Source organism: Phyllobates terribilis, unplaced genomic scaffold, assembly GCF_046119375.1.
Source record: "Phyllobates terribilis strain yellow unplaced genomic scaffold, ASM4611937v1 Scaffold_8__6_contigs__length_399053987, whole genome shotgun sequence".
Classification (NCBI taxonomy): Eukaryota; Metazoa; Chordata; class Amphibia; order Anura; family Dendrobatidae; genus Phyllobates; species Phyllobates terribilis.
Genome location: NW_027362768.1, coordinates 281,937,934 through 282,010,022, shown reverse-complemented (window position 1 = coordinate 282,010,022; position 72,089 = coordinate 281,937,934). Strand labels below are relative to the sequence as shown.

Genomic DNA, 72,089 nt, shown 5'->3' with positions numbered 1-72,089 from the left:
ACCATCCACCAAAACTTTGAGGACTCCATCAAGATGGTGAGCGGCGATGACGCCATAATTAGCGTCACCGTCCCGCTTCTCTGTCTTCTGAAATGCTCTCTGCTCACAATCAAAGGGGATGCATTGCAGGCGGAGCACAATGAGATCGAGCAAGGAACCATTCAGGGTGATTACACACAGCCCAGCCTCATCTCATCCCAACATGGATTGGGTGACAATGAGGAAGAGGAGGAGGAGGAAGAACAGGAGCTAGTTTCATGCGCTATAGACGGTACTACCTGCACAACTGTCATACCGTCTGTTCAGCGTGGATGGCCAGAGGACAGAGAGGAGGAGGAGGAGAGCATGCTCAGTCATCCTCTTGGTGAGGACACGGAAGTCTTGCCTGTTAGCAGTCTGGCACGCATGGCTGAGTTTATGTTACGATGCCTTTCCCATGACCTTCGCGTTCTCAAAATTTTGGGTGACAGTCATTACTGGCTGGTGACACTTCTAGACCCACGCTACAAGGAGAACTTTATATCTCTTATTCCTGAGACGGACAGGTCTACAAAAATGGGACAGTACCAGAAGGCCCTTGTTGTGTAACTATTAAAAAAAATTCCCATCTGAAAACGTTGGCGGCAGAGGTCACAGTTCGTTGGGCAACCAAGGAGTACAGGCGAGAAAGACACAACTTAAATCCAGCAGAGGCAGGGGAACACTGTCAAAGTTCTGGGAGAATTTTCTCAGCCCCTCCCATCGCACAGACCCTGAGGTGCGGGGTACTCTCACAAGGAGTGCAAAGTTTGGGAAGATGCTGAGGGAGTACCTTGCCGACCACACCAACGTCCTCCATGATTCCTCTGTGCCTTATAATTATTGGGTATTAAAGCTGGATACGTGGAATGAACTGGCTCTCTACGCCTTGGAGGTCCTGGCCTGCCCTGCCACCAGCGTTTTATCAGAGCAGGTTTTTAGTGCCACTGGTGGAATTATAACTGAAAAGCGCATCTCCCTGTCAATTAAAAATGCTGACAGGATGACTCTTATAAAAATGAACAATGGCTGGATTGGGCCATACTTCTCAACACCACCGAATGATAGCAGCATAACATAAACTCAAATCCTGTGTCTTTTTTTGGGAGGTGCATTCCCATGCACCTCTTCACACCCACACATCGATATACGCTTCCTGATTTTGGCTATTTGCTCTTTGGAACCAGGGCAGCAATAAATTCAGAGGACACAAGGTTCTTAAACATAACTAGGACTTTACTTGGGGAAGTGGAATATGTACAATATTTACAAGCAGATATAATGGATAAGGACCAACGGGTTGTCATCTCTCTCACAGGTACTGGAAACAACTTCAGCCCTGGTTCCCGCTTTAAGTGAAGCATCTCTGTAGCTCTATTCTCTAGCCCTAGAGAATCTTCCTCACCAACGTTAGTATATCCGGATCCTATATCTCCCCACGTCCTAGCTTCTTCTGCAGCCTGCAGACAGAATGTTCCCCAGATCCTCAATACCTCTGTTGAGTTTCTCCAGCTGGCTAATGGGACTCTTGCGTAGGGAATCTTCGCTCTGGTGATCCTACTGTCTGGGGTATGGGGCTCCTGTCTGCCCTAGCAGCCACTATACTTGGGCTGCCCATACTGTTCTCTGTCCAAACTCTCACTGAGTTCTTTCTGGAAACTCACCACAGGTTTCCTAAAGTGCCCACCCTCTATTGGCTGACCTCACACACTTAACTCTTCACTGCCATGCATGTCTGCCATCATGCTAGCAGACTTGCACTATCAACTGTGCCTGGGACAGTGGCATCTTGTGGCTGGTTACCAATACTACAGACCACAAGGAATTATATCAGGATCAACCTTTATACACACTTTATGCTTGATCATGGCACTAAGTTCCCCCTCTACTCTACTGGCTGGATTATCACAGCTAACCCCTTAACTGGACCTAACGGTAGCTCAGAGAGATCTAATTCTGGGAACATTAATGGCTTCTCGGGCGAAGAATACCTCGTCCCCGGTTCACTCTTCTTCCAGGAACCCGTAGCCTTCTACCAGGTTGAACTCAGTCACCCGTCCCCGGGTCTGGGAAGCTTCCACTGACTCCCTCCGCGCCGCATTGGACCCTTCCAGCGAGCCTTGCAAGAAAGTATCAGTCCACTGCCGGTGCTCCCGTGGTGTCATTGGGGGATTGCGTGTTGTCAACTGTATGCGACTAGGCGCTTCGCTGGGGGTGTGTTTAGGGCCTCCATCGCCATCTGCCACCAATTTATGTGTGCAACTTTTCTCTTTGGGGGCTTCGCCTCCGTCACACCTCCTTCGGGCCTGGGAGTATCTACCACCACCCCATGGGTTATTGCTATGGGCGTCACGAGCGAGACCAGCTATAAGGGTATACACTGCTCACCTTCACCAGGCCATTCTGTGGCTGCAGCTTTGGCCCCGTCGGGATGGTCTTCGCCCTCCGCCAAGGAGGGAGCATCTTCCGGCATCTGGCTCCAGCACCATACTCGTAGCTCATGGACGAGCAGGCCCACCTCGGGCTCATGCCTGGTAGACCACTGGACGGCCACCGGTGGTAGTGGCGTGGGTTCACGGCCAGCACCCATGTGTGGTTGGCTTCCGGCTGCGGCCCCTGGGGTAGTGATCTCAAGGATATCCTCCTCATCACTCATCCCCATCAATCTTTTGGATCCTCCGGCTGCCATCCTTCTAGAGCGTCCACCGCGGCACCTCCTTCCCCTTGTGCGCTGGACAGAAAATGGCGCTGGTCGCTTACCGGTAACAAGTATCCTGCGCATCCAACTCCTCCTCTTTCTGGGACGGTCTTCTGACACAACTATCGTGTCACACATCACTCCCGGCAGCTCCGCCTTCAGCCGCGCTCCTTAACTGGACCTAATGGCAGCTCAGAGAGATCTAACTATGGGAATATTCTCTCTTAACTCTTTCAGTGCCAAAGGAAGCTACGTCCTTCCCCACTACTACATTTATCTGCTCTGTGGGGAGTTTGGCTGTGTCTAACAGCTTCCTTCCCACCCTCACAGCTTCAAGATCTTGTGCAAGCTGCTTACACTGCACTGACATTTTAGAATGTCAATGAGGGGTAAAGTGTGGAGCCCAGACATTTATTGTCTATGGGCAGTCCAGAGGTAGTTAAAGAGTATCTCTTAATTATAATTTACAGTACAAGTGTAGATAAGAAACTTTGTAATATATTCTATTAGGATCACATGAACAAAGATATCTAGTGCACTGACTGCTTTTTTTCTAATTTTGAGGGCAAGCCAGTGATCATCCTCACACTGATATTATTATGGCAGGTCTGTTAACCTACTATACGTTTTTCAAGACACAAAGCTAACTACCCAGCCACTTTAGAATTTGCTGATACTGTATATTTTGTGCATTTATTTTTGGACACTGCTCACTTTTTTCTCTTTAGCTGCCTAACTTTTATAATAATAATAATGTTTTTATTTATATAGCGCCAACATATTCCGCAGCACTTTACAATTCAGACAAATTACAGACATTATCGGCACTGTCCCCACTGGGGCTCACAATCTATATTCCCTATCAGTATGTCTTTGGAGTGTGGGAGGAAACCCGAGAGAAACCCACGCACACACAGGGAGAACACACAAACTCCTTGCAGATGTTGTCCTTGGGGAGATTTAAACCCAGGACCCCACCGCTGCAAGGCTGCAGTGCGAACCACTGAGCCACCGTGCTGCCCATCTCACCAAGTCATGAGGAAGGACCATTCCAGAATTTCAGCTTTTAGCAGCATTGACAACAATCAGACATTATTAGGAGAACAAATTGTTTTGAGACATACATCAACCATTATCTGTTTCATCACCAAAATGGAGAATTATAGGAAGAAACTTACACATACCTGAGAGGTCATACAGTAGTTCTACAGAGAAACTACATGCACATAACCAAACTACAACAGTTAAAAGGGTTAGCCTGGACTTTTTTTTTTTGCTTTGAGGCTAAGAACTTACCGCTTGTAATTGCTAACTACCTTTTCTGTCCTGCGATAATTTATCCTGGTTAGCTAGCAATTGACCTCACTTCATCCGAGCAGCTATTTCTCTTCCAGTGTGCTCTGATGATGGAGTGTCACTGCCGACATCATGCTCATTGACAGCTGGCTCTCCGTAGTTAGGCAGCAGGAAGCCGGCTGTCAATGAGCATTACACCAGTGATGCCCGTCGACAGATCAAAGCAGAAGAGAAGGAGCTTCTCTTTCAACATGATGTCACTGGAAGCAGAAGAATCGCCATCAAAAGTGGTCTGTGACCACTCTGAGCGGTAATAGATCTTTGCAGGGCAGAACAGGCATGTAGTTAGCAACTACCTGAAGATAAGTTCTTAGCCCCATTGCAAAGCAAAACCTAAAGTCTCAGATAACCTCTTTAACACAGCACCATCTGCGTTCTGTTTAACACAGTCCCTTAACAGCATAAGCCTAGGGCTGTTGTACATCCCTCCACCAATTCTCAACCGCTAAGTCTCAATTCATTAGTCCCAACCTCTTCATCAGCCTGGAAGATCTTTGGCTTTTCAAAAGTCAATCGTTTTGCAAAAATAACTGCAGTCATGTGCTAAGTTGGGTGACATTGCAAGTCCAAAAGTTCCTACCCTTGAAACTCCTTCAGAAAATGGAATTCCATACCAACAGGCCTGGCTCTTGGGTCAACTATTTTCATCTATGCCAGTGCCAGACTTCATTGGTTGTTGTCATGCATGGATATATTTTATTACTCTGCAGCCTTTATCAAATTTAGTTTTTCCCTTTTGAGAGCTGAGATATGTCTTCCCAATATGTGGTTTCATATACATGGATTGTGCTTGCTTTGTATGAGGGATATACAGATGATTTACCTTTGTGTTCTCTTAGAAAAAAAGTTTTAGACAGTTTTATTGAACCACACATGTTACTGTGTATTAAAGGGGTTGTCCAGTACTTAAAATATATGCCAATGTGTTTTAATGATAAATAGAAGCTTCTTTCTAATTACCTCCTGGTGCTGTTTCTGCCTGTGAGCGGCGCTATCGGTGGCCGCTCACAGGCATCACGTGACCCCTGGCTGCAACCAGTTCTGACATCCGCTGACGTCACGACAAGTCCAGGCTGCAGCCGAGGGTCCCTCTTCCACGTTCCACCGGTGGCTGCTGGGTTGTGGGCAGGGTTATTCCCCTGCTTCACACCCGGCATCCACCGCGCTCTCCCTCTCCCCATTCATTGGGAAAGCGCGCGGTGGATGCTGGGTGTGAAACGGGAAATAACTCCGCCCACAACCCAGCAGCCCCCGGGGACCCCAGCGTTGAGTCATGCCTCACTTGATGTGACTCAGCGGGGGGTCACGTGCTGCCTGTGAGCGGCCACCGATAGCGCCGCTCACAGGCAGAAACAGCACCAGGAGGTAATTAGAAAAAAGCTTCTATTTATCATTAAAATACATTGACATATTTTTAAAAGTACTGGACAACCCTTTTAAGTTATGCAGTCATCAAGTTCTGCTCTGATTCTCATTTGGAAGTGGTACCGTTGTAGCCTTGAATTTAATGCAGTCTTTGCATATTTCAGTATTTTGACAAGTAGGCACTATAAGATGCTTTGTCAGATTCCAATTTTGCAGTTCCTTAATGCTTTCTGGATGTATGTGACCCAGATATATATGGCATTGGTCTCACTTATCATTTCACTGTTTTGAGAAATGGTAGACACTTCTTTAGCTGTTATACGCTTTACAGATAATAGTCATCCTTCTAAACTGGGAACATACAACACCTCTTTAAAGGCCCCGTCACACTAAGCGACGCTACAGCGATCCCGACAACGATACGACCTGTCAGGGATCGTTGCTGCGTCGCTATGTGGTCGCTGGTGAGATGTCAGTCAGATCTTCCCAACGACGCAGCAGCGATGCAGCGACCCGTAACGATCTGTATAACGATGCATGCCTATGTGTTTGTGTCTGAGTCGTCAACAAGGTCGTTGGTAAGGTGTCAAACACAGCGATGCATGCTACCCAGCGGGGCTTCAGCGATCAAAGAAATGTCCAGACCATTCCGACACGACCAGCGATCTCACAGCACGGGCCTGGTCGCTGCTAAGTGCCAAACGTAGCGAGATCGCTGCTGAGGTCGCTGTTGTGTCACAAAACTTGTGACTCAGCAGCGATCTCGCTTAGTGTGACGGGGGCTTTACTGAAAAGGCTAAGTTCCACTCATTTTACTGGAGCAAATGAGGACGCTATGCCCAGTGCCTTCTACATTTATTGTCCTTCAATCAACAAAATATATTGTTTGATTGTTATTTAAGTCAAGTTCTGTGGAAAAAGCTTTTATCTCTTGGAAATTGACTTGTTGCTCTGAAGTAGATGCACCAACCTTGTAATGTCTGATTATTTCTCACTTTAAAGGTGGCAATCCAATTATCTGCACATAGTTCAGATATTGTAACTTTAACTTTTTGTTTAGTCCCTTTTTCAAATTGATTGCTTTTCTGCTTTTAATATAGTAATTCATTTCAGAAACATGAAGGATTTTGTACTTTTACAACTTACCAAAGTGAGTTGAAGTAATGAATGAATTGTTTTTTCGATTTCTAAGCTTTCCTTAATTGACTTTCCTGTAAGCAAGGCTGAGCTGGATTGTAGTGTGTGCTTAAAGACTCAACGAAGCATAGCTCTGGTGAGCTGGATTTACGTCTGTTGCTACACAATGTCTGCATTGGAAGACTAATCAGTTGTGCTTTATAACTCTCCAGTTTAAGGTTATCTGACTTTACACAACATAATCTGTATCAATAAGTAGAATTCAAAGATAATCAGGGTAATTCATATTATTGGTCATTAATTTTCTACCAGTTTGTTTACTCTTAGTAAAGTCTGCTTTAAAAGTCTCTACAGAAATAGATGTATCTCTTATATTATTGATATTCCCAAATTACTGTTTGAATGCTGGTTCAATACATTTTCTTTTCTTTGCGGGTTTCATTTTACCTTCATCCACTTGTTCATTTAGTTATAATAGGAATATCCATTTTTCAGGAAAGAAGCTCTCTCCCACATATACCTCAGCTTTGATTCTTATCCCATTGCCTTATTAAGGTTTCAAAATAGCTCTGATCTCTGACTTGATGTTTTAGTCTTTGATTTTAACTCACAAAAACTTTGATTATGTAAAAGCTCTTTAGAATAACCACATTTCTAGATTTTTTGCATTCTTTGAATTTCAGAAAATTGATCTTTCCTCAGTACTGCGGTCAGACAGGTGCAGAATCACTGCCCATAGAGTAACAGATGCAAAGAAGGGAATCTAAAATAGAGGAGCCTAAAAAGATAATTTGTTTGTTAGAGTAAATATTGAGGAATAAGAGCTCCATAGCACTGAATGTCAATTGTTGGATCTCAACTCTAATTAAAAAAATGGCCAATAGACAAGGGAATTGTATAAGTTGCATGCTTGACAACACATGTCCATCAATTTCAAGCAGGGAAAGTGAGCAGATGTGGATGAAGGGAAGAAGACAGCTTGGCCCATATTAATTCAGAAAAAGACAAAACCCATAAGCCATGAGCCAATCTGCCCGAAAAGAACAAATCCCCAATTCCCCCAGGGGCAATTGGGCTAGGTCAGCATTAAAACAAGAGACCATCAAGTATTGAGAGATATGTTTTTTCTAAGGAAATCATCTACTTTCTTGAAGCCATCAACTGTTTAAACCAATCCTGAATAATACTACTAATACTACTTATAGAAGCCTTGAAGATCTCTGTAGATTTAACCTTTTTACCACAGTTGAGTGGAGTGTCCTACTTTTTTTAGCCAATTTTGTCACATTTTGAAACATTTTTTAGAAATGCATACAAAAAAAATGTTGGCCCTCTTGGATGTCCCTATTCAAATATCAATTGAATTAATTTAACATTCTCTCTTGACTTAGATTGTTCAAGTTCCCACGATTGTTGGGTAAATTCACTAAAAACACATTTAATCCATACATGACTGTGTTAAGGTTTTCTCAAAGCCAAATACCAAGTATCGAAAGCAAAGCAGTTTTATATAAAACAAGAGAAACCAAAAAGGGATAAGAATGTGGAAAAAATTTGGAAAAAAACATAGTCAAAAACATAATGAAAAAATGCAAGTAACCTATTTAGCTAATAGGTGGCGAATGTTGTCGAAAATCTTCAACATCAAAAATTCACCAAATACTCATCGTAATGTACCCTAATAACTCCTGGCATCCTGCTGGCTTTAGGAGTATCTGATTGACATTGGCTGCTGTTGGATGAGGCTCATTCAGACATCAGTATTTTCCACGTATGAGAAAAACGGTCCTATTATACTGATCAGACTTTGATCAGAGTGTGATCAGACCATCGTCTGAGTGTGATCAGTTTTTCTCATATTTGGAGAGAAAAAAAAGTTTCTCCACCTTCTCCAGGAGGAGAATGATCTCCGGGGAATTTGATTGAGTGTGGTCCAATTTTAAGGATCAATCTAATACTTTCCAATTGATGGGTCTGTGGTATTAATTGGCAGCGCACAGATACCATTCACGTCATTCATGTGTGAATTCTACCTTTCTGAAAGACATATATCTATCACAAACTTGGTTGCTGATAAAAGCAAAAGAGGGTTCTCCTGGTTTCTGGTATTTAATATTGAAGGATAGAAAAAGCAGAACTGGTAACTGCAGCTGGTTGTGTGAAAACTGCTAGAACTTTGCTAGAATGATAATGGAAGAGTATGGATGAGGTTTCTTATTCCTGACCCTAACCATCCTTAGGAAGTGATACACCTCAAACAAAACTTTGATGATTCCAAGGAGCGCAGACAGCTAATGAAAGTGATAGGAAGAACAATCCTGATGAACTTCTCTGTGAAGTACCCATAAACCTGGTTTGTACTCGATAATTTATGACAGAAAATAGAATACAGTACATGTGAACTTCTGGAGAGTGAAGATTACAGAATGTCAGACAAAATGTACAAATACCTTACTTATTTGACCTGAAAAGCTCCTGTGGCGCCCCTGAGGGTTCGACCGCCACAGGGATGCTGCACTTCTTTAATGGAGTGTAATGTTCCTCCTCTGAGGTAAGAACAGTGTGATGGTCAGGACCCAACCTCCACATCCAACACCACATTTCTCCCACCAGAGGGGGCCAGAATGCACTACGTGCTGCCCTCCTGGTTGCCGGGAGACTGGGGAACCAAGAGATAGGGGAACCATTTTAGTGGGTGAGGGTGGAGGACTCACAATTTAGTTACACTTTAAATTTCATATTTAATACGCAGCCATTTTGGTTCTTGGTCCTTTTTTGATGGTTCTTTGACTGTTCTTATCGTGAACTACCTCCCTGAGTGTGGATCCTGTGTGGGCGGAGGACGGAGACACGGCCCTCGTACCTTAGCCTTGGGTCGAGGGGCAGGTTGCAGACAATGAATGTCTCAACCCGGTCAAGGACCATGACCAAGAAGGCCCGGAGCTCAGGAGTGTAGCTTCACAGCAAATGGATCCCAGGGAGGATGCAGACGAAGCGGTATACGCCACCTGTCCTCGCCAACCTGATATATTCAGAGGGAGTCCGGCTGCAAGAGGGGTACCGGCCCCCGACACCTGACCTTGCTACTCCACGTCCTGGTCGGGAAAGCCCGGTAGGCCCTGAGGATCCCACCGGGTAACAGAAAGAGCAGAGCTGCCACCCGTACCCTTGTTCTAAGAGAAGTTCAGAGAGAGACCCGGCCTATCCACACACACACAGACAGGAAAGGACCCGGTCTGAAGTCTAGGAACACTCTGGTGCAGGGTCCTGATTTAACACTGGACTTACTCGGAGGTTGTCGGACCCCTTCGTCTCTGGTGACCGCAGAACTCCGCGAGGAGCAGGGAGTCGCCTTCCTATTGCCATCTATTTCATGAGTAAAGCCTTGGAAGATCACCCCTATGGCCTCCGGACTCTTTATTCTGCACTACACTGCACTACGCAGCACCAGGTCTCCTCTACAACTACCCCCGTCATCCTGTCCCTCTGCCCTGAGGCCTTGCTCCGCCTGTGGGTAGTAGTAACATCTACGGCTGCCATAACACCATGCCGTAGCGGACTGCAGCGGCGCTGGTGGCCTTCACCAGGTGCCACAGGTGGCGTAGTCGTAATCAGCCACTCAACCTGGATAAGCCCGTACCATCCTTTTTAATGTGACGGCCCTGGGCACGGAGCGGGTCCGGGCCACGGCTGCACCCCATCTCTCCATCACAGGACCCGACTCCGAGTCCCCCATCTCCCAGGGTAAAGGGGCTTACAGGAGACTTTGAGGCGTCACACTCCCAATAAAAGACTGTTCACATTCAATCTGTGATGTGATAGGCTGAAGAATAAACCACCATAATACACAGTTAGGTCCATATATATTTGGACAGAGACAACATTTTTCTAATTTTGGTTCTAGACATTACCACACTGAATTTTAAACAAAACAATTCAGATGCAGTTGAAGTTCAGACTTTCAGCTTTCATTTGAGGGTATCCACATTAAAAATGGATGAAGGGTTTAGGACAGTGTTTCTCTTCTCCAGTCCTCAGGACCCCACAACAGATCAGGTTTTCAGAATCTCCTTAGTATTGAACAGGTGAGAGAACCTGGGGCATTTTTGATGCCTTGATAATAATTCCATCACCGGTGCAATACTAAGGAAATCCTGAAAACATGGCCTGTTGAGGGGTCCTGAGGACTGGAGTTGAGAAACACTGGTTTAGGAGTTTCAGCTCCTTAACATGTGCTACCCTATTTTTAAAGGGGCTAAAAGTAATTGGAAAATTGACTCTAAGGCTATTTCATGGACAGGTGTGGGCAACCCCTTTGCTATGTCATTCTCAATTAAGCAGATAAAAGTCCTGGAGTTGATTTGAGGTGTGGTGTTTGCATTTGGAAGGTTTTGCTGTGAAGTAAACATGCGGTCAAAGGAGCTCTCCATGCAGGTGAAACAAGCCATCCTTAAGCTGCAAAAACAGAAAAAACCCATCTGAGAAATTACGACAATATTAGGAGTGGCAAAATCTACAGTTTGGTACATCCTGAGAAAGAAAGAAAGCACTGGTGAACTCATCAATGCAAAAAGACCTGGGCGCCCACGGAAGACATCAGTGGTGGATGATCGCAGAATAATCTCCATGGTGAAGAGAAACCCCTTCATAACAGCCAACCAAGTGAACAACACTCTCCAGGAGGTAGGCGTATCAATATCCAAATCTACCATAAAGAGAAGGCTGCATGAAAGTAAATACAGAGGGTTCACTACACGGTGCAAGCCACTCATAAGCATCAAGAATAAAAAGGCTAGCCTAGACTTTGCTAAAAAACATCTAAAAAAGCCAGCACAGTTCTGGAAGAACATTATTTGGACAGATGAAACCAAGATCAACCTCTACCAGAATGATGGAAAGAGAAAAGTATGGCGCAGGCGTGGTACAGCTCATGATCCAAAGCATACCACATCATCTGTAAAACACGGCAGAGGCAGTGTGATGGCTTGGGCATGCATGGCTGCCAGTGGCACTGGGTCACTAGTGTTTATTGATGATGTGACACAGGACAGAAGCAGCCGAATGAATTCTGATGTATACAGAGCTATACTGTGTGCTCAGATCCAGCCAAATGCAGCCAAACTGATTGGTCGTCGTTTCATACTACAGATGGACAATGACCCAAAACATAAAGCCAAAGCAACCCAGGCGTTTATTAAAGCAAAGAAGTGGAATATTCTTGAATGGCCAAGTCAGTCACTTGATCTCAACCCAATTGAGCATGCATTTCACTTGTTAAAGTCTAAACTTCAGACAGAAAGGCCTACAAACAAACAGCAACTGAAAACCACCACAGTAAAGGCCTGGCAGAGCATCAAAAAGGAGGAAACACAGCGTCTGGTGATGTCCATGAGTTCAAGACTTCAGGTAGTCATTGCCAACAAAGGGTTTTCAACCAAGTGCTAGAAATGAACATTTTATTTACAATTATTTAATCTGTCCAATTACTTTTGGTCCCTTTAAAAACAGGGTGGCACATGTTAAGGAGCTGAAACTCCTAAACCCTTCATTCAATTTTAATGTGGATACCCTCAAATGAAAGCTAAAAGTCTGAACTTCAACTGCATCTGAAATGTTTTGTTTAAAATTCATTGTGGTAATGTCTAGAACCAAAATTAGAAAAATGTTGTCTCTGTCCAAATATATATGGACCTAACTGTAGCAATTCAAAATGAATCCGGCACTCCAGGGTATGGTGAAAAAGATTGCAAAATTTTATTTACATGATTCTTCAATATGCAAAATTTATTAACGTTTCGGCCCCATTCGGCTTTCATCAGAACTGTAAATTGAACAAAAAATTATAATATGAATATGTAACATATTCTCAATGTATACAGTATTACAATTAATTAAGCAAAAATTGGAATGTATCTAATAAGTTCATAGTACATCTATACAAAATTTGCAAATAAGAGCAAATAGCCGATAGAGAGAAGTGGCTGAGTTCATTAACTGTGATTAACAGGCATATAACATTATATAGAAGATATAGGGAACAAAAATTGAAATACATCTCATTATTATCAGGATGCTGCCCAATTGATGTGTGGATAATCAATCAATGCTGTAAAAAAAGGGAATAACGCAAATCACTATCTCTGTTCATACTAATAACTCAGGATGTATGAGGGGGACCTTAATGGATATGCGGTACTCACCGAGACCACGTGGGAGAAGGGCATAAGTTCAATGGCGCTACATGGAGGAAAGCACAACCGTGCTATGGAGAATGTGCTATAGGAATAGAACGCTGAGCGTTCTTATGTGTTCTGCCGACGCTTCCGGATTGTGACGTCAATCCGGTGCTCTGCGGTCACATAGTGCGCATATAGACGCATCATAGGAAGTGACGTGTCAGGGATAATGTGTTGCCGACCGGCGCCATGTCAGTGAGTTGGTGGTATGCTATGACGCGTCACAGGAAGTGATGCGCCAGATCAAAAGTGTCGCCATCAGGTGCCATGTTGGTGGGTAAAAGACACATAAGACACTAGTACAAATAGTGATGCGTTAGGTAAAGGTGCAGCATATTAGCGGGGTAACATCCCAATTTAATACGCTTATATGAGAAATGGACGGGATTAAATAGTCGGGACTATCACTGCTGAATGGGAATGTATTAAAATAAGCGGGGAAATTTGAGTAATTAATATGAACATGAAGTAAAGTAGTGGAATAGAAATCTAAAATATGAAAAATAAGGAAATAAAGAAAATAAGATAAAAATAAGAAAAATAAGATAAAAAATGAAAAAATGGAAAATAAATATAAAAATAAATATAAAAATAAAAGAAAAGAGAAAAAAAGGGAAAAAAGAAAAAAGTACAAAAAAACAACAAAAGCAACAAAAATAAAAATAAAAATAAAAATGAAAAGAAAAGTTAAAAAGAAAAAGAAAAGTAAATAAAATAAAAATAAGAGAAAAGAGAAGAAAAAGGAAAAAGAAAAAAAAAAAAATGAAAAAATGAAAATAAAAAATATAAAAATATATATATAAAAAAATAAAAAATAACAAAACAAAAAATTAAAAAAAATAGAAAATAAAAATAAAAATAAAGATAAAAAATAAAGATAAAAAATAAAAATAAAAAATAAAAATAGAAATAAAAATAAAAAATATATATATATTTTTATTAAATATTACCATACTGGTCTATGGACGTGGGAGCATAGGAGTCAGTTTATGCGGCTCTGTTGGAAAGGTGAGAAAAAAGAAGAGTATTAGATAAAACTCAGAATTTCATAATCCCTGTTCAAGCCCCAGTTTATGTATCCAGAAGGATTCGCGACACTTCAGTGTCTTAATTCTATTAGCACCTCTCCTTGGTATCTGTATGTGTTCCAGAACCTGAAATTTCAATTGAGCTATATTATGTTTTTTTATGCTCAAAATGGTAAAGGATAGGCAGATAAGTTTTATCACATCGAATGCTAGATTTATGTAGCGATATGCGGTCTCGTATATGCTGAGTAGTCTCCGCAACGTACACGAGACCGCACGGACACTTTATGGCATATATAACAAAGGATGAGTCACACGTGAAGAAACCTTTCAAATCAATAGCTTCCCCTGTATGGGGGTGAAAGAATTTGTCACCCTTCTGGACATTGCCACACTGTGGGCAATGCAAACAAGCGAATTTTCCCTTCTTGGGAGTATTAAGAAATGTCTGTCTGGAGAGTATTTTTCTAGAGCCAACATTTGCCCATACCAGTCTATCATGGAGGTTTGTAGGTCGCTGGAAACAGGGTAAGAACGGTGAGTTAAATTTTTCAATCCTAGCGTAACTATCCTGTAGCGTATGCCAGAACTTGCGTATGCTTTTGTGTATCTTGTACATAAATGGGTGAAATGTATGCATAAAGGGTATTTTTTTCCCTACTTGTTCCCTACGATTCCTAGGCCTTGTCCTACTTTTAGTTAATAAAGCTTGTGGATACCCTCTGTTCAAGAACTTGGTTTCAATCTCATCTAGACGTGTAGTTTTGGTTTGAAGGTTTGAAACAATCCTATCTATAGTATCGGCATCTCTGCCCCCTGACAGGCAGAGACGCCGTCCCTCTTACCGCCGCGCTCCCCGCCCGGCATCCTCCGGCGCTCCTGCTTCTGCTGCTGCCGGCACGCGCAGCTTCCCAGACACTGTGCTTAGGGCGCGCACGCTCCCTCCCTCTTAAAGGGGCCAAGCGCGCCGTCCTAAGGAGTCCCCGGCCAATGGCCGGAGGACCTCTCATATAAAAGGCACCTCCTCCAAAATGGAGGTGCCCGTGCAAGGTTGTAGCTTTGTGTGTAAAACTCTGCTTCAGCCCTCAAGTCCCGCTGGTAGCCTGACTACCAGTCCAGTCTGCCAGCCTGACTACCAGTCCAGTCCACCAGGCTGACTACCTGTCCAGTCCGCCAGCCTGACTACCAGTCCAGTCCACCAGCCTGACTACCAGTCCTGTCCGCCAGCCTGACTACCAGTCCTGTCCACCAGCTTGTCTACTCTCCAGACCGACAGTCTGTCTACAGTCCAGTCCACCAGTCTATCTATGGGCCCTGCCCGCCTGCTTACCTGGAAGCACCTGCCTGTTACCTGCCGTGCCTACCAGCCAGTCTACCTTGAGGCTCCTGCTTGTTACCTGCCATGCTTACCTGTCAGCCTACCCGGAGGCTCCTGCTTGTTACCTGCTGTGCCTACCAGCAAGCCTACCTGGAGGCTCCTGCTTGTTACCTGCCGTGTCTGCCAGTCCGTTTACCCGGATCACGCGTCAGCCTGCCTGCCGTGCTCATCTGCTGTACCGGTCAGTCCCTGCCTTCTGACCCGTGGGAGTCACCTGCTCTCATACAAGGTCTGGCCCAGAGTAGCACCTGGTCCCTCTGCTCGGTCCTTCCCTGGTCACGGAGTCGATTGAACTGCCGTACGACCTTGGTCAGTCCGAGTTGATACCTAGTTATGCCCCTCTGGTCCCTCCTTGCACCGCAGCACAGAGGTTCCACCACCCAGATCTGTAACAGTTTGCACGGGCCATGGAACCCAGTGGCCCCCAGGCCCCTTCGCTTGCTGACCTGTACCAGGAGGTTTCTCGTCAGAGATCCCAACAGGAAACCATCCTGACCTACCTGCGGTCTGTCAACTCTCGCCTGGACACGGTCTGTTCCACCTGTGCCCGCCTCGAGTCGAGCGACACCCGCTCCGGCAGCACCGCTGCCTACCAATACCACGGCATCCAGGACCCCGGCTTTCTGTGCCTCATCGTTTTGGAGGTGACCCCGTCCTATGTCGGGGCTTTCTGAACCAGTGCACGCTGCACTTTGAAATTCTACCACATCAGTTTCCCTCCGACCAGGCCAAGGTGGTGTTCATCATGTCTCACCTCACCGGGGAAGCATTGGCATGGCTAAACCCTCTATGGGAGAGAGGGGATTCCCTGGTGTCCGATCTTCCGGCTTTCCTCACTGCCTTCCGGAGGGTCTTCGATGATCCCGGACGAAGGATTTCTACTGCCTCCTCATTGCTTCGTCTCCGCCAAGGGAGTCTCACCGTGGGCCAGTATGCCATACGATTCCGTACCCTCGCTTCTGAGCTTGCCTGGGACAACGAGGCCTTGGTGTCCACCTTCTGGGAGGGTCTTTCCGGTCGGATTAAGGACGAGTTAGCCGGCCGGGACATTCCTACCACCATGGATGACCTGGTGTCACTAGCTACCCGGATTGACATCCGTTTCCTAGAACGTGCTAAGGAGACTACCCGGGAGAGAAGATTTCCGCGTCTTGCTCCTGTTTTACAGAAACTGGCTTCCCAACCAGCAACTCCCCAGGTACGCTTGCCTGAACCTATGCAGATCAACCAGACCAAGATGGTCAAGTCTCGCCAAGAAACAGGCCGAGCCGAGGGGAGCTGTTTCTACTGTGGTAGTAAGGAGCACCTGATCCGTTCCTGTATGGTGAAGCCGGGAAACTCCAGTGTCTAGGACCGCTCGGAGAGGTCGTCCTAGGCAAGAGTAAATACTCTCCGTTCTTGACTTTATCCGTCTCTATCTCCTGTGGAGAGAACCGCTTCTTTGAAACCGCACATTTGGATTCCGGAGCCGCTGGGAATCTCATTTCCCAGTCCCTTGTAGAGAAGAACCAGATTCCTACCAAACCTCTGGATGAACCATTGGCAGTCGCTTCCGTGGATGGAAGACTCCTTCCGGTGACCATCTTGCTCGTCACAGAGCCCGTAACCCTGCAGGTGGGAATGCTGCACTCAGAGAGGATCTCCTTCCATGTGCTTTCTGGACTCTTTCACCCCCTTTTGCTAGGTCTACCCTGGCTACAGAGACATGAACCCGTTCTGAATTGGCAATCTGGTGAAGTGCTCCGTTGGGGGCAGGATTGCCATGAGACCTGCCTGGTTCCGGTTCGCCCGGATCGACCTCCATCTACTCCGGCTAATTTACCTGGTCTACTGGCACTTTACTGGTCCTATGCTGATGTCTTCGACAAGAAGGAGGCAGAGACACTGCCACCTCATAGGCCATATGATTGCCCTCTTGACCTGGTACCTGGTGCCACTCCACCCCGTGGGCCTATTTACCCGTTGTCGTTGGCCAAAACCCGGGCTATGTCGGAGTACATGTACGTCGTGTACATTGGGGAGACTACCCAACATATACGAGACCCCATATTGCAACATACAGTAAATCTAGCATTCGATATGATAAAACTTATCTGCCTATCCTGTACCATTTTGAGCATAAAAAAACCTAATAATAATAATCTTTATTTTTATATAGCGCTAACATATTCCGCATCGCTTTACATACATTGTCGTCGCTGTTATGTTCTGCTACCAGAGCTAAGGAAAGAGAGGAGATCTGTCCCTACGATAGAACTCAGCTTAATCCCTACGATGTAACAGGGGACCTGGTCCTGCGATCAGACCTGCTAAAGTCCTAAGCTAGTCTGTACGGAGACCTATAGATGTGGGGAAGGAATCCCTACAAGTACTAAGGACTGGGAGGAAAATGGGACACCTCCTAACAGAAATAGTAGCAGACAGACGAACAAACAAAATATATAGAACATAGAGGTCCGTAGACCAAGCAAACTAACAGAGTTAGATACAGGGCACAGGCTAGCTAGAAAGTAGTTAAACAATGAAGTCCAGCAAAGCCAGAAGGGCGGAGCAGGATTAAATAGGCCAACAAGGTCATGTGACCAGCAAAGGAAAAAAAACTAAGAACAAGGTTCTAACAGTACCCCCCCTTCTAAGAGGATCCTCCGGATCCCCTAGGACCAGGCTTATCAGGAAATCTCCTGTGAAATGCTCTGATAAGTCTGGACGCGGAAACATCATCCGACCTCACCCAAGAGTTATCCTCGGGTCCGAAACCTTTCCAGGCCACAAGATACTGCAAACTACCTCTATACTGTCTAGAGTTAAGGATGCGAGAAATTTCATATTCCCCGTCCTCCACCACCGGAGGAACAGAGACAGAGGCGTCACAATCCGATACAACAGCTTTTTTCAACAGAGAGACATGAAATACCGGATTAATTCTCCAGGAGGTAGGAACCTCCAACCTAACAGCAGATTGGTTGACAACCTGAAGCACCTTAAAGGGCCCTACAAACTTGGGACCCAATTTCTTAGAAGGAATCCTCAACCGCAGATTCCTAGAGGACAACCAAACCATGTCACCAACAGCGAACAAAACCTCCTGTCGTTTCCTATCAAAGTAGTCTTTAGATTTTCTGTTGGCCTCCTGAAGATTACCACGCACATCCATCCAAACTCTCTCCAAATCACCGGAAAAATTCTCCTCCTCAGGCACGGCAGATCCCAACTTGGAGAACGACCCAAACGACGGATGTCTCCCAGAACAACAAAAAAAAGGCGAACAACCAGCAGAAGAAGATGTATGATTGTTCAGAGCAAATTCAGCAAGTGGCAGAAACTCAGACCACCCCTCTTGATTGTCTGCCACAAAACAACGCAAGAACTGCTCAACATCCTGGTTTTTCCTTTCTGTCTGGCCATTAGATTCAGGATGATATCCGGACGAGAACGACAAATGAACTCCCAACCTGTCACAAAAGGCACGCCAAAAACGAGCCACGAACTGAGGACCTCTATCAGAAACAATGTCAGTAGGAATGCCATGAAGTCTGACAATTTCCTTGACAAAGGCCTTAGCGAGAGTTTTAGCGCAGGGCAGTTTGACGAAGGGAACCAAGTGACACATCTTGCTAAAACGGTCCACGACCACCCAGATGACAGTAAAACCCTCAGAGGGGGGAAGGTCAGTTATAAAGTCCATAGCCAAATGTGTCCAAGGAGCACTGGGAACCTACAAAGGACAAAGCAACCCCGCAGCAGGAGTATGTGAGGACTTAGATCTAGCACAAATAGTACATTGGCGCACCCACTTAATGACTTCCTTCTGCCATCCAGGCCACCAAAAACTGCGACCCACCAGTCTCTTGGTCTCAGAGATTCCGGGATGACCTGCCAACCGAGATTCGTGACACTCAACAAACAAATCTCTCCTAAAGGTCCCAGGCACAAACAACCTCCCATGAGGAGTGTTAGATGGGGCATTCTCCTGTGCTTTAAGAATCTCATCTTCCAAAACGGAGTCCAAAGCAGCTATCACAACACCTTCTTGTAAAATGTTCTCCTCTTTCTCAGCACCGACTATGGGAGAAAAACTGTGAGACAAGGCATCCGCCTTAACATTCTTAGTACCAGGGATGTAAGTAACGGAGAAATTAAACCGCGAGAAAAACAGTGCCCACCTAGCCTGACGGGCATTCAGGCGCTTGGCAGCATCAAGATATCAGATTTTATGATCCGTAAGAACCTGAACGGGAAATTCCGCACCTTCCAAGAAGTGGCGCCAGTGTTCAAATGCGAGTTTAATAGCCAATAATTCCCGATTACCAATATCGTAATTCAGTTCAGTCTCCGAAAATTTTTTTGAAAAAAAGGCACAGGGATGTAATCCATCCCCGTTATCCTGAGACAATACTGCGCCAACCCCCACAGAGGAAGCATCAACCTCAACCAAAAACGGCTTAGTCACATCAGGCTGCATAAGGATGGGAGCAGAGGTGAACCTCTCCTTGAGATACACAAAAGCTTCAATGGCCTCAGAAGACCACTGAACCGCATCAGCACCTTTCCTGGTGAGATCGGTCAGAGGTTTGACAATACTAGAAAAATTTTTTATGAATTTTCTGTAATAATTGGCAAAACCCAAAAACCTCTGTATCGATTTCAAACCAATAGGCCTAGGCCATTCCTGTACAGCTTGAACTTTAACCGGGTCCATCTCAAAACCTTCGCTGGAGATAATGTAGCCCAAAAAACTAATTCTCTGTACAGCGAACTCACATTTCTCCAGCTTAGCAAAAAGCGAATTGTCCATTAACAACTGTAATACCTCACGTACGCTCCGCCAATGAGACTCCAGATCCGGCGAATAAATCAAAATGTCATCCAAATACACAACCACATTTTTGCCGATCAAAGGTCTAAGGATGTCATTAATAAGATTCTGAAAAAATGCAGGAGCATTAGTAAGACCAAAAGGCATAACCAGATTCTCAAAATGACCCACAGGAGTGTTAAAAGCAGTCTTCCATTCGTCACCCTCCTTCATGCGCAACAGATTGTATGCCCCCTTAAGGTCAATTTTAGAGAACCACTTGGCCCCCATTAACTGGTTAAACAGATCAGGAATCAATGGCAGTGGGTAAGGATTGCGTACAGTAATTTTGTTAATCTCACGAAAATCCAGACAAGGACGTAAACCGCCGTCCTTTTTTTTTACAAAAAAAAATCCAACCGCCACAGGAGACTTAGAGGGCCTAATGTGACCGGCGGCCAAACTTGTCTGTATGTATTCCTCCAAAGCCTTTCTCTCAGGAATAGTAAGGTTAAATAAACGACTTTTAGGAAGAGTCGCTCCAGGGACAAATTCAATAGAACAATCATAGTCTCTATGGGGAGGCAAAACCTGCGATTCCTTCTCAGAAAAAACTCTCCAAAAATCCTGAATAGGAACAGGCAATTCTCCCCTATCCAAAGCTGCAATACGCCCGTTACAACACTTGTCATAACATTTATGGCTCCAGGATTTCATTTCACTGGTAGACCAATCCAGTACAGGATTGTGAAATTTTAACCAGGGCAATCCCAATATTACTGGAGAAGGCAAGTTATTCAACACTACCAAATCCAATTTCTCATGGTGAACACCATTAATAGTGAGAGGAAATTCACAGACCTTGAGAGTAATATTCTTCAAAGGGGAACCATCCACAGAGACCACAGCAATGGGGGATGATAAAGGTTCGGGTTTTAAATTGAGTCTTTCCAAGAATCCCCCATCAATTACATTCAGAGTAGACCCACAATCAACAAACACCCGAAATTCCATTAATTTTTCCTGAGCAATCGTGGAAGCAGCTAAAAATACACCCTTGGAATTTAAACAGGCAATACGGGCATGACTGACCATTTTTTTTTCTTTCTTGATACGAAGCTCACAGTCTTTAATCAAATGACCAGATTTTCCGCAATAGAAACACAAGCCTTCAGAAAATCTGCGATCTTTTTCTTGAGAGCGAGGTGCCATCGCTCCAATCTCCATCGATTCACCACTGTTAGTACACACATTCTCATAACCAGAAACTGACATAGCAGAGGATTTGCTCTCATTAACCCTTGCACGCAGTCTCCTATCCACCCGTATAGCTAATTGCATAGCCTGTTGCAAATCTTCAGGTGTAGGATAAGCAATTAGCAGGTCTTTAACCCTTTCACTGAGCCCAGCAAGAAATAGACTTTTCAGAGCAGAATCGTTCCACCCTGTTTGAGTAGACCATCGACGGAAATGAGTACAATATTTTTCCACATTACCTGATCCCTATCTCAAACGTCTTAACTCAGTCTCAGCTGATGCGACACGGTCAGGATCATCATATAATAGTCCCAAAGCAGAAAAAAAACTATCCACTGATCTGAAGCATGTATCACTAGGTTGCAAAGAAAAGGCCCACTCCTGAGGCTCTTTGCGCAAAAGTGACATTATAAACCCTATGCGCTGGGAATCATCCCCAGAGGACTTGGGTCTCAAACGAAAATACAATAAGCAAGCATTTTTAAATGAAAAAAATTCTCGGTGTTCACCAAAAAATAAATCCGGCAAACGTACCTTAGGCTCCAAGAAATGTGCTCCAGGACAGTTACTCACATGCTGACGGAGCTCAGTCACCTCCAAAGAGAGTCCCTGCAGGTGTTTAGCCAAATCCAGAACCGACACCATGATGGAACAGAAAAAAAAATCTTTCCTTAGAGCATTTGCTGGGCTGGACTTACTGTTATGTTCTGCTACCAGAGCTAAGGAAAGAGAGGAGATCTGTCCCTACGATAGAACTCAGCTTAATCCCTACGATGTAACAGGGGACCTGATCCTGCGATCAGACCTGCTAAAGTCCTAAGCTAGTCTGTACGGAGACCTATAGATGTGGGGAAGGAATCCCTACAAGTACTAAGGACTGGGAGGAAAATGGGACACCTCCTAACAGAAATAGTAGCAGACAGACGAACAAACAAAATATATAGAACATAGAGGTCCGTAGACCAAGCAAACTACAATTTTCTCTCTCCTTGTGAATATTTCTATTACTTTCCAGCCATTTATTTTCCAGCCATTTTCCAATTTAAGTAGAACTACATTGTTTCCACTGTATCTGGGGAGAATTATAGCAACAGGGCAGACACTGCATTTTGCACAACAAAATGAGATTATTGTGAATGTATTTTTCTTCAAGATGGATAAAAACATTGAATATATACAGCTAATGGAGGCAAAGGATCAATCTTACATTTTGTAAAATTGTCCCTTTTTATAGTTAAATCAATTTGAATGTATCATCTTATGCCAGATGATTTGATGCTTTATAATTCGCACACACAGTAAATTCTGCTAAACCTTGTTCTGGACAGATTTGACTGAATCACTTATCCAGCTTTCATAAAGACAGACAACACTCAGAGAAGGGAGATGAAGACAAGAAAACCAGGGAAAACACAGTACAGGTGGACGTGTGACCAGTATATGAAACAGGACAGTGTCTAAATGCCCCCATACATATTAAAAGGGTTGTTGTCATGGGTGTGTCAGGTGTAATAAGCAGTCGCTCTGGATCTGGCTGTAGAAGGTCACTGCGCTTGGTATTACAGATACCTTTTTAATCCTTCGGCCTTTAGGACCCAGCAGCGACCTCCCTCCTGCTGCTGATTGACACAGCCTTGCCTGGGAGTTAAAAACACTCAGTTTTCTCCAGGGAATCGCCAGTGATACTTCTATGTAGCTTTGTGCAGGCTTGGAGCACTAGCAGTCTGATAGTTTCTTCTCTGGTGCCCTTGGAGGACAGTTGGTGTTACTCCTCTGGTGTCTGCTCAAGCTAAGTTTATCCCCTTTGTTTGTCTACCTTGCTGTCTTAGTTTGTAGTGGGGCTTGACTAGTGCTCACCCCTCCCCCTCCTTATCTGGGGCCAAGCTGGAGGGTCATCCAGGGCTTAGGGTCCTGCTCGGCAATAGGTGTGGAACCTATATAGGGATGGCAGGGTAGGCAGGGTTGATATTAGTTATGCCAAGGGGTCTCAACCCCCCCTTTTCCTAGTGTTTGGGCTTCCTCCCCCTCTTCCCTTGGTGTTGCACTTAGTCTTTCCCACACCTTGGGTGACAGTTGTCCACTACTCAGACAACCCCTTCTCAATCAGCACATTTGCCCCTGTAAAATAACAACATTTATACTTGCCTCCTGTGCTGGTGCCGTTCCACTGGTGTCAACACTGTCTCTCCTGGGGATTGCGTGAGATTATGCCAAGATAGCCCTGCGCCCAATCAACACTGCTTTTCTCTTCTGCCTTTGAAGATATCAGACATCAAGAGGAAGTGAGCGACCAGCCGTAGCTCTGACCTTCTCTAGATGTCTGATTTGTCCAAAGGCAGGGAGATTGAAGCCAGCGCTGACTGGGTGCAAAGATCGCGTGGTATAACAATGTCACGTGATCCCTGGGATAGCCAGTACTGACACCGCTGGATAGTGCCAGCACAGCAGATGAATATAAATGTTGTTATCTTACAGGGGAAAACGCGCTGATTGAAAAGTGGTTGTCATAGTAGTGGACAACACATTTAAAGTCAATCAAATCTGTCGCTTTTGGCCAGCCATCTCTGGATGATGTTGGGGAAGATAAAGATCAGGTGGTTTCAATTTTTCTCTGCCCAATCCTTTTGTTATTCATGTGGATAAGCAGCTACCAGTTGACACTGGCAGCATTTTACTGCACTCTCCCCATAGAGAACTCCTGAGCACTCAGCCAAGCAAAGCATTCATAGCTATGGCAGAGCCAGGAGACATAGTTATTTAAGGTGTATGGGTACCTTAAGACTTTCATATAAGATACACTCCATCAAAAGCAGACACAGACAGAAGTGGGAACTTGTGAAATAACAATATATGGGCCCTTTGCAGTCCCATCTTAATACGCAATTCCACCTGTTTTGGAGGTAGAAATGGGCCACTTTACCTCTTGGTCCCCTCTGCGGTTGCACAGGTTGCACTAATGTTATGTTCGCCCTTGCACTCCATCAGTTTTACTGGATATCATGTTTCAAAATGTTGCCTTGTATTAAAATGGACATATCATTTATTTTCCAAAAACAATACTACTCTTGTCAGTATTGGGTTGTGAGTGGTGTATCAGGACTAACATTGCAGAGAGGACACAGTCGTTTGAGCACATTGGTGAAGCGCTATACTCTGATTCCGTTGAGTATGCTTTTGCAGCCCATGCATCTTTAACACATGCTGTCATCTGTGGGACATAAATAAACTAATGAAGCTTTCTGCTAATGTCACAGGGGACCAAAGGTTACTCACTAGATGTATATGGCTGCTAATGAGATTGCCCACCAGCCATTGGAGCCTGGAGCTGTGGGTCTGACAACACAATCTGGAATTACAGGCCAACACTTGGTCTAGAGTCAACTCATGTGCAGCTGGGACCAGACCACAAATTGGGGTGGCTCCAAATGATGTCCTTCACTGGGCTCTTCTTGGGGACAAATAAATAGCATTGCCATGGTTTTGGTTGCAGCTCCCTCCTTCGAGTCTGGGTCCTGGGTCTCTAGAAAATACTGCAACTCTGCTGAGAAACTAGGGAAAAGAGATAATATCAACTAAATAATACTCCTGCTTACGCCACCATCCTGACATTCCAGCTCATCTTGCAAGTCCCATTCCTGGAGCTCTGATCATAGTCCATGTAGCCCAACTTTCCTTCTACATCTTCTTTCTAACTCAGAAGACAAGTTCACATCTCTGAGATCGTGTTTCTAGGCCCCTCATCTTATCTAATTGATAGAATTGTTAAAATTGGATCGATACTTAATAATTTGTAACCCATCATGCCATGCTGCTTGGTCCACCATCAGTGCACATGAAAGGCCATGTCCTGCAGAGATTGGATACATTCCTTTTCCAACTGATGTTCTTCTTATGGGCTACATGCAGTTGCATAACTAGAATTTACAGGGTCTCATAGAATAATGAGATTGGACCCCATCACCTGATGATGGGAAAATAGAATGGTAGTAGACGTAGCAGTAATTAAAGATATGAATATTGGTACCATAGCAGGGCTATCAACCTTCTAGGAATTCTTGGACAGTCCATAAAAATAGGGCATTTTTTCCCTTGTCCATAAAAATAATTTGATGTGTTTGTGTCAGTGATTTTTATGAAGTAGGAAGAGCATGTACATATGATTAAAATTGTAATCATCATTATTTTACAGTCTACGTTGAATGCAGCCAATGAGTTTATTTCTGTATTATGGGCTGTAAACATAACAATTACAATTTTTAACTCCTTCGCCCCTCAGCCTGTTTTCATCTTCCTGACCAATTTTTTCATTTCTGACCAGTGTCACTTTATCAGGTAATAACTCTGGAACGCTTCAACGTATCCCAGTGATTTCAAGAATTTTTTTTCATGACATGTTGTACTTCACAATAGTAGTAAATTTAGTCTGTTATTTTTTTGCTTTTATTTGTGAAAATATCGGAATTTTGTCGAAAATTGAGCAATTTTCAACATTTTATTTTTTTTGCCGGTAAACAATAACGATATATCACACAAAATAGTTAATATATAACATTTCCCACACCCTACTTTACATCAGCATTATTTTTGAAACATGTTTTTTTTCAGAAAGTTAGAAGGGTTACAAGTTTTTCAGCAATTTCTATTTTTCCATCAAAATTTACAAAAACATTGTTTTTAGGGACCACATCAAGTTTGATATGACTTTGACAGGCCCATGTGACAGAAAATACCCAAAAGTGACACCATTTTAAAAACTGCACTCCTCAAAGTGCTCAAAACAGCATTCAAGAAGTTTATTAACCTTTATGTGCTTCACAGGAATGAAAACAATTTTCACACAAAAATGTTCCTTTAGCCCCCAAATTTTCATTTTCACAAGGATAATAGGAGAAAATAGACCATACAAATTGTTGTGCAATTTCTCTTGAGTACAACGAAACCAAATAAGTGGTGGAAGACTATTGTTTAGGCACATGGCAGAGCTCAGAAGAGAATGAGCGCCATTTGAGTTTTTGCAGTGCAAAATTAGCAATAACCCAATTTTGGAAACTACACCCCTCAATGAACTTATCCAGAGGTGTGGTGAGCACCTCGAACCTGCAGGTGCTTCAAGAATTTTATAACTTTGAGCCAAGAAAAAGAAAAAAAAATACATTTTTCACACAAACCTGTTGCTCTAGTCCCAAGTTTTTCAAAAGGGTAAGAGGAGAAAATGAGCCTTACAATTTGTTGTGCAATTTCTCCTGAATACGCTGATACCCCCATACCCTACTGTTTGGGCGCATGGCATCGGAAGGGAAGGAGCGCCATTTGACTTTTGGAGCGCAAGATTGGCTGAAATAGACACCATGTCACCTTTGCAGAACCCCTGATGTACTGAAACAGAGGAAACCCCCCACAAGTAACGCTATTTGGAAACAACACCACTAAAGGAACTTATCTAGAGGTTTGGTGAGCACCTTGAACCCACAGGTGCTTCACAGAATTTTATAAAATTGTGACGTGAAAAGAAAAAATATATATTTTTCTCACAAAAATGTTGCTTTAGCCCCAAATGTATAATTTTCAGAAGGGTTTTTATCAGGTTAACAGGTTTCTCCTGAGTACGCTGATATCCCATATGTGGTGGGAAACTACTGTTTGAGAGCACAATAGGGCAGGAGCGCCAATTTTGGCTGGAATAGATTGGGGATTCCCTGTCAAATTTGAAGAGCCTCTGACATGCCAAAACAACAAAAACTCCCGCAAGCGACCCCATTTTGGAAACTACACTTCTCAAGGAATTCATCCCTCAAGCGACTCACAGAATTGTATAAATTGTGCTGAGTCATTGGAAAATTACCATTTTGTCCACTAAAATGTAGCTTTGGTCCCAAGTTTTCAAATTTAAAAAGGGATAAAAGGAGAAAACAAATAGTACAATTTGTTGTGCAATTTCTCCTGAGTATGCCAATACCTCAAATGTGGTCTAAAAGTACTTTTAAGGCACAGTGCAAAGCTCAGAAGGGAAGGAGCGCCATATTGGAGTTCAGATTTAACTGGAATGGTTTGAGGGTGCCATGTAACATTGGCAGAGCCCCCGAGGTGTCAGAACAGCAGAAGCCCCCCATAAGTGACCACATTTTAGCCCTCAATGAATTCATCTAGGGTAGCAGTGAGCATGTTGACACCACAGGTGGTGAAGAAAGAATTATTACATTTTTGCAACAAAAATGTTGTTTTATCTCCAAATTTTTAATCTTTATTAATGCTAATAAGAAAAAATGGACCTCACAGTTTGTTGTGCAGTTTCTCCTGAGTATGCCAATATCTTACATGTCATCGAGAAATAATTTTCATGCACAGTGGAAAAATCAGAAGGGAAGGAACATCCAAATATAGTACAGATTTTGTTGCCATGGGTTGCAGGTGCCATGACCCACTGGAAGAGGGGAACCCCCCCGTAATTGACCCCCTTTTTTCAAACTATACCACTCAATGAATTAATCTAAAGGTGCAGTGATAATATTGACATCATGGGTGTATCACAAAATTTTATACCATTGGGTACGGAAGCACAAAAATTTAGCTTTAGACCTAGATTTTACATTTTTCACACTGGGAAATGGGTAAAAATGGCACCAAAATGTGTCACACAATTTCTGCTGAATGTGGCAATACCCCAATGTGACTGTACAGTACTGCTTAGCCACACAGCGAGACTCAGAAGGGACGGAGCGCTATTTTACTCTTGGAGAACAAATTATTATAGAATAGTTTGCGGACTCCACATGCAGAACCCTTAAGTGCCTGAGGAACAGAACCTCCCCTTGAGTGACACCATTTTGGAAATCCCACCCCTCTGGGAATTTATCTACAGGTGTAGTGATAATTTTGACTCCATGTGTGTTTTCCAGAAACAAGCAGCAGTGGATATTGCTGAGTGAAAATTGCAAATCTGCCATTGTCGTGCCCGTGCATTGTAGTGCCCATACATTGTAGTGTCCATACATTGTAGTGTCCATACATTGTGCCCAGCGTGTGCTTCTGGAGACAGGCACCCTGTAACTTAAGTGTTCTCTCATCGCTACAGAAATGCGAAACGTGTGGATGCTAAATGTGGTTTAGGCACATTGTAGGACTCAGAAGGGAGAGAAGCATTTTGATTTGGTAGCGCAGAATTCTTTGGATTTATTTTGGGGGGCGAGGAGCCATAGCACTTTTCCAGAGCCTTAGTGCTATCAGTAACGTGGAAGCCCTCTATATTTCCATTGATGGATGGCAGACCTAAGTGGGAACTTGCTTTTTTGTGGATTGAGCTTTTATTGGTAACATTTTACATAACATTTTGGATCACATTTATCCTGCGCTATACGCTGAGCACTTATATCGGGGTTTCCATGTAAATTTCCAAATGATGTGATTCAGATTAAACCCCTGAGGGATCCCTTCACTATAATGAGGCAGCAAACTTATTCAGGACTCCGTCAGGCCTCTGTTCAGCGGTATCCTTCTTTTCAGAGGTACACAAAACTGTGGCCAACCGTGCTTTTATGCTTGCCTAAAATGACAGACACCACCAGATCATACGTTAGACAGCGGCCACAGTGTCTCCATGTGCCTCATAGGGAATCTTCCGCCGGGGGTTCCGTCTGAATCACTTATTTCAGAGAATTACACAGACACCCCGATGTAAGAACTCAGCGCAGAGCGCAGGATAAATTTGAGTCGAGTCTTACTGTGATCTTTGAAAGGCAGAAGAAACAAATCAGCAGTAGGTCAAGAACATTTTTTGATTGATTTCTATTCTGATGTTTAGGAGGAAGAATGAACAAAAACCAACAATTCAGGAATTGTTTTTTTTTTTTTTTTGTTATGCCGTTCCGCGTGTGGTAAAATTGATAAGGCAGCTTTATTATTTGGGTCAGTTCAATTACAGAGATACCACGTTTATATCATTTTTTTATGTTTTGCTGCTTTTACATAATGAAAACAATTTTATAAAAAAAATAAGTGTTTTTATATCGCTTTATTCTGAGAGCTATAACTTTTTTATTTTTCTGCCTGATGGAGCTGTATGACAACTTGTTTTTTGCAGGACAAGATGATGTTTTCAGTGGTACCATTTTTATTTACATTCGTCTTTTTGATTGCATTTTATTCCACTTTTTTCCATCTGTATGATGAAAAAGCATAATTTTTTGCCACATTTTTTATTTATTTTTTACGGTCTTCAGTAAAGTGGTTAACTAGTGTGACAGTTTTATAGATCGGGTCGTTTCAGACCCGGCGATACCAAATATGTGTACATTTTTTGTTTATTCTTGTTTTTACATAAATATATATATTTATTGTTAGAATATATTTTCTTTTTTTTTTGTTCTTTATTTTGTGATTTTTTTCAAAACTTTTTTTTTTACTTTTTTTTAACCTAGTCCCAGGATGGTAGACCAACTTTCTCTGTTCTGATCGCTTTTGCATTGCAGGGCATCAGATCAGCTTCTCTCACACAAGGAAGAGGTTTGTCAGCGCAGGAGCTTACAGGAGCTTACAGCAGATGTCAGCTATAATAAAGCCCTGACAACCACTGATGATCGCGTCTGTGCTTGGAGTGAGCCCACGTGATCGTCACGCCGTACATGTGCTGTCGTTTGCAGGAACACACCTCCCAGGGCGCCGTACATGTTAGGCGCATATCATAAAGGGGTTAGTGAATTACTATGGTTTTCCGATGTGTCTGTAAAAAATGTTGGTTGTCTGTAATGTTTGGATATGATCTCCAGAAAAAAAGTTAAACCCAATTGGCAACCATGCGTCATGGTAATTCTAGTCTTCAGAAAGCTAACAATGTGTTATTTACTGAAAAAAAAGTAAGTGTCCAAGCTTTTGAGAAAAAATAATAAAATAAAGAAGAGATCCCAGTAACATTTGCCACAAATTGATTCACATCACTTGACGCTCTGCACTGAGTATTCCTTCAGGGATTTTGTGTGAATACCTGACACTAGTATTCAGACATGTTCCTCCGTGGATCTATTAGTGTCTTTTTACTTTAATGAGGCGAACAGAATCAAAAAGATGAAGCCTTGGACTCCGTTTGACCTCCTTGTTGGCAGGGTATGATTTTTTAAAAGACACAATAGCATAGTCTAAATGGTCCAAAGGGAAATATTCTCCTGCACCAAAAGAAAGTAGTTAAAACTTAACCTTTATTCATATAGGATACGAAAATTGGCAGAATGTTTACATCTAAAAAAAAAACATAATGCTTACACGTTTCGGGTAGAAAAACTCTTAATCAGCTATTATTAAAGATTTTTCTACCCAAAACGCGTAGGCAATATGGGTTTTGGTTTTAAATATGTGCACACTCTGATTTTTTATCCTATTGGAGTCTAAGTTTTAACTATTTTCCTTTGATGCTGGAGGACACCCCCTTTTGGACCATTTAGAGCTATTTGACCTGGAAGCCAGACCTGTGCATACTGCAAGGCCCTCACCTAGACCATAGATGGACTGCCTTGGAAGTTTCCAGGGATACTTATCTCCAACACACTTTTTCTATTTTTTGTATGTAATAGCCTAATCTACCACCTCAAGAAAGGAGGCCAAGCAGAGACCAAAGTTTTATTTCTTGGACATTATTTCCACAATTAAGCTGAACGGAAACATCAAGGAGCATGTCTTGATATCTGAACATAACAATGCTCATTGTAGAGCATTAATGTAGGTGCAGCCTTACAGACTCTGGCATATGGTTAGACGTCAGCCAACCCGTGAGTTGGCACCCGACATGGCACCGATCTTTTCCTTTTCGATACCATGGGAATAACTTTGCTTGTTCTCAATGTGACTTACCTTGAACACTTATTTTATAGTCTGTTAGTTGGAGAAGAGACAGCCAGGTGTGGGACACAAAAGACCAGAGCAAGAAGATGGAATTTTAATTGCTTATTGACGTCAATTAAACAAGACCAAGGAGAAGCAAATTTCCATGCTACAAACATAATTACATAAGGATAGCCTACGCCAAGTTCTAATCTATGTAACGCTGCAGAGTCTATTAAACAAGTAGTCATACAATTGAGACACAATGATTGAATGAGACTGTCTGAATACATTAAGACAGCTTGTGTGAAAAAGAAGAGAGGGGAAAGGGACTGTGAAAGAGGGAGGGATGGAATGAATGTGAGAGGAGGAGGGAGCAGAAGAGAATGCTCGATAGAGAAAGAGGGAGATGAAACAAGTACAGCAGCTTAGACAGAAGGTAAGAAGGGGAAAATCTTTTATATGCACATTACAGACAATGGAGCGCTCAGTAGCCACAATGCTTACGCTAAGGGCTTCATGGCCACTAGAGAGTCGGGAATTCTTCCACACAGGTTCCTCTATATGTATATTGTGCCTATGCACAGATCGAATTATCCAGGAGGAATACAGAGGCACATCTGAGCATCAGACGAGGATATGCTCTAATGACATACACATATATTAGCACCATATCAAGAAGCATGAAATATATTGTATATGAATCTATATGCTCTTTGTTTAAGTAAGCAAGTATTTCTACGAAGTATTTATACCTGCTCCTAGGGACTAATACTTATCTCATACAGTTGTATATTGCAATGTTGTGTTATTACTGTAAGCGATAAAATGTTTACATTTTTTTCTTTTATATTGGATCCCTTTGTAATAGAATACAGTACTTTAAAGCATTATTCATGTATGTGTCATATGCACATTAAACTATACATCTGTATGTAGAAATAGTTGTATTATTGGAGGTATTAATGTAGTATTGAAATAAAGTAATCCTTGGTCTTACAGGTAGACGTGCGTTCAGGTAGTGCTGAATTTGTCAGTACAGCAGAGCTGAGTTTGGCTTTTGGTGCAAAGTATGGTGATATCGCAGTGTTTTATCTGTTGTTGTCCATAGAAATATAGATAGACCTAGTGAGTCATGTGCAGTGTGTCAAACAGTAAGACGTCAGCTCTGCTACATCTGGTTATTTTTGTATGCATGGTAACTGCTTGGATGAAGAAGTGAGTTCATTGTTATAATTATTTTTACAAAATTGTAGTGTAGGCAGATAGTATACATAGATAGATAGATGGATAGATAGATGGATAGATAGGCAGATAGATAGATAGATAGATAGATAGATAGATAGATAGATAGATAGATAGATAGATAGATAGATAGATAGATAGGCAGATAGATAGATAGATAGATAGATAGATAGATAGATAGATAGATAGATAGATAGATAGGCAGATAGATAGATAGATAGATAGATAGATAGATAGATAGATAGATAGATAGATAGGCAGCCAGATAGATAGATAGATAGATAGATAGATAGATAGATAGATAGATAGGCAGCCAGATAGATAGATAGGCAGCCAGATAGATAGATAGATAGATGGATAGATAGGCAGATAGATAGATAGATAGATAGATAGATAGATAGATAGATAGATAGGTAGATAGATAGATAGATAGATAGATAGATAGATAGATAGGCAGATAGATAGATAGATAGATAGATAGATAGATAGGCAGCCAGATAGATAGATAGATAGATAGATAGATAGATAGATAGGCAGCCAGATAGATAGATAGATAGATAGATAGATAGATAGATAGATAGATAGGCAGCCAGATAGATAGATAGATAGATGGATAGATAGATTTTTTTTATTAACTAATTATACGGATTAAATATTGCACTGGACAATGTAATTTATTAAACTTGAATTTTGTTCTTCTGTTTCTGGTTCTCCGCAGGGAGCTGAATGATTTAGAGCAATGTCTCAGGCATGGAATGGATCAGTCTCATCAGAACTGCCCCCTGGGGGAATCATTGTACCTGTCGTCTTTTCCTTGATATTTGCTCTGGGCACAGTGGGGAATGGTTTAGTTTTGGTTGTACTGCTAAGAAATGGCCAGACCAAGTACAACACCACAAACCTCTTTATTCTAAACCTGGGGGTGGCTGACTTATGCTTCATACTACTGTGTGTGCCATTTCAAGCGACTATCTACACCTTGGATGGATGGTTATTTGGGGCATTCCTCTGCAAAGCTGTTCACTTCTCCATTTATCTGTCCATGTATGCCAGTAGTTTCACGTTGGCTGCCGTCTCAGTTGACAGGTAAAAAAAAACAAACGTATTGTATACATTGCTGAGAAAGTTTATTTAACAGTTCTACCTATCCAACTGCTCTACCTCCAAAAACCATCTCCTTCTTCCCCCTTCCATCTGTCTCCCTGCATCCTTGCCCTCAGCACGTGCCCCACTCTTCCACCTGCGTAGATCATCCTTGATCATTATCTCTCTAGTCATATCTGTTTATGGTTGTCAGAGGTGTTTTTATCAACCTTTAATATTAATTTAATTTAGAATTCATTAATTCATTAATTATTTACATAATTTGTCGCATCCTTGCGGACTAAACGAGCGTACAGCATCCTCTCATGTTTTTTCCCTTTCACTTATTCCCATATTCTTATCATTGGCTGTTTTATATTTTCTTATACTATTCATTTTCTATTTTTTTTTTAGATTTTTTCATCTCCTCTGCTTCTTCCCATGGGTGATATATTATGATGAATACATTTAGTAATCAAGTACCTTTGTGCTCATTTGATTTCCTACATATTCTGCCGTAAACTCATCTCCTCAATCACGTCCAATTAATTTACATATGTTAATTCTGCTCCTGTTTTCTTCTGATACGCTGTCCATCGATGTCAGTATTTGATATTTTTGTGCGGGTCATAATGCTATTTTATATTATATAGAAGGAATGACTAATTGTAGCACGACCAGTATAAAATAATGTAAAAAAATAACATGCTCATATCCCTTATACCATATAAGAAAATTATTTCATATCACAACTGACCTTCAGTCTGACGGACTAACTCTTGTTGATGCAGATTTAAAGGGATCGTGCAGCCACTGAAATAAAAAAAAAAAACACCCAGAATGTGGTAAAATAATTAAATATGTGACATTTACCTTACCTATCTCCTGCCAACACACCTGCTCCAGTTCTGCCTAGGTCCCCACCGGTCTCTGTACTTCCTGTTTGGAGTGCATGGTCATGTGACTCCTGCAGCCAATCACAGACTGAGTAGTGACCAACATGTCATTGGCTGCAGCAGTCCATCTGGATTGAACAGGAAGTGCAGAGCTGATCTCTGTACCCCCCCCCCCTTCCATCAGTATGAACATGTAATCTCTGCAGTCAGTCACTGGCCCTTGTGATGATCAACATGTCACCACTACAGCCAGTACATGCTAAACAAGAAGTCCAGAGACCGGCGAGGGAATCAAGCAGGTTTGGAATGGGATCTGTAAGTTGAATACCACTTTATCGTCTTAAACATTCTAAATTGTTTTTATTTTAATTTAGTAGTTGATCTACCCTCTGAAAGGTACATCTTGTTTAAAGGAAATTAAGGTGGTCGATCTCAATAAAACTGCACAATCTTCTTCAAATAATAATCACAGATGCTTCCTTCTTTTGCTCATACGGTTGCTGCCTAAAAATCCTCATGCATTTCCATACTTTTTGTGAATTTGCGGCTGGCGGGCAATACTTACCATGTTGTGTTTGCTTAAGTCTGTGCAGGTTCTGCATTATAGATTGCATCATCAGTCAAATGCGCACACAGACATGTGCTGTGTTAGACAGATGCTCGGGTTCACTAGGTCCTCTGGGGCCCATCACCTATTGAGAAAAACTTTTAAAGAGATTGTAACATTATCTTTCTAGGTCCAAGTTCACCTAGAAAGAATTTGGTCAGTACTTTATATCAGTATTTTTTAAGTAAAAATCAGGAGAGGAAGAATCAGAGGAAAAGTATAAGGGCTCTTTCACACGTACGTGTGTCTGGTACATGTGGTGACAGTTTCCACATGTACTGGAGAAACTGACACATGCAGACCCATTCAAATCTATGGGTCTAAGCACATGTCAGTGTGTTTCCCAGACCGTGTGTAGATGTGACGCCTCTACTCGAAAGCCCCTTTTTACCCTGGGAGATGGGGGACTCGGAGTCGGGTCCTATGTTGGAGAGATGGGGTGCAGCCGTGGCCCGGACCTGCTCCGTGCCCAGGGCCGTCACAATTAAAAGGATGGTGTGGGCTTATCCGGGTTGAGTGGCTGATTACGACTACGCCACCTATGGCACCTGGTGAAGGCCACCAGCGCCGCTGCAGTCCGCTGAGGCATGGTGGTATGGCGGCCATCGTTGTTACTACTCCCCACAGGCAGAGCAAGGCCTCAGGGCAGAAAGACAGGATGACGGGGCTAGTAGTCTAGAAAGTCTGCCTAGTGCGGTGTGACGCAGAATAAAGAGTCCGGAGGCCATAGGGGTGAACTTCCAAGGCTTTACTCACATAAGAGATGGCAGAAGGAAGGCAATTCCCTGCTCCCCACGGAGTTCTGCGGTCACCAGAGACGAGGGTCCGACAACCTCCGAGTAAGTCAAGTGTTCGATCAGGACCCCGCACCAGAGTGTTCCTAAAACTACAGACCGAGTGCTGTCCTGTCTGTGTGTGCATAGGCCGGGTCTCCCTCTGAACTCCTCTCAGAAAAAAGGGCACGGGTGGCTGCTCCGCTCTTTCCGTTACCCGGTGGGATCTTCAGGGCCTACCGGGCTTCCCCGACCAGGACATGGAGTAGCAAGGTCGGGTGTCGGGGGCCGATACACCTCTTGCAGCCGGACTCCCTCTGAATATATCAGGTTGGCGAGGACAGGTGGCGTATACCGCTCCGTCTGCATCCTCCCTGGGATCCATTTGCTCTGGAGCTACACTCCTGAGCTCCGGGCCTTCTTGGTCATGGTCCTTGACCGGGTTGAGACACTCATTGTCTGCAACCTGCCCCTCGACCCAAGGCTAAGGTATGAGGGCTGTGTCTCCGTCCTCTGCAGGCCCACACAGGATCCACGCTCAGGGAGGGAGATCACAATCAAAGAACCCAGAGCCAAGATGGCTGTGTATTAAATATCAAATTTTTAAGTGTCACAAGAATGTGAGTCCCCCACCCTCACCCACTATATGGTTCCCCTAACTCTTGGTTCCCCAGTCTCCCTGTAATCAGGAGGGCAGCACCTAGTGCATTCTAGCCCCCTCTGGTGGAGAAGTATGGTGTTGGTTGTGGAAGTTGGGTCCTGACCATCACACTGTTCTTACCTCAGAGGAGGAACACCACACTCCATTAAAGAAGTGCAGCATCCCTGTGGCGGTCGAACCCTCAGGGGCGCCAAATAGACATGTCCGTTTTTTATACATTGCATGGTTTGCAAAATGTCTCACGCTGAACACACACGGATGACATCCGTGTGTCATCAGTGTGACACGTACCGGCGCCTGGGAATCAGTGTACAATTAGCGCTGTACCCAAGCTCCCGGTGCTGAACGCTGCCCTCATCATTGTCCCTTGCTCGCGCTGTGATCAGCATGAGCAAGGGACAATGTTGGGCGTAGTATTTTCCTCCAGCAGTGTCCATGTGTAAAACTAAGAATAAAATAATAAAATCCTTATACTCACAAGTCCAAAGATGTCCCCCGCTGTAATCCTCTGACCCCGAGGAGCCGGGGGGTATGAGCCGCTCCAGCGAGCAGCCCCGGAGCTGCACTGAGCTCAGGAGCTGTGTCCTGTCACTCAGTGAGCTCTGCTCAATGCAGGACACCGCTTGCTGCAGGAGTCATTCTCTCTATCTCCTCGGCGTGAGCAGTCAGATGGGTTACAGCAGGGGTCACTTAGGACAGGTGAGTATAAGGATTTTTTATTTTATTCTTATTTTACAGTTGGAGACAGCGGAAGCAGACTACTACTCCCAACATTGTCCCTTGCTCGCGCTGATCAAAGAGTGAGCAAGGGACAATGATGAGGGCAGTGTTCAGCACCCTGAGCTTGGGAACAGTGCTAACTGTACACTGATTTCCAGGCGCCGGTACGTGTGCTCCTGATGCGACACATGGTTGCAACACATGTGCCACACACGGACACGGATATCTCCGGTATGGGTTTTTCTGGTACCGTAAAAATCAGGACGTGTGAAACCGGCCTAATAGAAACATGTCACCACTTCTGCATTTTTCCAAAATACCAAATACTGAACGTGTGAATGTGACCTAAAAATCAGAATGGAGAGCTGCTGCAGCTGAAAAGGGATTCTAATGTTGTGGAAACCCCTGAACAACACCTTTTCAAAATAAGTACTTACCCTTGTAAAATGAAAATAACATATACTCACCTCCTGCATCGGCGTCAGTCCAGTGATGTTGACGTTGGTCTCCAAGGGCTCACCTGACATTGTTATGCCACGTGAGCCCTGTAGACAATCAACACTCACTATTGGGCTGCCTCGCTCTCTCCTCCCATGAACAGACCTCAGACAAGTGAAAGTAGTGATAGTGGCAGCTGATTGGCTGCAGACCTCACATGGCATAAGAATGTCACATCAGTCCCGGCATGCCTGGCACCGACATCACTGGAGCAGTACCAGTGCAGGGTGTGAGTATGTGTTATTCTTTTTTTAAAGGGGAAAATACTTATTTTAAAAAGGATTTGTCCAGGTAGTGAACAAAATCTTTAAGCATATTTTTTCCTTAATGGCGCTACCATTTTCACTTGTGGGAACAAATGAGCATTCTTGTTGGAACCCAATACACATAAGAGAATTGGCTGGCCCCACTTAAATCTGCAAGTTGTAATGTATATGGGCACTTCTAAAGAGTAGAATAATGAGAAAAGAGCGCAATGCAGTGAGGTGCTTGTCACAATCCCAACAGCTTTCTTACTAACCCATTAGCACATTATAGACTGTTTTATGACCACGATCTACCACATATATAACCCATGTGTGTTGCATATATACGGCCATAAATATAAATAGCAATCTGAGGAAACCTCAGGAAATGTACAATTCCCCTGGTGTTGCTGCTCTACTTTTCCACTGAGTTAACTTACTAGGCTTTTTCTATGTTATCAAAGAGCAGCATGTTATAGGGACAGAGACCCTGGTTGCAGTGGAGTATCATATACTTGGCTGCTTGCTGCATCTTTGATAAAAACACTTTGCTATCCACTGCAGTTCTCTGAGTGGTGAGCTCTGTATAACCCCTCCCACACCACTGATTGGCAGCTTTCTGCATACTCTGCATAGGCAGAAAGCTGTCAATCAGTGGGGGGCAGGGGTTATACAGACCAGGAGGATTAGATGGCATCAGACATCTAGTCCTCTAGTGATAATTTCTTGCTGATAAAACACTAGTTTTATTGAAACTACAAGAAGCAGCCCAGCAAGTGTCACATCACTGGAATCAGGGTCCCTGTCCCTACATCATGCTCCTCTCAGATTGAGTAACAAAAACTTGCTGACAGATCCCTTTAAGTCTCTTTACTTTGACTTTTGACCCCTACAAAATTGCAAATGTCTGCCATTAACTCCAATTGAAAAAAAGTATTCTGAACAATATATGATTTTTTTTTTTGCACACAGACTTCAGTATAGTTAAGGAAAAGGTACACCATTACATTCTCAAACATATGCCAAAGGAACATTCTGCTGGCTTACCTTTGCTTAATGATAGTCTATGGGTACATTAGATGTATACAGTATATTAGGACAATTTTCTCACTGATTGTAATGCCGAAATACAGGGTGAACCTTGCCTTACAGGATAACACTCATTTATATATGGCCTATATAAATTCCCAGAATTAATCATTTCTACCCAGAAAAGTAAACTGGCTTTTGTTCGTAAATAATAAAAAGTAAAGCTCATTAGGTAAGGAAACTTTCATCTTTAAGGATAGTGTTATATCTAACGATGAGCCAAATTTATCAGAAATTGTTTGACACTTTGATAAATTTTGAGAACTAAAGGCAATTTAGCAAGAAGCAAAATTGACTTTAAAAATTGATGAATTTTTTAAAACTATAAATTCCCCCCATGAAGTTTTCTAAGTATCAATAAATGGACCTAAACCAATAAAGTTGTGGTAAATTAAAGTTCACTAGAACTCTCCAGTTACTGGACTAAAAATAAATTGTCTATTGTTGTAATGCATTTCTACTCTCTGTGAAACAGAATTATTTGATTGGAAAACTACATTACTCAGTTTCTGCGGTCTATACATCATATTTGTTATATGCCTCAAAGGGGTTGTCCTCTATGGGGAACAAGTTTGAGGAGGGGGATTCATGGGATTGCTTCAGCAGCTGCAGCCTTTATATTTTGTCTAAACAGAAAGAGAGATGTTTCTGTGATGGTAGTCACTACTCATGGACAAGCCATGAGGCTGGGAAGTCAAGAGGTCCGAGGTCAAAAGCCAGGATGGTACATCATAGACAGAGAGGTGAGACAAAGGCGTAGTCAGGTAACAGTCCGAGGTCAGAATTCCAAGAAGGTAGCGGATCAAGACAAAAGGGTTAGGCAAACGGATGGTCAAGGCAAATCCAAGGTCGAGCAGCAAAGATCAAATTAAAAGACACACCTCATGAGAAAAGCTACAATTGGCAACATCTAAAGTAGAGAGATGGCTATAAAGCCAGGTAATTTCTCCAAAAGGAGACACATGGAGGAAGCCCCGGCATGCTCTGGCCCTGATTGGATGGCTAAACTGTCACTCAAGACACTGACCGCTCAGCACACCCCAGCTCCCAGTTGGACAGCTGAGCTGTCAATCACTATAGTGACAGCTCAGCACGCCCCTTCCCTAGATTGGACAGCAGAACAGTCATTCACTGAGTTCAGACACACCGATAGGCATTATCGTGACAGTTTCTTCTTGCTTGGACGAAAAATGATGGCTGCAGCCAATCAAAAGCTAATGACTAGCTGCAGCAGTCACGTCATACCCCCTGATTTTGATGCCTGGTGACTGGCAGGGGAGTACTGAGTACAATGGAGAGACGCTGATCAGAGATGTGAGCATAAGTTTTATATGTTTGTTACACTGGTAATTACAGACAGGACAGGATCATTAGGGGTTTCTACCATCCAGTTCTTCAGAATTTTTTAGATATGCGCAGCTGGACATAGGAGATTGAAAACATTTTAAATATACCTCCAACTACGTTGTAAGAAGATCAATATGTGGCAGAAAAGGTGATTTTGTAACTTTTACTAATTATTAAACGGGTTGGCCACTTTATCTTCAGTTTAGCACATGTGTTGGTGGTATAATTTTGTGGCACTTACTAATATATAAGTATTACATGTTCTCCTCCTGCACTTGCTAGTGCTGCCTTCCTCAGCTCTCCTGTCCACAATATGGCGGCAGATAGAGGGTCATGTGACCAGACCAGTCCATCTGCCTCCTCCAATCGTAGGACGCCTTAGAGGGGAAATCTGGTCACATGTTCCTCCATCAGCGGGCGTTATATGTACATAAGAGCAGTCTGTGAGGACGGCTGTACTAACAAGTACAGAAGGAGGACCTGTAATACTTATACATTAATAAGTGTCACAAAATTATGTCCCCAACACATCTGTTAAAATAAAGTGACCAACCCCTTTAATGCTGAGGGTCAAGCACTATTCTCTTTGCATGAAGCTCTGTGAGCCTATTTACCTGAACTGCTATTAGAAATAAATAGACAAGCATGAATTTTTACTTGAATATAAGTTGCTTCCAGACGTTCAAGGCTCCACTTATGTCCAGGAAAAAAATTATACATGAAAAATGTAATGTCTACTTTTGGGGATTTTTTTTACTTAAATGCATATATTTGGGGCTAAAATTAATTTGGGGCTAAAATTAAAATTTCCAATTTCATTTAAAAATGTTGCACTGTTTGCCTTTTTGTTGGCTCTTTGTTTCCCGCAAATTCAACTTTGTTGTGGTCAGTGGGCATAAATCAGCTGAGAAAGGGTAAAAAAAAGACAGATAAAAGAGTTATAAATGTTCCTATTAGATTGTCAGAATGAGCTCACTTACGGATTCTCAGTTAACCCATTGTGGAGCCAGAAATAAGCAGAGCAATATAGAGGTTATAAAAAGCAAACAGTGTTAAATTTGTACTGAAACCCAATTACAAAAAATGACTTTTAGCCAAAAAAAGACAAGGCTCTTGAGTAAGAAAAAAAATTGTCCCCATAGGTGGGTTAACCCTGTCATCTCTAATGCCAGTTTTTAGAGTATGTTCCTGACTGACACTGTTTCTAGTTAAATGGTTGGTGTGAAACACAACTTAATTATCATCCTAACTCCCTATCTATTTAATTCCATAATCTAAGTTATTTTCTAATATACTTTCATTGAAAAGTGACTACCCTTCCCTCACTATACTATCTTATTGCTTCATTTTATTTTTTTTACCACCTTCTCTTTGATGACGCTTTATTTCAGAATCCAAGTGCATGAGTCATCAGAGGTCACTGCTGCAGCCTCTGCCTTCACCTTGAAACGAAGAGTCATCAGTGAAGTCAGTTTCAGGGGCTGAGCTAGTCCCTGCTCTACAGAGCATGCATTGGTTTTCAGTTTTTACAGATGTTCAGTAGATTCTTGTCACTGTGTAACATGCACAGTGACAGTGCGCTCGCTCGCCGACTCTGGTCAGAAGTAACAAGCAGGCAGGAGAGCGCACTGTCAGTGTGCATTGTAAGAATATCCAGCATGGAGAGACCAAAGCCGCCCCAGCAAGTGAAGTCACTTTCGGTAATGATAGTGACAAACGTGCTCTGGACCCATATCCACCAGGTTGGAGTGCAATAAATGACCTTCAGCACAACAACTCTAGAATCTTGTACTGTTACGTGGTCTGCCATTGGTGATCATGGATCAGTAATACAGCTGAGGTCAGACATTTGGCTCATCTACAAATGCTCCTTACAGGGTTTATTCATCATGCTAGGTTTACACAATGGATTAGCACCTCTAGGACTGGATGCCTCAGGAGATTGGTACAGAACATTTATATCTCGCTCTCAGTCAGGATTGGGGGCACAGAACTGCTAGCTACAAATAGTTCCAGGGATTGTCAGAGATTGTGTACAGCTGCCTGGCAGATTAGCAGCCTGATATTGTTATATCCCTCGGAAAGCACATTAGAATATCTGATGCCAAATAAAAAAAAAATAATAGCTTTGTTCTGCATAAAGCGTGACACGCACAGCATGTGGAAACATACAGGATCTTACCTCTTGCCAAGTTTTAATGTTTTTTTGTAGCATCATTTAAATTTTGAAAATTCTTGGTGTTTATTAACGTTGGGCAAATTTATTCGCGTGGAGTTGAATTCTAAAGTTTCACTAAAATGAGTATTCTACAGAATGCAGATTTTTTTTTTTTCTAATTGCTCCACAGGAATGTAGCAAAATTCCGTCCAATTTGCCGCCATTGTGCTGAACCGTAGATTGTCAGCAAAAAGTAAAAAACAAACAACATAATAAGGGACAATCAACTTGCAGAGAATAAATAAATAAAATTGAATCTGGCAGGATGCATTCATCTCTTGTGTATATTCTATTTTGTAGAGTCAATGTTATAATATGCAGTTTCATTCAGTATCAAGTAATCAGTTACACTGTCGCATAGTCTTATGCCGGGTTCACACACTGCTAATTTTAGATGTGGATTTTATACGTGAATTTCACAAACTTAAAATCTACAGCATTTATATAGTTCGAGAAAAGTGGATGTAATTTAACCTAATTTCATCCACATGCTGTGTTTTTTTGTGTGGAATCCACCCAGAACTTGCCTTTTTTTTTCTTTTTCTAAGGGGTAAAATTTCTCCTTGCGAAGAGCGACATGTTAAGCATGTCATGGTTTTTATACTCAAAACATAACAAACAGAGCAGGTTCTCACCCTCTCAAGCTGCAATGCAGACTTTCCGCCACTGCTCTGGTCTAAGCATTTTGGCTGTAGCAATGACGTCACATGAACAGCTCACATCACCACTGCAGCCAATCATTGAGATCAGTGATTGTCTACAGCAGCAATGTTCACTGTAGAAGTGATGTCACTGCTACAACCAAAACACAGAAACCAGAACAGTGACTGAGAGCAGAGAGAAGGGAGGGTAATTACCTGGTTTGTTTGTTATTGTTTGTTACCTGGTTTGTTTGTTATGGTACGAGTATAAAAGTGTTTGGGGTCCACTTTTCTTAAAGTATAAAATCCCTTTAGTGTTAAGTTTAAATCTCTCACAAAAAATAATAAATAAATAATTATAAAATTTAATCTTTGTAATGTTTTAGTCCAAAAACACTTAAATTACATTTGGTCTTGTTAGCTAAATATTGAACCTGTTGGATGCAAGTATTTTTTCATCTTTATAGCTAAAGATATAGTCTTTAGCTATACAAATGTTCTCCAAATTCCTTATGTTTGATACATGTTGGTACAATAAACTATGGTCAGAGACAAGTGCAAATTAAGGCAGCGTAATGGTTCCCTGCTAGTGTGTGACCACAGTGGGTGATCCTGGTGATAGTTGAGAAATTAAAAATACATTTACATTGGGCAATTAGACAGCATGTTCTTTTCATCAAGCACTTGATCAAAAAATACTAAATTGCACATAAAATTACATAAAGCAAATAATGAATGGATTGTGAAAAATAGAACTCAGTCTTTTTCAGCCAACATTCTGCAGTTTCTCCTAGAACTCATTCAAAGGTGATCCTGTAATTACTTTATTAGTTCTGCAATATATAATTTCTTCTACATTTATCTAATAAAAGCAGCAATTAAATATTGCCCATTACTTCTCTGTAAGCTAGTGTGTAAGTGAGAGAGATCATTACGTGATAAGTGTCTTTAATGAAGTGTATCTTATGTTCAATATATACAGAAATACACATTTAATTGCCTTAAAAGATTTAGGTAAAGAATATTTATACCGTGTTAGCCAGTAGATAGAACAATATTGGAATCTGAGAGTCCTCAGTGGTTGATACCTTTTAATGGCTAACTGAAAAGATGGTAATGAGATTTGGTGTCATTATTAGCCTGAAGAAGAGACCTGAGTAGTCTGGAAAGCTTGCTATGTTTAGCATCTTTTCAGTTAGCCATTAAAAGGTATCAACCACTGAGGACTCTCAGATTCCAATATTGTTAAAAGATTTAGACTTTTCACATTAAACTTGTTGGCTATGTAATGTATTTAATGCTGTTATCTCTGTATGCGTCAGTGGAGCCTTTGGGCCCTTTGAAGCACTAGGACCCCAGTGAAGCTTTCACCCCCAATTGTTAGGTGAAAAATTCATTGTTTGATTTACTTTTTAACATAAATTTAAAAGGGTTAGTAAATCATCATTCATTGTCTATGGGACTGCAAAAGATAAGCAAGCACAATATTGGTAATCTCTGGCAGTCCCATAGACGGTGAATGGAGTGGTGGTACATACTGTATGAACAGCCATCACTCCTATAAAACAGGGCACTTCAAAGACCTTCAGCAATCAGCAAGGTATCACTTAGCCTGTATATAGGTGGTAAATTGTTAACTTCGAACAACCCCTTTAATGTAATTTGCTTTATAGAGCACAGTAAGCTTCATTGGTGCTTAAAAATTTGTGAAGCTTCAGATTTTTCTCTACTTCTACCTAAATTTGACCTAAAACTACATCAGATTTTCACACATGTCCTAAAAGTAGATAAACAGAACCATATCAGACTTATTTTCCAATATCACATGTCTGTGAGTGGCAAAAGTAAGTGAACCTTTAGGAATAGCAAATAATTTGAGAGCCTGGTGTTTTCAATAAATTAGATGAAAATCAGGTATGAGTGGGCGACCTGTTTAATTTAAAGAAGTGTGATCTATCATAGTCTGATCTTCACAACACATGTTTGTGGAAGTTTATCATGGCACAAACAAAGGAGATTTCTTGTTCAAAATGTTTTTATTGAAAGTTTTTTCAAATATTCTGGGGGAAGAGGTACAAAAAAGAAAAGGGGAAGTCATTAGGAAAAGCATGGGGAAACAAGGGACATATAGGAAAAAAGGGGGAAAGAAGGACACTTCGTAAAGCAGACAATATAAGGATCAAGAAACACATTATATTCCTTTCATATAATAGCTGCTAATAAAATATTCAAATGCAATATCGTAGAATGAAGATGACGAACATTTTTGTTAGGACTCAGTTAAACATAAATTAGGCATACATTTTTTGGACCAAGGAAGCCATCTTAAATTGTATCTTTTGAAATTTTTGTGTCTTAGTGCAAAATTATATTCATAGACATTGTGTGCTGAAACTCTTTGGATTATTTCAGTAATGGTTGGGATTTGTGTTTGTTTCCATTCTGTAGCAAACAAATGTTTGGCAACTAACAAAATATGACATATTATGTGTCTATACTTATTTGGAAAAACAAAAGAGATTTCTGAGTACCTCAGAAGAAGAGATGTTGATGCTCATCAGGCTGGAAAAGGTTACAAAACCATCTCTAAAAATTTTGGACTCTACCAATTCACTAGTCAGATAGATGGAAAAAAAATCAAGACCCTTATTACCCTTCCCAAGAATGATCAACCCACAAGAATCATTCTAGAAGCAAGGCACCTAATCGTCAGCAAGGTCACAAAAGAACCCAAGGTAAGCTCTAAGTAACTAAAGGCATATCTCAGTTTAGCTAATGTTAATGGTCATCAGGAGGACACTTAACAACAATGGTGAGCATGGCAGGGTTGCAGGGAGAAAGCCACTGCTCTCCAAAAAGAACATTACTGCCCATCTGCAGTTTTCCAAAGCTCACCTGGACAAGCCAGAATACTATTGGAACAATGTTTTGGAACATATGAGACCAAAATAGAGATTTTAAGTTTAAATGAGAAGAAAACCTCATACTATCTGTGAAGCACGGTGGTGGTAGTATAATGGTGTGGACCTGTTTCCTGCATCTGGGCCAAGATGACTTGTCATGATATATGGAACAATGAATTCTGATATATACCAGCAAATTCGAAAGGAAAATGTGATGAAATCTGTCCATGAGCGAAATCTCAAGAGAATGTGTGTCACACAGCAAGACAATAAACCTAAGAACAAGTCCTTTTCCAAATAAAAATGGTTTAAAAAGAATGAAGCTCAAGTTTAAGTTTTGGAATGGCCAAGTCAAAGTCCTGACCTGAATCCTATAACAAATCTTGTGAAAGACCTGAAGTGAGCAGTTCACAGGAGAAAACCCACCAACAGAACAGAGTTAAAGCTGTTTTGTAGGGAAAATAGGTTAAAATTCCTCCAAGTCAATGTGCAGGACTTATCAACGATTACCAGAAATGTTTATATGTAGTTATTGCTGCACAATGAGTTAACACCAGATGCTGAAGGAAAGGTTCATATACTTTTGCCATTTACAGACATGACTCATTTGTTTGATTTTGCTCTCTTTAGCTACTTTTAGTGCTTAGTGTGGAAATCTAATGAATTCATGCAGAAATAAAGAAAATTCAGAAGGGTTCATAAACTTTCAAGCACCACTTTATATCACAATCCAATATGCCAGAAATATGTGTATAGTATATGTGTTTTTACAGTTAAAGGGTGCGATGAGCGCAGCGTCCGGTATGATGTCTGCTTAGCTTAATAGCAATAAGCCGGCAGCAGAGCGATGTCACTTGCGAAGACGGCGCTAGTCCTCCTGCATACCAGGCATGGTGACACCGCTCTGCTGCCAACTTGCTACTATTCAGCTAAGCAGAAAGTAGACTGGACACTGCGCTCATCGCACAGGGCACAAGGGGAGACTGCGAACGGGGGAGACACTCAGGGGCAGAGCAGGGACAGCACCGCCCTTGAAACAAGTGTCACTGATGAAGCAAGGGGAGTGTTGGGATGTTCCAGCACCCCGGATGACACTTCGCATCAGGGGCCCTAGTGTTGAGCATTCCGATACTGAAATATCGTGGGAAAATTCTCCTGCGCTCAGCGCTTGAGCAGGAGAATTCTCCCACGCTGTCAGTGACGTGCATGAGGTGAGCTGAGTTCATTGGACATGAACTCGGCTCATCTGTATGCCGTCACAGCGAGACACTGAGGAGCGCACGCATGCCTGCGCTTCTCAGTCTCTGCGGCATGGCAAGCTGGATGGCAGCTTTCGGCTGTGATTCAGCCTATCATGTGAATGTAGCAGAGCTGGAGCCGTCGTGGGAACCATGGAAAGGTAAGGATAAGGTTGCTTTATGATTTTACTTTTATTGCAGGAGATCGTTGGCTTCAGCTGGAATGGGCGTGATTGTAAGTATGGTTTAATTTAGAACAATAAAGAATTGTGTCTTTATTTCAATTAAAGGACTTTATTCTGGGTGTTTGTGTTTTTTTTTAACTTTGACTATGGGGTTAGTAATGGGGGTGTCTTATAGACGCCTCTCCATTACTTTCCTGGGCTTGATGTCAGCTGGCATTATAAGCTGACATCAACCCCAACTCTATTACCCCACTGCCACCGCTACAGGGCAGTGGGAAGAGCGAGGCTAAGTGCCAGAATTGGCGCATCCTATGGATGCGCCATTTCTGGGGCGGCTGACGGCTGGTGTTTCTAGCCTGGGAGGGGGCCAATATTCATGGCACCCTTCCTGGGCTATTAATATCAGCCCCCAGCTGTCTGCCTAGCCTTTGCTAGCTATTAAAATAGGGGGGACCCCACGCCATTTTTTGGGGGGTCCCCCATTTTAATAGCTAGTAAAGGCTAAGTATTCAGCTGGGGACTGATATTAGTAGCCTGGGAAGCTCTGTGGGTATTACCCCCTTCCCAGGCTTCAAACATCTGCCCCAGCCGTCTGCTTAACCTCCGCTAGAGACTAAAATTACGGGGAACCCCACGCCAATTTTTTTTTTAAGAAATCCTTTATTTTAACACTAAATGACAAGTACAGTAATCAACACTATCACTGTATTTCTTATATATGTGACTGACATGTTTCTATGTATCTAATCTATGTGTGATGCTCTATTCTTTCTATTCTAAATTGTCGGGTACCGCTGCTGAATAGCCGGCCGGCTTTTTTAAAGAGACAGTGCATGAAAACACTGTTATTTTTTTAAATAAATCCTTTACACTAAATGACAAGTACAGTAAGCAACACTGTCACTGTACTTCTTATATATGTGACTGACATGTTTATATCTATCTAATCTATGTGTGATGTTCTATTCTTTCTGTTCTAAATTGTCGGGTACCGGTGTATGCCGCTGCTGAATTGCCGGCTTTTCATGTAATACATTCTACATTATTGTTAGTTGTTTTCCTTCATGTAGAATTAACCTACAAGGAAAGAAAGGGTTTATTTTTATTCCGATATTTGTGTCCCATTGACTTGCATTGGTTTCTGGTATCGGAATCGGCGATATCCGATACTTTTTGGGTATCGGTCCGATCCAATCCGATCCGATATTTCCCGATATCGGAAGGTATCGCTCAACACTATTCAGGGCGGACAGGGGGCAGTTTCAGCCAGCAGATGACAATTTGTTTGAGTGTCCCATCATGCACTGGGATTCTCCAACGAGTGAATGGTAAGGAATTTTACCATGACTTAAATTACAAAAGTTATTAGTTTTTAAAGATTTATTAATTGAAATTTACTTTTGGGTTTAGGACTAACCCTTTAAGGTCAATGGCAGACATTTCATATAATTTACATATGAGTCCATAAACTTATGCAACTTATCTTCGTTAACTATGAAGATATGTATATCATGAAACGAAAGAGTGCAACAGCAAACTGCGTGCACCAAGATGTATGCAAACATTTAATACATGAATTGTAAACATCATTAATGCAAAATAGCTTCTAAGAATGAGGTACTTAGTGCACAACTGGCCAATTCATAGCAACCTGTTCACATTTATATTATTCTGCCAGAATAAACATCATCAGTCAAATGTTTTGATGCAGTTACTTTTAAATGGTTGTTCTTTTAAATTAATATTTTCTACATTTTAGAACAAGGTCATATAATAGTGAGGTATTGTAACAAAATAAGGTATGGATCCCCCCCTCTCCTATCCACAATGACTACCTTCAGAAGCAGCTGAGTTGAGGGCATGACTGTTTTTGTCTTTGCTTGCCTTTCGGTTCATGGCCATCTGCACTCATACATTTTCCATTGTTTCCTCTGTGTTTTTACTTCAGTATGATCAACTACTAAACCTTTTACTAAAGGCATACATACCATAAATGCAGTAAATGTGGCTGCTTTATGGCATCTGGAAAGAAGTGGATAAGCCTAGGTTAGCTTAAAGAGGCACTCCCATGACATTTTGTATGCCCTAAAGCTGTGTAAATGTATCTATAAGGTTCTGTAAGTAAGACAAAAAACCAAGCAATGTGAACTGAGGTCTAAGATGGTAGACATGCAAGAAATAGGAGCATGTTCACACTAGCAAAAAGAAGCAAAACCTACAAAAGACAAAAATATATCTCATACCCTACCATCATTATATATAAATGTAAAGCAAAGTTGCATAATAAATATAGGGTACTTAGTGAACTATTTTTGATCAAAAAAAGTATACAAGCCGTCCCACCAGCGGCAAGGTGACCCTAAATTGGGACGGTACCTATACTGCCTATATTAAAAACCTTACTGTATATCAAAGTTGAAGTAATGCATATAAAAGGGTAGACAAATAGGACCGGGTCCCAACTCCAGACCACCTAGGCCCGTGGTAAGCTACATATATACTAATCAGCTCAACAAAGGGGATGCCACACCCTTAAATTGCACAGAATGCAAACAAGACAAAAAACCAAGCAATGTGAACTGAGGTCTAAGATGGTAGACATGCAAGAAATAGGAGCATGTTCACACTAGCAAAAAGAAGCAAAACCTACAAAAGACAAAAATATATTTCATACCCTACCATCATTATATATAAATGTAAAGCAAAGTTGCATAATAAATATAGGGTACTTAGTGAACTATTTTTGATAAAAAAAGTATAGAAGCCGTCCCACCAGCGGCAAGGTGACCCTAAATTGGGACGGTACCTATACTGCCTATATTAAAAACCTTACTGTATATCAAAGTTGAAGTAATGCATATAAAAGGGTAGACAAATAGGACCGGGTCCCAACTCCAGACCACCTAGGCCCGTGGTAAGCTACATATATACTAATCAGCTCAACAAAGGGGATGCCACACCCTTAAATTGCACAGAATGCAAACAAGACAAAAAACCAAGCAATGTGAACTGAGGTCTAAGATGGTAGACATGCAAGAAATAGGAGCATGTTCACACTAGCAAAAAGAAGCAAAACCTACAAAAGACAAAAATATATCTCATACCCTACCATCATTATATATAAATGTAAAGCAAAGTTGCATAATAAATATAGGGTACTTAGTGAACTATTTTTGATCAAAAAAAGTATACAAGCCGTCCCACCAGCGGCAAGGTGACCCTAAATTGGGACGGTACCTATACTGCCTATATTAAAAACCTTACTGTATATCAAAGTTGAAGTAATGCATATAAAAGGGTAGACAAATAGGACCGGGTCCCAACTCCAGACCACCTAGGCCCGTGGTAAGCTACATATATACTAATCAGCTCAACAAAGGGGATGCCACACCCTTAAATTGCACAGAATGCAAACAAGACAAAAAACCAAGCAATGTGAACTGAGGTCTAAGATGGTAGACATGCAAGAAATAGGAGCATGTTCACACTAGCAAAAAGAAGCAAAACCTACAAAAGACAAAAATATATCTCATACCCTACCATCATTATATATAAATGTAAAGCAAAGTTGCATAATAAATATAGGGGACTTAGTGAACTATTTTTGATCAAAAAAAGTATACAAGCTGTCCCACCAGCGGCAAGGTGACCCTAAATTGGGACGGTACCTATACTGCCTATATTAAAAACCTTACTGTATATCAAAGTTGAGGTAATGCATATAAAAGGGTAGACAAATAGGACCGGGTCCCAACTCCAGACCACCTAGGCCCGTGGTAAGCTACATATATACTAATCAGCTCAACAAAGGGGATGCCACACCCTTAAATTGCACAGAATGCAAACAAGACAAAAAACCAAGCAATGTGAACTGAGGTCTAAGATGGTAGACATGCAAGAAATAGGAGCATGTTCACACTAGCAAAAAGAAGCAAAACCTACAAAAGACAAAAATATATCTCATACCCTACCATCGTTATATATAAATGTAAAGCAAAGTTGCATAATAAATATAGGGTACTTAGTGAACTATTTTTGATCAAAAAAAGTATACAAGCCGTCCCACCAGCGGCAAGGTGACCCTAAATTGGGACGGTACCTATACTGCCTATATTAAAAACCTTACTGTATATCATCTTAGACCTCAGTTCACATTGCTTGGTTTTTTGTCTTGTTTGCATTCTGTGCAATTTAAGGGTGTGGCATCACCTTTGTTGAGCTGATTAGTATATATATAGCTTACCACGGGCCTAGGTGGTCTGGAGTTGGGACCCGGTCCTATTTGTCTACCCTTTTATATGCATTACTTCAACTTTGATATACAGTAAGGTTTTTAATATAGGCAGTATAGGTACCATCCCAATTTAGGGTCACCTTGCCGCTGGTGGGACGGCTTGTATACTTTTTTTGATCAAAAATAGTTCACTAAGTACCCTATATTTATTATGCAACTTTGCTTTACATTTATATATAATGATGGTAGGGTATGAGATATATTTTTGTCTTTTGTAGGTTTTGCTTCTTTTTGCTAGTGTGAACATGCTCCTATTTCTTGCATGTCTACCATCTTAGACCTCAGTTCACATTGCTTGGTTTTTTGTCTTGTTTGCATTCTGTGCAATTTAAGGGTGTGGCATCCCCTTTGTTGAGCTGATTAGTATATATGTAGCTTACCACGGGCCTAGGTGGTCTGGAGTTGGGACCCGGTCCTATTTGTCTACCCTTTTATATGCATTACTTCAACTTTGATATACAGTAAGGTTTTTAATATAGGCAGTATAGGTACCGTCCCAATTTAGGGTCACCTTGCCGCTGGTGGGACGGCTCGTATACTTTTTTTGATCAAAAATAGTTCACTAAGTACCCTATATTTATTATGCAACTTTGCTTTACATTTATATATAATGATGGTAGGGTATGAGATATATTTTTGTCTTTTGTAGGTTAAGGTTCTGTAAGTGCATGAAAATACTTACCAATCGCCATCTTCGCCAGTTTCCAACGCAGTTCAGGTCCTTTTCTCACTCATGTGACTTCTATTTCGACTCCCTAGACCACACCAGAATCTTACGTGAAAGCCAAAAGTAATTTTTATAGTGTAAGTCTATGGAGCTTCAGAATGATAAGGCTCACATATAAATCTCAATGTGGTCCTTTGAGTCGAAATACAAGTCCCATCACTCGAAAGCGGACCAAAGTGGCACTGGAAACTGGTGAAGATGGCTATCGGTGAGTATGACAACACACTTACAGTACCCTAATTATACATTTACACCGGTTTAGGGTATAAAAAGTTTCATGGAGGGGATTTTTAATAAATGGTAAGAAAGAACCCATAAAGGTTGGTTAGGACTGATGCAATTTGGCTATTTTCAACCAAAGTGAGCATTTACTAATTAATGTGGTTTAATTTAATCTTCTCTACATTTAGATATTTGAATAGCTTCACAATATTTGCAGAATAAACTGATATCTAAGCCTTTATATCAGAATGGCTGTGAGATATTGACTGGTACATAATTGATTACTGCCATATATTTTATCCATAATTATAATGATTCAAAGAACTCCAACATTTTTTTAACATTTTTTGGTTTATTTGATAACTTACCGTTATGTAGTGATATTTAATCAGCGGTACTAGATGAATATTCCATTGACATAGAACTAAATGTTACCACTTACAATTATTTACTCTGTTTTAAAATGATTGGTGTTAATATATTTATTTCACATTTATGATCTTACTCATTTTTTCCTTAATTTCCCTCCAACTATAGGTATTTGGCCATCCGCTACCCACTTAAATCAAGAGACCTCCGTACAGCTAGAAATGCCCTGGCAGCCATTGCAGTTATATGGGCTCTTTCTATCTTGTTTGCTGGCCCTTACTTGAGCTACTATCACATCATTCTTTACAATGAAGTGCCCATTTGTATTCCTAACTGGGAAGATCGTAGAAGGAAGATCATGGATGTATCAACCTTTGTCTTTGGGTATCTTTTACCTGTACTTATTCTTGGATTGTCTTATGCTAGGACCATCTGTTTTCTGTGGACTTCAGTGGATCCAGTGAAGACTGTATCTGAGTCTCGAAAAGCAAAGCACAAAGTGACCAAGATGATAGTGATAGTGGCCGTGCTCTTCTGTATCTGTTGGCTGCCTCATCACTTAGTGATCCTGTGCTTCTGGTTTGGACACTTTCCCTTCAACAGGGCTACGTACGCCTTCCGCCTTGTGTCCCACTGTATGTCCTATGCTAACTCATGCCTAAATCCTATTGTTTACGCTCTTATCTCCAAGCATTTTCGAAAAAGGTTCAAGCAAGTTTTCACGTGTATGCTGACTCAAAAGCGGGCACGCAACAAAGTCCATGCAGTGCAGGCTGCAAACACAGTAGCTGGTTTTTATGCTGGACATACAGAGGTTACCCAAGTTCAGGAGGAAACAGCTCGTGGTGGAAGAACACCAAGAGAAGAAGGTATAGAGATTGGGAGCCCGGAGGAATCATCGAGCCGCAGGATGGTTGGAGGAAGTTGGGGGACGCGATTGCCCAAAACTGTTGGTTTTACAACAAAGGCATCATAAAAATGAACTCTCAATTGTTGCACCAGGGGCGGACATAGACAGAATTGGGCCCCTGTGCAAAAACAATATATGGGCCCTTTGCAGTCCAATAGCTCATCATAAAGCACAATTTCACCTGCTTTGGAGGCGGTATTGGCCCCATTACCTCTTCGGCTCCCGTGCGGCTGCACAAGTTGCACCAGTGATATGTCTGCCCCTGGGTTGCACCCAAAAGCAGCATCAGCAAACAATGACACTTCTCCACTCGTAGGCCCTCTAGATGGTGTTGCAAATTACAACTCCATACTCTACCTCAGGCAACATGAATAAGGTATGATGTTATCTGAATAAACAATGAATTTCCATGCCTGAAACTTGAAGGTGCCATGCTGCTAAAAAAAAATTACCCTAGTGATAGATGAAAAATTCTATATGAATGAAGCAGTTACTGTTCCTTTTCTTGAGCTTTACATTGTACTGCCTGCACTTTGACTTTCATCCATGGGGTGAAGGTATAATTGCTATATTATTCCTGCTCTGTATAATGCTGCTAATTTTATCCCATGGCCAGGTATTTTAAGTCCGATTCTTAGAACTATAACTTTTGAGAGTGGAAGCAGAATCTCTGTCAATTATGTTCACTAAGAGCTGTGCTACCTTAATGCTCCATCGAAGTGAAAGAAATAAAATGATGTGATCTGTGCAACGTGTCCGCAATGACTTCCAGTGTCTTCAAACCTGACATTTAACAGGAAAGAGAAAAAAGAATATATTACTGTACTGTGGATCCATACCACTGCAGGCTCCAATCACACGAGCAGTATTGACACCATCGTCAATAACAATGTTGCTGCTATTCCAATTAGTCATGCTTCTTTATATTCTGACCTAAGAGGTCAGAAGCCTCAATCCCAAAAATAGAGCTATATACTGTAAGTCAGATTTATGTATGCTCAATATGTCCAACAAAGATGAATCAAAAGTATTTTCTCAATTGATATCTAACCATTTTTTAGGTCCGATACCATTGCATTTTAAAGGGAATCTCTCTGCATAAAATGACTGTTCAAACCAAGTGCAAGCCCTCGGAGCACCCTTAGTGTGGCCAAACAGTTAAGCGCACCTTCCCACCTTCTTGTCTTGCACTTATCTCCGCCTCCTGACAACTTGATTGACAGTTCTGGTTTGCAGAAGTTAGAAAAGGGCATAGATAGAAGATAATTTGGTCTGAAGGTACCTGAACTGTTTGGTGATGCCAAGTGTGCACAGAGCTCCTGTGTTTGGTATGAACAGACATATTCTGCTGACAGACTCCCTTTAACAAATATTTTAACATTGACTTACCATTTAGCTAAACTATAACATTGTTATATGTAGCATGTCCTATCAGTTTAATCCTTTTAGATTTGGAAGGCAAAACTTGTCTACTTTTGCCAACTATGCTTTATCACAGTTGCACAATTTTCCTAGTTCAATTATGCATCTTTTATTGTTAAGGCAATTGTAAACCCATAATGCTATTTGTTATTATGTAATCTGTCACCCATCTGAGAGTAGCATGGCGTGAGGGCAGAGACCCTGATTCCAGTGATGCATCACTTACGGGGTTGCTTGATGTAGTTTTGATAAAATCACAGTTTTGTCTGCTACAGATCTACCAGTTCTCTAAATGCTGAGCTTTTTATAACCCCGCCCACACTACTGATTGGCTGCTTTCTACGTACTTTGTGCATAGGCAGAAAGCTGCCAATCAATGGTGGGGGGTTATACAGAGCTCATAAATATGGAGGACGACATGGCAGCAGGTTTACTAGTCCTTTAATGATAATCTCTTGAGTATAAAACAGTAATTTTATCAAAACTACAGCAAGCAGCCCAGTAATTGATAAATCTCTGGAATCAGGGTCTCTGGGGTGATTCATTAGGTGTTTTATACGAGAGATCTGGCCTAAACACCTTGATAACTCACAACTTTTTTGCGCAACTCAGCAGTTGTGCAAAAATATTGCGACTTTTGCAATTTGTATGACAGTTCCGGCCAGCTACGCCAATATGGATGTAGCATGGGAGGGATATTGGTGGGACAGGGCATGGTCACGCTCATCAGTTAAATTCATCATAAGGTACGCCACTATAGCGGTGTAATTTGCACCAGAAATGTATGCCAGACCACGTTTGGTGTTCATTTCTGGTGACGGGGCACTGTAGATATCAGATGTGCTTGATTTATTAAGTGGAGCACGCTGCTTAAAGGGAAGCTGTCACCAGTTTTGTCCTATATTAAAAAAAAACTATCACTTTATTCAACACCGGTGCTGCATTCCATAAATGCTTACATAAGCCCCTGACTCCCTCTGTATACCCCCAAAAACATTTTTAAATTCTCCCGCGCTGCATGGTAATCCGGTCGGTCCGGTCTGATGGACGTGGTTTCTGACCTCTCCATCCCATCCCCCGACTGCTGCTCGCCGTCCTCCTGACATGGATGAGTTTGGTGTGACCGGCCGACTATGTAATGTGAGTAGGTGCATCCTAATTGTCCTTTGATAGATGATGTTGGAGGAGATAAGTATCGGGCAACTTGAATTCAAACACCTAATCCTTATTTTCGCAGAGAAGAAAAGTGAATGCCAGAAGAATCCAGCATTAGCCTTCTCCAATCTCCCTATTAAAAGCACAAAAGCAATTGTCGGAGCTGAACATTCATGTGTGTGGGGGAGCTGTAGGAGATAACTGTTGGCTGACAAATCTCTAAAGTGCATGGGCTCCTTTACTATAAAGAACCCTTTCCCATCTTAATGCCCCCTGATCCTTTGTAGCACTGGGGATACAGATAGAAGAGGACCCTTGTGCAAGAACAATATATGAGCCCTTTGCAGCCCCATAGCTCATCATAATGCACAATCCCACCTGCTTTGGAGGTGGTAGTGGCCCCCTTACCTTTTGGGCCCCTGGTTGCACCAATAATATATCCTCCCCTGCTTTATAGTGTTATCGAAATGAATAAATTACGTGCCTGTCCTTTGTATCGACCACACATATATGTATACATAAGTTCCTTGTAAAAAATAAACAAAAACAAAAAAACAAAATAAACAAAAAAATAAACAAAAAAACTCCCATTATGTATTAATCTAGTTGCCTGCCATTGAGCGCCCTCTGCTAGCGGGGGCTGCTTAGATTGTTTTATTTATCAGTAATGTGTTGATATGGACTTAATGGACTTTTTAATCTCTGTAAAGAAGTCATCTCCATCCCTTATTTAATACTGGTGAGTAATAAAATAAAGTTACATCTACAGTCTCAGATCTACAGTCTACACAGATTTGACGCATTAGGTAATATCTGTCTCAGATTTCACTGATCCCTATGGGAGTTTTCACAGCCTGTCCACTTTGACTACAGTTATACAGTAACATCAGCGTCCATTATTATATCGCTTTTATTTTCTTTTATTTTCATCTCCCTCAATACTTATTCTGTACATTGGGCCAATGTCACTCTTTTGTCATATTACACTTCTTATCCAGAGAACATCTTGCTGGCATATTGCAGAATAAATTGAAATTAAATGATTGTGTTGACTTTAATGAAATATTCAGCATAAAAAAAGCCTAGTCTTATTCTCATGGTGTGTATACAGTGCCGACATCAGCACTCAGTCTGGCTACGCATGCTCTTTGCCCAGGGGCCATATATTCCTGGGACCAGCGAGTTATAATGAAGTATATTGTGCCCTGCAGCTTTTGTTTTTGCATTTCAATATGGTGTTCAATGCAGAAGTACAGTATGTCTGTGTACAGACAAAAAAAAACAATATGTAGCCCAGGTCAGCAATAAAATATCAATTATTCCCTCTTATAAGAGATACAATTAAGAGGGGCAGTAGTCAAAAATTACGTATTCTGAAAAATATCTTATAAGATCTATCCATTCACAGATGACAAAGGATTTTTGGGTGTTCAGGCCAACAGTCCTGATGATCACACAGCTTACACCATGTATATAGTGAAGAAAAAATACGGCACTCATAGAGTTGCAGAAAAAAATCTGATTTATTAGTAAAGCAATCCAAAAACAGTGACGTTTCGGTCTAAAGGACCTTCTTCAGACTTATGGTCTTATGGTAGATTGCATATGGTTCGCTGAATGTAACAGTGCTGTGGGGAATAGTGGTTCAATGCCCATAGAATTTGTGCTCAAACCATGTATACTTACGTATGTAAGCTGGTCAGAACTTGGATTAGGCCCTTAACTTTAAACAAGGCTCCCGTCTAAAGGATGGCGCACTGATGGGCACAACGGTTAATTTGAACAACTTAAAGGGGTGTTCTCAAGTTTAAAAGTTATCCCTATCCAAAAGATAGGGAATAACTTTCTGATGGCTAGGGGTCTCACCACCATGGCCCTCACCAATTTCAAGAACTGGGGCTCTGAAGATCACTGAAGGAAAGTTTTTGATACCAGCTCACTGTTGTGGCTCAAGGCGTATGAGAGCAGGAAACTTTGTTGCAACCAAAAGTAGTGAATCCAAGAAAAGAAGGGGTGGTTCCAGCTCCTTGTAAAAAGCAAGAATTGTTGACAAAAATTAAAAATATATTCCATGGTACAACTATAAAAATGGCAACGCTTTTAGAATGCACTCCGGTGTTCTTTGTCTGAGCTAAAGTCTGTCATGACCCATAATGCATTTAAAACCTACTAGGGCCAATCAATGTAGTAAGATAAATCACATGACAGGGAAATGCAATACGAAAAGCAATAAAAAAAATAAACAGAATATAGACATGCAGATTTAAAAAGGGGATCGAAAATCAAGGAAAAAAATGAGGATATACAATGTTCAGTAATGGAACATGATTTCCTTGTGCATGTTCCCAGGTTGTATATCCAAAATGACTCCCACAAAAGCACCCGATCCGCCTCCCATGAGATCCATTGTGTCTGGGATAGGATCAGTTACAGAGCATCTAGGTTGAGAGTGGCTAGAGTGGCTACATTCTCTATTGCAACCATTATCCCAAAGAACACCAGGTTTCCTCATAGATTCCCATGATGTTCAGAAACAACTTGCAGGCTTGACTTGGTCAAGTGATTTCACTTGGTTAACCTGCGATGTTCTTTCTTTATCTCCATCAAATCCACATGCTATCGCTATAAGTGCTTTGGAATTTCATTTGTCAAAATACAGTGGTTATTCTTTGGATTTACAATCATGTATGATTCATGTGACGCAATTTTTTATGACTTATAATTTTTTTTTCTTTCAATTATGATTTTTTGCCTGTGCAGGGGAGTGTCTATGGGTGCCACATACTCTCCATCTTTGGCTAACCTCGTAATGTCATTTTGGGAAAAGAAGTGTCTCTATTATACTAACAATCCTTTTTTGTCCCAAATGTTCTGGTATGGCAGATACATTGATGACCTGCTCTTCATCTGGAGGGGTAGTGTATCAGCCATACCAGAACTTGTACAGTATCTCAGTAACAACCGTTACAACTTGACTTTAACATTTCATCCCACACAAATTTCTTTTTTGGATTTACAAGCAAGTGGTATCAATGGAAACCACATTTCCACTTTAACATTTGTTAAACCAATATCAGGTAACACAATCCTACATGCATCCAGCAGTCACCCCAAGCATACAATCAAAGCTATTCCAGTGGGTGAATTCACACATATAAAGAAAAAATGTAGCAATCAGGATAAATTATCGGGTGAACTGAGAAACAAGAAAAAGAGGTTTGCCCTTGTGAATTTTAAAAAAGGCATCTACCATTGTACATAAGAAAAAAAGCAATGATCATATTGCAGCTAAGATAACAAAAACATTGACAAAATTACAAAACCCACTTTGTCTCTGCAGTTTAGTCCACAGTTAAACCAAATAAAACTTATTATTCATAAACGTTTACCAATATTATATATGCAAATTGTCTCTTCAGAGAGGAAGAGGGATTGATTGAACACTAGTGCCACCTATTTGAAGTAGCAATCCTACAAGTCATTATCGACCCTTTAACGAGCCTTGCAATATGACTTGGGATAAAAGTCAAACCAGAACCTCAATTTGCAGACATGGTGGTCGGGGTATTGCCCCTCATTAGTGCAAAGTATGAGATCTGATTTGGCTGGGATGAGAGGCTAAGACTGGTATCTAAGGGAACTGAAGAGACAATTTGCATATTTAATTTCCCAGAGGCGCATTCAAGGCGCTTAAGTCTTCTCGTACTGCTGTGCCAGACCTGGCATGTCACTGTCCACAAGGAGAAAACTTACCCCTTAGATACCAATATTATATGAAGACATCATTTTATTCTCTTTATTACAGTAAGGCTCTTCTATATAGCCACAAAAGCAAGGTTTCTTGGAAACCATCTTTCCCCAAGCTTATTTGAATCCCACATTCATCATAAAACATGGTTGAATTGTCAGGGATTTTTTAAATGTGGGATGAACCGCTGTAGAACCTGCCAACATGCTCTTGACACTTATTCTTTTTCCAATCATAACAGCTCACAGCAACATAAAATCAAACAGTACATCAACTGTAACTCACAATTTATTGTATATGTAATTTATTTCTCCATTTCCAACAAAATGTATGCAGGTTGTGCTATGAGAAAATTGAAAGTATCTATTTCAGAGCATCTTTCAGATATTGTTAATCGTACATGCTCTGACCGCACTATCTCTTATGCATCTAGGCACTTTATTATTTACCATCAATGACAGTTATCGTTATTTTTTTTTTCAATAAAGTCTTGCTTTGTACAAGGAGCTGGAACCACCACTTCTTTTCTAGGGGTTCTGAAGAGGCCAGCTGAATGAAGCGGGGGTCGATCATGCGCACTTCTTCTCCATTCATTTTAATAGCAGCACCAAAGATCAGCCAAGCACTCTGCTCTCCATCTCCAGCAGTCCAATTAAAAGGGACAACCCCTTTTCAATCTGACTGTTTGCCCATTATACTCACTTATAACACATATGCTCACCTCCGTTGCTGGCACCATTCCAGCGGTGTCAGCGTTTGTGTTCCCGGGACTCATGTGAGGTTGTTATGTAAAGTGCTGCAGAGCGGTAGTCATGACCGAGCTGCTGTCCGGTTGCGCTCTGGTACTTTACAGATAAACTGTGTCGCAATGTGCTGTAGAGCATGGGGTGCATCACACTCACTTGTAGGCCACAGACCTTCGCGGCTTCCAGACTTCCATCCTCAGGAGCCACTGCACACAATTCAGGGGACAACGAGTTCTTTACAACAGGCAAACGTTTACTAGTCATTCCAAGTTCATCAGTTGGTGACAGGTGGGATAGGACACAACAATTCACATCTTCCTCCTCCTTAGTACAACTCCTCCTCAGTCCTGTCACTAGTTCATCCCGGACTATCCCTAAGCCCACTGATTCTCTTAGTCTCAGTGATTTTCACTCCACCTCTGCAGTGCCCCCAGGACCTGCCATCACTTTCCGTCTATGCGGGGTCCTGTCCAACTTCCACTGTACGCCAGAGGACAAGATGTGTCCGGCAGCCTCTATGCCAGACCTTAGGCTCTAGACATGACTGGAGCGACCGCTCGGGATCCCAGTAATGCCTCCCACTGCTTTGAACAAGTGACACATGCTGCCCCTAGCAATCCAACACACCTGAACTTGACCTTCATTATACACTTTACTAACTCTCTCTCTGAACACACCCTATCAGGAAGTGCCCCCCCCTTATACTAACACTAGTGGCCACCCAATGGGCTAGTTCTATTAACTATTTCCTATCTCATATGCTAAACCTTATATCCTTATCTTATGTCCTATGCTATTGCTAAACCACTTACTGTATAAGCCATATTTATGCTACCCTAAGCTTATCCTATTCTATGCTCTACTCACATTATGCATTAACACTTCACAAGCTTTTCATTACCATAATACATTATGTAAGACGCACATCACTTTTATAAATATAACCACATGACAGTATTCACATGACGTGTATGTTGTCTTCAGGGGCAGGAACAGGGTAAGGCAATCCACACCCCTACAGTTACATCATTCGAGCCCTGCACCCAATTAGCGTCGGTTTCACTGTCCCTTCCTTCTGACAAATCGAACATCAACAGGAAGTTAGGGTTGCGGCTGCTCTCTCACAACCTCTTGATGTTTGATTTGTCTGAAGGCGAGGACAGTGATACCGGCGCTGATTAGGTGCAGGATGACGTAAGTGCTGACGCCGCTGGAATGACGTCGGTACCGGAGGTGAGAATGTAGCACCCTGAGGATTCGGCTGCTACAGGGGTATTGCACCTCAACCCAGAGGTGTGATATTCCACTCCCGGGTAAGGATGGAGTGTGGAACTGAGCTCAGAAAGCTGCATGCACTACACACATCCCATTTCCGAGGAACAGACCAACGGTACTCCCACTTAGAAATGTGCAGGTACGACCGAGTCTGTTCCTGGCTGGAGTGGGAGGGGGGTGGTACATCCCAGTAGTGTAGGGGCAGATAGGGGGAGCAGCCTGGGTAAAGTTAGGAGCTCATTGGGTGCTGGTCACCTGAGCTCACACATAGAGGGAGTATATAAGGTGGGAACCATCTTAGATCAGGGTCAGTCAGTCAGCCACAGTCAGTCAGTCTGTGAGTCTTTGCAGAGAAGTCAGAGGAAGAGAGCAGAGAGCAGAGAAGCCCCAGAGAGAGTGAGAGTGGAGCAAGAAAGACCCAGAGGGGGAAACAAGAAAGAACTCTGAGAACCCACATACAAACCTAGGGTGAAGAGTTGGCAATAGGGTACCGGATCCCAAACTGGTGGGTGCTTAAGCACACCTCAGCCAGAGACCGGAGGCCGTGGGCAGGATCTGCCACGGCCACCCACCACATCTACCCTGAAGGCAAACCACATGTAGGGTCAGGGAACCCAAGGCCAAGGGTCTCCCAACAGAAGGCCCGAGGGAGCTGGACCTAGGTGGATCCCTGGTGGGGACGGCCAGAAGAAAGGACAAGAAGGAGGGCTCAGGGACACGCTCCGGACTTGCTTGGGGGTTGGCTGAATCCAGGACCTGGTGGACGCAGCACGGCTCGGGTAGTCACTTAAGGCCGGAGTGACCGGAATATCTGCAGTAAGTAAACACCCTGAACTGCACAACCCGACTGTCTTAATTATCATCTACGCTGCACCACCACAACCCCCATCCTCTGCACCTGACCCCCTGAGGCCATACCCCTCCCGTTGGGGGTTATACTATCTAAAGCTGCACCAACACCATCAGCCTCAGCGGACCCTGCTGCAGCGGCGGCCGTAGTGACCGCAATCCAACGGGTGGTGTAGTCGACATAACGAACTTTGTAACATCTGTAGGACTGCCACATACTCTGAGCTTGACACCCTGGGCACGGACCGGGTCACAGCCACTCGGAGACTACAACCCCCATCTGATCCGGCTCCGGGTATTCCCCTAAAGAATATGGCCCAGGGGGCGCGTCAACTTTGGCGTAGTCGGCAGGATTACGTGCCCGCAACACCCGGGTACTGCGTGCCTGAAGAAAAGAACAAGTTTACCTCAAAAAGAAGTCTCCTGCCGGTTCCGGAGGGTCCCCGCCATCGGACTCCATCACAGGTCGATTCCCGCCGGTTGTCCGCCATTAACAGCTTTTTCCCGCCATCTGCAGAGTTTCCCGCCACTGGGAGACGATTCCCGCCATTTCCAAAGGTTTCCCGCCTTGTCAGAGCGGACGCCATTATGGGCGTGCCAGAGGGTGGCAAGAGGCCGTCTCCCATCGTGGGCCAGGACCGAAAATGGCGCCAAAAGTGGAAACCGCCCCCACCAACAGAGACTGTGATGCTAGAGGTGTCTGTCAGCGTGAAAGAACTGCCCCTGGAGCTGACAATCACCAAGTGGCCCCGGGACCGCCCTCGAGGTGGGAGGACTGAGAACAAGAGAGCAAAGATGGGTGTCGCCTGGAGCAGTCTGGAGAGAGCGCACCCGGAGACAAGAAGCCTAGAGCTGAGTCCAGAAGAAGCTTACCCGGAGATGGAAGAAGAGCAGAGCAGCACCGGCCCGCTGGCCAGGAGCCTGCTGGAGACAACGGAAGGAGAGCAGAGCAGCTCCGACCCGTTGGTCAGGAGCCTGCTAGAAGCAACGACCCCACTAGGCTTAGTGGAGGTCCTGGCACAGCTCCCCCGAGATCGGGAGTGTGCACAGACTGCGCTGGAGGGCCTCGCACGGAGGATGGCCCGGGTGCAGCGAGAGACGTTGGCGGAGTGGAGCCGAGAGATGGCCCAGCAGACAAGAGCCCGTCAGCGGAGCACGCCACCCGAGACGAGGAGACAGACCGCCTCTGAGGATGGCGCAGGAGGACTGAAGGCCGGAGACGGCGCCGAGAAGGGAGCCGAACGAAAGGAGGCAGGTAAAGGGGACGTCTCTACCCCAAACCGGGAAACCGCGCACCTGCCCCAGCTCCCCGTCGCAGAGCCCGAAGTACCCCCTGCCGTGCCCGTAACCGCAACGTCACCGCCACAGACTAGGCCTCAACCGGAAGCCGCAGCCGCGACCCCTGTGACGTCACACGCCTCGACCCCGAGCGTGACCAAGCAGGAAGTACCACCAGCCTGGTCGCAAGGCCTAGTACCCCCGGGCGCCGCAATACCAACAGCGCCCCCTACCTCCGCGGAGCCGCCGGCCTGGTCACAGGGCCAAGTAGCCCAGGGCGCCGCCGTCCTTACGGTGCCCTTCACTTTCCAGGTGCCCCAGGCCTGGCCGCAAGGCCTGGGCAACCCGGGCGCCACCACCACCGCGCCCATAAAACCAAGAGTGCCGCATCTGGGAGAAGATCTGTTCGCCCAACATACGTGCCCGGATTGGCAGCCCTTTATATGGCCACCGGAGTTTCACCATCCCCGACTCCGGAAAGAGAGACCCCTAGACGAGCCCCTGATTCCGGTTCCAAAGCCCGTAAAAAGGACCTCGCCCCCGCTAGAGGAGGCACAGTTTGAGTGGGACCCCACCGGAGAAGATCTCATGGGGTTCACTCAGGAGACTCGGGCAGCCGCAGCGGAGCGTGCAGAGTGCTGCCGCCAGCAGCTCGAGGTCTTTGAGAGGGAGCGGAGAGAGAGGCGGGTCCGGGAACAACAAGCCCAAATAAGGAGCGCGGAGCAGAAGAGCCGGGCCAGGAGGAGTCCCCATGCAGCTCATGGTCCCCCTTCCACCGGGACTGTGATCAAGTTTAATATGCAGCACGGGTGGGGCTTCATCCGAGATCACCGCACCCCAGGCGACGTCTTCGTGACCAGGAGAGACGTTGAGTCCCACCTACCGGAGGGACACAGAGGTCGTGACCTGTATATAGGGGACGAGGTCACCTTCACCCGGCACAAGTGTGCCAAAGGACCCTACGCCCTCCATGTGCATCGCCTGACGGAGGAGGAGCTGCGGTGTGAGGAGGAGCAAGAGGACCCGGACGGGTCTGAAGCTAAAGGTAACCACAAAGAAAGAGCAGGAGGACGCCGTCGTTAAGTACAGCAGAGTACAAGCTGTATATAGTTGCCCGTCGGGGCACAGTGAACTGTTGCTAATATAGTCCCCGTTGGGACCAGAGAATTGAACTCTTAACCCGTGTGTCCCTATTCCCACTGACCGAGGACTGAGAGCGGTCATCCCTATTCCCATTACCTGGCCGAGGACTGAGAGAGGCCATATCCCTTGTATATAGTTGCGCTTCCTAAAGCGCCCCCTACCGGTTTTCTAGAGAAACTGTTGCGCTTTTCCCGGGCACACGTTGCACAGTGTCCAGAGGAGGAACCAGAAACAAGAATGTTAATATGAAAAGTTTTATGATGCTGCTAATATATGTTTTATATGTTTTTATTATGTTGTTTATGAAAAAAAAAAAAATTGTATGTTGTGGATGTTTTATATCTTACAGCCCGAGGACGTGCTGTGATTTACCAGGGGGGAATGTAGCACCCTGAGGATTCGGCTGCTACAGGGGTATTGCACCTCAACCCAGAGGTGTGATATTCCACTCCCGGGTAAGGATGGAGTGTGGAACTGAGCTCAGAAAGCTGCATGCACTACACACATCCCATTTCCGAGGAACAGACCAACGGTACTCCCACTTAGAAATGTGCAGGTACGACCGAGTCTGTTCCTGGCTGGAGTGGGAGGGGGGTGGTACATCCCAGTAGTGTAGGGGCAGATAGGGGGAGCAGCCTGGGTAAAGTTAGGAGCTCATTGGGTGCTGGTCACCTGAGCTCACACATAGAGGGAGTATATAAGGTGGGAACCATCTTAGATCAGGGTCAGTCAGTCAGCCACAGTCAGTCAGTCTGTGAGTCTTTGCAGAGAAGTCAGAGGAAGAGAGCAGAGAGCAGAGAAGCCCCAGAGAGAGTGAGAGTGGAGCAAGAAAGACCCAGAGGGGGAAACAAGAAAGAACTCTGAGAACCCACATACAAACCTAGGGTGAAGAGTTGGCAATAGGGTACCGGATCCCAAACTGGTGGGGGCTTAAGCACACCTCAGCCAGAGACCGGAGGCCGTGGGCAGGATCTGCCACGGCCACCCACCACATCTACCCTGAAGGCAAACCACATGTAGGGTCAGGGAACCCAAGGCCAAGGGTCTCCCAACAGAAGGCCCGAGGGAGCTGGACCTAGGTGGATCCCTGGTGGGGACGGCCAGAAGAAAGGACAAGAAGGAGGGCTCAGGGACACGCTCCGGACTTGCTTGGGGGTTGGCTGAATCCAGGACCTGGTGGACGCAGCACGGCTCGGGTAGTCACTTAAGGCCGGAGTGACCGGAATATCTGCAGTAAGTAAACACCCTGAACTGCACAACCCGACTCTGTCTTAATTATCATCTACGCTGCACCACCACAACCCCCATCCTCTGCACCTGACCCCCTGAGGCCATACCCCTCCCGTTGGGGGTTATACTATCTAAAGCTGCACCAACACCATCAGCCTCAGCGGACCCTGCTGCAGCGGCGGCCGTAGTGACCGCAATCCAACGGGTGGCGTAGTCGACATAACGAACTTTGTAACATCTGTAGGACTGCCACATACTCTGAGCTTGACACCCTGGGCACGGACCGGGTCACAGCCACTCGGAGACTACAACCCCCATCTGATCCGGCTCCGGGTATTCCCCTAAAGAATATGGCCCAGGGGGGCGCGTCAAGTATAGGTGTTTTTATAATAACGGGGGCAAACATTTAGATTGAGAAGTGGTTGTCCTAGTAGTAGGACAACCCCTTTTAAGAATGAATGGAGTGGTAGTGTGCGTGATTGGTCTCAACCAGGGCTATTCCGAGACCTGGTTCTTGGGATCAGTGGGTGTCAGAGCGGTCAGACCACCAGAAAGGAAAGTTATAACTTTTAAATTTGAGAACACCCCTTTAACTCAGTATATGGTAGAGAATTATAGTAGTTACATTCTCCCAATGAAAGAAGAAGTTTAACGGTTCCACATTAGTATTTTGGCACAATTTGTATTGGTTACACTTTGCAACTGAGGCACTAAGCTTGGTGGTTACACTAAAACAGCAATAGCCTAGCTCACTCAAGCAGCAGGCAATTTGTGCCAAAAACAAACTCAGACTGGTTACTCTGGGGTTCTGGGTAACTAGCCCTGGTTACCTCGCGCTGTCTCACAAGCAAAGTCTGCTGATGCAGGCCACAGTCACTCCTTACTACACTGCTCAAAAAAATAAAGGGAACACTCAAATAACACATCCTAGATCTGAATGAATGAAATATTCTCATTGAATACTTTGTTCTGTACAAAGTTGAATGTGCTGACAACAAAATCACACAAAAATCATCAATGGAAATCAAATTTATTAACCAATGGAGTCCTGGATTTGGAGTCACCCCCAAAATTAAAGTGGAAAAACACACTACAGGCTGATCCAACTTTGATGTAATGTCCTTAAAACAAGTCAAAATGAGGCTCAGTATTGTGTGTGGCCTCCACGTGCCTTTATGACCTCCTTACAACGCCTGGGCATGCTCCTGATGAGGTTGCGGATGGTCTCCTGTGGGATCTCCTCCCAGACTTGGACTAAAGCATCCGCCAACTCCTGGACAGTCTGTGGTGCAACGTGACGGTGGTGGATGGAGCGAGACATGATGTCCCAGATGTGCTCATTCGGATTCAGGTCAGGGGAACGGACGGGCCAGTCCATAGTTTCAACGTCTTCATCTTGCAGGAACTGCTGACACACTCCAGCCACATGAGGTCTGGCATTGTCCTGCATTAGGAGTAGAGATGAGCGGTGTTCGACTAGAACTGTTCGCCAATCTCAAATTCGAGCTGTTTTGGGCGGTGTTCGAGTTGTTCCACGAACCCGAACGATTTGCAAAAAATTCGGCTGTTCGAGGTTATGTTCGATAACTGTTCGTGCACCAAAAGCGTGTCCTGCATGTCTGGCGCTATTTAGAGCACCAATCATGCAGGGATTGTCTGCCACTCACTGTAATGCCACAGCCATGGTGGTTGTGGCATTACAGTGGTTGCCCAAATCGATGGGAACAGTGCCAACAGTGAAACATGAAAAGCCGGCAATTCAGCAGCGGCATACACCTGTACCCGACAATTTAGAACCGAAAGAATAGGGCATCACACATAGATTAGATAGATAGAAACATGTCAGCCACATATATACGAAGTACAGTGAAAGTGTTGCTTACTGTACTTGTCATTTAGCGTAAAGGATTTATCAAAAAAAATAATAGTGTTTTCATGCACCGTCTCTTTAAAAAAGCCGGCCGGCAATTCAGCAGTGGTACCCGACAATTTATAACAGACAGAATAGAGCTTCACACATAGATTAGATAGATAGAAACATGTCAGCCACATATATACGAAGTACAGTGACAGTGTTGCTTACTGTACTTGTCATTTAGCGTAAAGGATTTATCAAAAAAAATAATAGTGTTTTCATGCACTGTCTCTTTAAAAAAGCCGGCCGGCAATTCAGCAGCGGTACCCGACAATTTATAACAGACAGAATAGAGCTTCACACATAGATTAGATAGATAGAAACATGTCAGTCACATATATATGAAGTACAGTGATAGTGTTGGTTACTGTACTTGTCATTTAGTATTAAAATAAAGGATTTATTATTAAAAAAATTGGCGTGGGGTTCCCCTTAATTTTAGGCTCTAGCGGAGGTTAAGCAGACGGCTGGGGCAGATGTTTGAAGCCTGGGAAGGGGGTAATACCCACGGAGCTTCCCAGGCTACTAATATCAGCCCCCAGCTGAATACATAGCCTTTACTAGCTATTAAAATGGGGGACACCCCAAAAAAAATGACGTGGGGTCCCCCCTAATTTAATAGCTAGCAAAGGCTAGGCAGACAGCTGGGGGCTGATATTAATAGCCCAGGAAGGGTGCCATGAATATTGGCCCCCTCCCAGGCTAGAAACACCAGCCGTCAGCCGCCCCAGAAATGGCGCATTCATAGGATGCGCCAATTCTGGCACTTAGCCTCGCTCTTCCACGCTGCCCTGGTGCGGTGGCAGGGGGTAATAGGGTTGGGGTTGATGTCAGCTTATAATGCCAGCTGACATCAAGCCCAGGTTAGTAATGGAGAGGCGTCTATAAGACACCCCCATTACTAACCCTATAGTCAAAGTTAAAAAAGACACAAACACCCAGAATAAAGTCCTTTAATTGAAATAAAGACACAATCCTTTATTGTTCTAAATTAAACCATACTTACTGTCACGCCCATTCCAGCTGAAGCCAACGATCTCCTGCAATAAAAGAAAAATAATAAAGCAACCTCATCCTTACCTTTCCATGGTTCCCACGACAGCTTCAGCTCTGCTACATCGAGATGACAGGCTGGACCGCAGCAGAACGCTGCCATCCAGCCTCTCATCCCGCAGACACTGAGAAGCGCAGGCTTGCTTGCGCTGCTCAGCGTCTCTCTGTGACGACATCCAGATGAGCCGAGTTCATGTCCAATGAACTCGGCTCACCTCATGCACGTCACTGACAGCGTGGGAAAATTCTCACGCTGAAGCGGTGAGTGCAGGAGAATTCTCCCACGCTGTCAGTGACGTGCATAAGGTGAGCTCATGTCCAATGAACTCAGCTCACCTCCTGCACTTCACTGACAGCGTGGGAGAATTCTCCTGCACTCAGCGCTTCAGCGTGAGAATTCTCCCACGCTGAAGCGCTGAGTGCAGGAGAATTTTCCCACGCTGTCAGTGACGTGCATAAGGTGAGCTCATGTCCAATGAACTCAGCTCACCTCCTGCACGTCACTGACAGCGTGGGAGAATTCTCCTGCACTCAGCGCTTCAGTGTGAGAATTCTCCCACGCTGAAGCGCTGAGTGCAGGAGAATTTTCCCACGCTGTCAGTGACGTGCATGAGGTGAGCCGAGTTCATTGGACATTAACTCGGCTCATCTGGATGCCCTCACAGAGAGACACTGTGGAGCGCAAGCAAGCCTGCGCTTCTCAGTGTCTGCGGGATGACAGGCTGGATGGCAGCGTTCTGCTGCGGTCCAGCCTGTCATCTCGATGTAGCAGAGCTGAAGCTGTCATGGGAACCATGGAAAGGTAAGGATGATGTTGCTTTATTATTTTTCTTTTATTTCAGGAGATCGTTGGCTTCAGCTGGAATGGGCGTGATGGTAAGTATGGTTTAATTTAGAACAATAAAGAATTGTGTGTTTATTTCAATTAAAGGACTTTTTTCTGGGTGTTGTGTTTTTTTTAAATACTTTACTAGAAATTCATGGTGGTCATGTCTAATATTGGCGTGACCCCATGAATTTCGGGCTTAGGGCCAGCTGATAATGCCAAGCTGGCCCTAACCCCTTTATTACCCAGTGAGCCACCGCACCAGGGCCCTGGATGAGTTGGGTACAGCGCCAGAAGATGGCGCTTCTATGAACGCGCCATTTTCCGGGGTGGCTGCGGACTGCAATTTGTAGCGGGGGGGGCCCAGAAAGCTTGGGCCTCCCTGCGCTGCAGATTCCAGCCCCCAGCTGCCTAGTTGTACCTGGCTGGACACAAAAATAGGGCGAAGCCCCACGTACTTTTTTTTTAATTATTTCATGAATTTCATGAAATAATTAAGAAAAAAAGGCCTTCCCTATATTGTTGTGTCCGGCCAGGTACAAATAGGCAGCTGGTGGTTGGGGGCAGCCCGTTCCTGCCTGCTGTACCTGGCTGGACACAAATATAGTGCGAAGCCCCACGTCAATTTTTTTTAAATTATTTCATGAATTTCCTGAAATAATTTAAAAAAATTGAAGTGGGGCTTCGCACTATATTTGTGTCCAGCCAGGTACAGCAGGCAGGAACGGGCTGCCCCCATCCACCAGCTGCCTATTTGTACCTGGCCGGACACAACAATATAGGGAAGCCCTTTTTTTCTTAATTATTTCATGAATTTCATGAAATAATTAAAAAAAATTGAAGTGGGGCTTCGCACTATATTTGTGTCCAGCCAGGTACAGCAGGCAGGAACGGGCTGCCCCCAACCACCAGCTGCCTATTTGTACCTGGCCGGACACAACAATATAGGGAAGGCCTTTTTTTCTTAATTATTTCATGAAATTCATGAAATAATTAAAAAAAAAGTACGTGGGGCTTCGCCCTATTTTTGTGTCCAGCCAGGTACAACTAGGCAGCTGGGGGCTGGAATCTGCAGCGCAGGGAGGCCCAAGCTTTCTGGGCCCCCCCCCGCTACAAATTGCAGTCCGCAGCCACCCCGGAAAATGGCGCGTTCATAGAAGCGCCATCTTCTGGCGCTGTACCCAACTCATCCAGGGCCCTGGTGCGGTGGCTCACTGGGTAATAAAGGGGTTAGGGCCAGCTTGGTATTATCAGCTGGCCCCAAGCCCAAAATTCATGGGGTCACGCCAGTATTAGACATGACCGCCATGAATTTCTAGTAAAGTATTTTAAAAAAACACAACACCCAGAATAAAGTCCTTTAATTGAAATAAAGACACAATTCTTTATTGTTCTAAATTAAACCATACTTACCATCACACCCATTCCAGCTGAAGCCAACGATCTCCTGCAATAAAAGAAAAATAATAAACCAACCTCATCCTTACCTTTCCATGGTTCCCA

The 72,089-nt window shown here is 43.3% G+C and overlaps 1 protein-coding gene across 1 annotated transcript; it reads left to right on the top strand.

Annotated features, from left to right (window-relative positions):
• The first annotated feature begins 31,411 nt into the window (after positions 1-31,411).
• Positions 31,412-58,790, top strand: GALR3 (galanin receptor 3). The gene is made up of 3 exons (XM_073644302.1): positions 31,412-31,514; positions 33,039-33,406; positions 53,205-58,790. Exons 2-3 carry the CDS (start codon positions 33,060-33,062, stop codon positions 54,010-54,012), a joined length of 1,155 nt encoding a protein of 384 aa, XP_073500403.1. The 5' UTR covers positions 31,412-31,514; positions 33,039-33,059; the 3' UTR covers positions 54,013-58,790.
• Positions 58,791-72,089: the final 13,299 nt, after the last annotated feature.

What these genes read in the sequence shown, in the direction of transcription:
- GALR3 (XM_073644302.1), top strand. Translation starts at nt 33,060, where the DNA reads ATGTCTCAGGCATGGAATGGATCAGTCTCATCAGAACTGCCCCCTGGG. An exon ending in GCTGCCGTCTCAGTTGACAG is followed by an intron (nt 33,407 to 53,204) that starts GTAAAAAAAAAC and finishes CTCCAACTATAG; the next exon opens with GTATTTGGCCATCCGCTACC.